The sequence below is a fragment of the Homo sapiens genome, chromosome 4 (assembly GCF_000001405.40).
Source record: "Homo sapiens chromosome 4, GRCh38.p14 Primary Assembly".
Lineage (NCBI taxonomy): Eukaryota > Metazoa > Chordata > Mammalia > Primates > Hominidae > Homo > Homo sapiens.
The window spans coordinates 89,074,666-89,146,754 of record NC_000004.12 but is presented as its reverse complement, the minus strand read 5'-3'; the positions used below and the strand labels follow the sequence as shown (position 1 = coordinate 89,146,754).

Below are 72,089 nucleotides of genomic sequence, written 5' to 3'. Positions count from 1 at the left end.
AGGAAGCTGAGACAGGAGAATTGCTTGAACCTGGGAGGCGGAGGTTGCAGTGAGCCAAGATTGTGCCAACGGCACTCCAGCCTGGGTGACAGCGAGACTCTGTCTCAAAAAACAAAAAAAAAACTTTATGGGAACAATGGCCTAAAGAAATCAGCAGTTTACAAATGGATAACTGGTTTTAAGAAGGGATGAGACAATGTTGAAGATGAACCCCACAGTGGCAAACCATCCACATTAATTTGTCAGGAAAAATTAATCTTGTTCATGCTGTAACTGAAGAGAATTGATTATTAACAGGAGAAACAACAGACAACACTGTCGACATCTTAACTGGTTCAGCTTACACAATTCTGACTGAAAATTAAAGTTGAGCAAACTTTCCACGCAATAGATGCCAAAATTGTTGTGCCTAGGTCAGCTGCAGACAAAGGCAGAGCTTTCAAGGGAAATTTAAAGTGAGATCAAAATCCTGATGCATTTTTTAAAAGAACTGTAACAGGAGATAGAACATGACTGAAGACAAAGCACAATCAAAGTAATGGCTACCAAGAGGTGCAAGTGGTCCAGTCAAAGCAAAACTGGTCCAGAGCAAAGGTGATGGTAACCATTTCTCAGGATGCTCAAGGCATTTTTCTTGTTGACTTTCTGGATGGCTAGTGAACAATACCATCTGCTTCTTATGAGAGTGTGTTGTGAAAATTAGTCAAAGTTTTAGCAGAAAAAAATGCCCAGGAAATCTTTACAACAGTCCTTCTCCACCACAACAATGCTCCAGCTCATTTATCTCATCAAACAATAACAATTTTGCAAGATTTTCACTGAGAAATTATTAGGCATCCATCTTACAGTCCTGATTTGGCTTCTTCTGACTTCTTTTTGTTTCTTAGTCTTGAAAAATCTCTAAAGGGCACATGTCTTTCTTTAGTTAAGTATATCAAAAGACTCCACTAAATGGTTAAATTCTCACATCCTCCAATTCTTTATGAATGGGCTAAATGGCTGGTATCATTTACAAAAGTGTCTTAAACTTAAATGGAGTTTATATTGAGAAATAGAGTTTCCATTTTTTATTTTTATCTTTTAATTCTTTTTTTTTCACAAGCTTGTTGAAGTCCCCTCAGACATCCTATTTCTTATGGCTCTTTAAGCAAGTTTTATTAAGAAAAGAAAAACAAGTCTGACCAACTTTTTACATGAAAGAGACTAAAAGATCATTGCATTATGTAAAAACAGACAAACGGGACCTAATTAAACTAAAGAGCTTCTGTACAGAAAAACAGTTTACTATTAACAGAATAAACAGACAACCTACAGAATGAGAGAAAATATTTGTAAACTATGAGTCTGACAATCTGACAAAAGTCTAATGTCCAGAATCTATAAAGAACTTACACAAATTAATAAGCAAAAAACAAACAACCCCATTAAAAAGTGGGCAAAAGACATGAACAGACACTTTTCAAAAGAAAGCAAACACACGACCAACAAGCATATGAAAAAATGCTCAACATCACTATTACTAGAGAAATGAAAATCAAAACCACAATGAGATACCATTTCACAAAAGTCAGAATGGCTATTATTAAAAAGTCAAAAAACAACAGATGCTGGCAAGGTTGCAGAGAAAAGGAAATGCTTATACACCACTGATGGGAATGTAAATTAGTTCAGTCATTGTGGAAAGCAGTTTGTTGATTTCTCAACACACTCAGAACAGAATTACCATTTGACCCAGCAATCACATTATTAGGAATATAGCCAAAGGAATACAAATCATTCTACCATAAAGACACATGCACATGTATGTTCACTGCAGCACTATTTACAAGAGCAAAGGCATAGAATCAACCTAAATGTCCATCAGTGGTAGACTGAATAAAGAAAATGTGGTACATATACACTATGGAATACTATGCAGTCATAAAAAAGAACAAGATCATGTCCTTCACAGCAACATGAACTGGAGGTCATTGTCCTAAGTGAACTAAAATAGGAACAGAAAACAAAACACTGCATGTTCTCATTTATAAGTGGGAGCCAAACATTAAGTACATGTGAACACAAAGAAGGGAACACAGACACCGGGGCCTACTTGAGGGTGGAAGGTAGGAGGAGGGTGAGGATTGAAAAATGACCTAATATGTACTATGCTTAGTACCTGGGTGATGAAGTAATCTGTACACCAAACTCCATGATGCACAATTAACCTATATAACAAACCTGCGCATGTACCTCTGAACCTAAAATAAAAGTTAAAAAAAAATCACTACATTATGAAATGATGCTAACTAGAAATAAGATGTTGAGCACATGGGAAATTGGCCAATAAACTATTAATATTTTGGTGTAAGCTTATTGTATTAATCCGTTATCATGCTGCTATGATAATTTATAATTTATAAAGAAAAGAGGTTTAATTAACTCACAGTTCCGCATTGCTGGGGAGGCCTCAGGAAACTTACAATCGTGGTGGAAGGCACCCTTCACAGAGCATCAGGAGAGAGAATGAGTGCCAACCGATGGGGGAAGCCCCTTATAAAACTCAGATCTTGTGAGAACTCACTATCACAAGAACAGCATGGGGGAAACCATCCCAATGATTCAATTATCTCCACCTGGTCCCATCCTTGACATGTGGGGATTATTAGAATTCAAGGTGAGACTTGGGTGAGAACACAGAGCCAAATCATATCAGTTATCTAAACATAATTATTAGAAAGTGTCTATTTAACTGTAAATATAAACTGTATTCTTCAAATAGGAAAATGTAAAATGCATTAGTCTTAATGATAAAGAAATGTGCTTCCTACAACTACTAAGTAATTCATTCTTCTTTAGAGGACTTTTGTTATCTTAGAGAATACAATTCTTTTGGCCAAAGATTTCTAACTAGCCCTCTTAGTAAAATTAAATTATTTTGTAAACCAAAACTGTTAGTTGCTTATAACATGTAGGCACAATAAAATGTAAATATTACCATTTATTGATTTGAATATTTCATTTAAATGGCCTTAAAATTATGCATCAATATATGCTGAATGCTAAAAAAGAATTATTAGATTTTTAAATTGCAATTGCAACTCTGTTCTTTTAGCTTGCTTAAAATTTCTAATTAGGTCATTATTTTAAAACTAAACAAAATATGTTAAGATATAAAAAGCCTTGGCACAGATGTCTATGATGTTAAAGTCCATTTTTTGCTAATATGCCTAAAGGTTATATTTGTGAGTGAACTGAGAGTCCCAAGTGCACTGATGACATATGTTCTTGTAATTAACAATTTACATCTGGTTTCCTGATTCTATTTTGTATGCGGTGCATTGGCAAACTGCTGTGTTTTAATTCATGACCCATTTAGATTAAATTTAATTGCACTTATCTTTTAATTTCATTCTTTATTCTTAGGTAAGTGGTGTATTATTTTTCACAGTTATGCTATTTTTTAGAAATGTTTTATAAGCAATTATAATTTTTGTTTAAAATGTAATATTCAGAAATGGAAGGCAGTTCAATTTTGCATGCAGTAGCAATGCTATAGGCAAAGAAAGAATGCTTTCAATGACAATTCTTTTTGAAGGTATTAGGACATTACTGGCAGATATTTTTAGGAACTGAAACAGGTCAAAGTCACCAAACTGGTCATAATATTTTTCTAATTGAATGCACATAATAAGATATATATTTTTAGAGAAACCATATTTTAAGCCTACAAATGCTTTCTGAATTAAATTCTAAAGAAAATACTTAATATTATACTCTGCAGATTTCTTTTAATAGCTCATTATAAATATTTTATTATTACATTGCTGACTTTTTAAAACATGTGGGTGTCAAGAAAGTGCTGTAAAACGAAACTGACCATTGTGACGTTAATACATATCCAGTTAAGCCAGTTAGTGATTTCCTGAGCAAAATAGCTTCATTACCTGATCCCAAACAAATATCATTTCATTTCATATTAGAAAAAAACTTTGTTTCGTTAAAGACATGTTATAATCATATTAATCTTGATTTATTATGCAAGTCTTTCTATAGATAAAACAAACATTTTTTCTTCAAAAGTGATACCTTTGGTCATAAGGTTTCTGTCAACTAGAAATATAAAAAGTTCAGGTTGTAAAAATAAAATATGATAGCTGGTCTTGATATAATTTGAGGTTTGGGGTCTTTTATTTTTCTATATCTGGTACTAGATTAGTCTAAAAATATGAACTGAAATACATTTTAAAGTAGCGCTGGATGGGAGTCAGGGAGAAGAGAGGCTGTTGTTTTGGTTTTTATAAGTGAGAGACTTAATTAACGACATTACTGCCATTGGCAGTTTAGCATTTCCAGCTAAGTCGTTTTGGAATAGATTGCCAGTATGCAAAAAGTTTTCACTAACATGGGGAAATCCAAAGCACTGTAAGTTTGAAATAAAACTGAACACTTTAAAAAAAACTAGTTCTAATAACTACTTTTCCACACTTAAGGCTGGAAAACAGCAATATTAGACCAGTGTGATGTTTGAGTCCAGGTTTGAGCAAAGATCTCATCTAGATGTTCAGAAAACTTTCTGAGTTCATTGTCATCATCATCTATTTTTGATGAGTTGGTGACAAGAACAAAATATTATTCTCTCCTCTTCACTTTTCCCTTTTTGCTTAAAAATTTGTCCATTCCAAGAACTATGAACTTACATTTAGAGGCAATAGTTATTAAGTGTTGGCCATTGTGATCACATTGTTTAGCAAATAGAGGGTGCAGTGGTGAAAAAAATCACAAAATCTTGTCCTGCCACTGTGTGACCTGAAGAAGGTTATTCAACCTCTTTAAGGCTTACTTTACCCATCATTAAAATTAGGACAATAATGATATCTACCTTACTGAATTATTGTGAAGATTAAATGAGCTATGTAAACAGTATGAATTAAAGCATAAAGTTCTTATATATTTTCTCATTTAAATGTTACTCTCATTTTATTTCAGATTATTATGTATAAAGATGCAAAATGAAATTCATTCACATTATCAGGCATGCAGTGGAAAACCAGAACAGTTCTTGCTCTAAGTCTCCTCACAATTTGTATTTGATTCTTTAACTCTGAAACTGAGTCCACAGAACAGAAAAAGTTTGTTCTGATTCAGGCTCTGTCCCTTTTTAGCTTTGTCCTGACTTTAGCTGGTAACTACCAGCTCTCTCTCCCTGTGTTAAGTAAGACTTTTTAACCTCTGTCTGTATTTTCAGCTTGGATTCTTTTTTAGCAAACTGTCTCTTTAAAGAAGGATTTGAGAAACAATAGCGGAGTTTTACACTTATGATAAAATGTAAATAAATGTAAACTGTAAATTTTGTTTATTTAGAGACTCAGAAGTGAAAAATTAAAGTACAAGCCTAAAAATTAACAAATAGCATGGTCAATTTCACTTGCCATGCCAATCTATAAGACTATATCCTGTTGGGAGCCTAAAATAGGAGACAGATGGGAGTCTGCTGCTCCTAAGCCTAAGGCCCCATGTGCCTCTCACAGTAAAAGGCTCCTCATCAAAATGACTGTGATTATAACATTTTAAGATACTTTTCTTTCCATATTATATGGGTTTAAGATTAATTCAGTCAAATGAAATTTTCACCTTACGAGCTGATATTAAAATCTAACTTCCACTTCAAGTTTAAAATGATGATTGACCATATATGTTTATCTTTTCTCCCCATCCTCCAGATCTTTCTGAAAGGGAGGGAAAGAAATTTTTTAAAATTATTAACTCACAAGGACAAAATGAATGGTAGGGGAGACTACATGAAACAACATTTCAACAAATTCTCAGAAAATGGAAAGGAGATGGAGCAGAAGTAATGAGTTTAACAGAGTGGAAGAAGTGGCAACCTGAAAACCTACAGAGGAGTTTTACTCCAGAGAAGAAGTGAGCACTTTCGCCCTGTGCCCAGAGAGGCACAGCTACTTCAGATTGTGAAGTACTTCAGGTGTGAAGTCAGGATATGAAAATGGAAAACTGACCAAAAAATTGTACACAAAATGCTTGACTGGCCAGTGTGATGATTAACTGTCATCACACTTGTCCGGCTTAAGGAATACCTGGAAACCTGTTAAAGCACGATCTTGGTGTGTGTCTCTACGGTGTTTTCCAAGGAGATTAGCATGTGAGTCCTGAGTGGACTAGGTGGAGAAGATCCACCCTTAGTGTGGGCAGACATCATCCAATTGGCTGAGGGCCAGGAGAGAACAAACACAGAGGACAGGTGAATGTGTCTTTCAAGCTCCTGGAGCTGAGATACACTCCTCCTCCTCTTGGATGTCAGAAACCCAGGCTCCCTGGCTCTTAGACTCCAGGACTTAACACCAGCTGCCGCTCACCCCAGGTTCTCAGATCTTTGGCCTTGGACTGAGAGTTACACCACCAGCGGCCCTGATGTTGAGACCTTCACACTTGGACTGAGTCATGCCCCCAGCATCCTGCGGGCCCCAATTTGCAGACAGCCTGTCTTGGGGATTTTTCAGCCTCCATAACCACATGAGCCAATTCCCCTAATAAATTCCCTCTCATATATTTATATGTATTTACATGTATATTCTATTGGTTCTGTCTCTCTGTGGAACCCTGACTAACCCAGCTAGGTTTCCTATCCTACCCCAGGCAAGGAAGCAGATACCCCTCTTTCCTCCCAGCAACCACCTATCCCTTCATCTCCCCTCAAACACTTATTCTCTGGAGAAGATGAATGAAGAAGTTCCAGGCTTAAGGATGCTGTGGAGAGCTGAGGAGATGAGGGATTTCAAGTAGGAGCATCAAGTGAAAATGAGCACACTGAACTGTGGGAGCCTAGGTATGTTTGATTTTTTTTTTCATATTTTCCTGGGTTTTAAAAATAATAATAATTTATGAAAAGGACTTGATCCCAAAGCAGAATGCAAAATGACTATATAGTGTAGCACTAAGATGAAAACTTGTATCAAATCATCCTTGTTAATGATGAAACTTACCCTTTATTGAGTGGTTACTATGTGCTAGGCACTTTACATAGATTTTTATTTACTATGTGCTAAGCACTTTACATAGATTTTTTATGTAATTCTCCCAAGTAGGTATTACTATTTCTATTTTCATAGGTAAGAAAACTAAAGAGAGACTGTAACTTGCCACATGTCATACAGCCAGTCAGTGATCAAACCAAGGATTTTTGTTGTTTTGTTTTTTGTTTATGAGGCAGAGTCTTGTTCTGTTACCCAGACTAGAGTGCAGTGACACGATCACGGCTCACTGTAGCCTCGACATCCTGGGCTCAAGCCATCCTCCTGCCTTTGCCTCCCAAGTAGCCAGGAGTACAGGCACGTGCCACCACACCTGGCTAATTTTAAATTGTTTTGTAGAGCCGAGGTCTCATTTTGTTGCCCAGGCTGGTCTGGGACTCCTGGGCTGAAGCAATCCTCTCTCCTCAGCCTCTCCAAGTGATGGGATTACAGGCATGAGCCATCATACCCACCCAAGATGTTCTTAAATACCATACTTTGCTCCTCTCCTGGCCCGGATCTTGAGTCCCAATTGTAGCAATTAGGATTTTTTGCCATGTTTAACACCCAAATTTTGATTTCTTTTCTAAATCTGTGAACAGTAGTCTTATATTGCCCCTGTACATAAATTTTGTCTTAATAACCTTGTAAAATTTGTAATCCCTCTAGGGCTAGAATCTTGCTTTTTAACTCTGTAGTATAGTTAGACTCCATTAGAGACTCCGTAAGTCACATAAAGGGGCAGGTAGAAAAAAAAAAAACAGCTTTACTTTTATTTTTAATTTTTTTAGAGACAAGGTCTCACTCTGTCACCCAGGCTGGAGTGCAGTAGGTGTGATCATAGCTCATTGCAGCCTTGATCAAGCAATCCTCCTACCTCTACCTCCCAAGTAGGTAGGACTACAGGTGCATGTCACCACACCTGGCTAATTTTTAAAAATTGTTTTTGTAGAGACGGGGTCTCACTGTGTTGCCTAGGCTGGTCTCAAACTCCTGGCCTCCCAAACTGTTGGCCTCCCAAAGTGTTGGGATTACAGGTATGAGCCACTGGGCCCTGTCCAGATGGCTTTTAGAATGGGATTCTGCATTGGCAAGAATTGGATTCAGCTACTTTGAGCTCCAAAGTGGGAGCAAAATATTTCAGTTTCATCACAAAATGTAACACCCAGGAAGTCAAATGAGACTGAACTGAGGCATATCAGAAGTAGCCTGGAGTAGCCTTTCTCAGTCTTTTTACCCTGGAGAAATTCTTGAAATAATTTTCCAGTATCAGGAAATCCTTACATAAATGTTCTTAATATCTGCTAATCACAGAATATTACCGTGATCATAAGCAATAGGTATAATAATCCAATAATTGTCAATCCTTTTTTGAGAAACAAATTATCTTTTTCTATGGATACCTTATTAGCTTAGTTTTTCTGTGTGCTTCTCCTTCACCATAAAAGACATCAACCCTAACATAAATTGGTACAATAGGTAAAGAAAACTTAGCTTCCCTTTTATTTTTATTTACTACTTGATTTTTAAACCATATCCAATGGTTAGTCCAAGTTATCCAAGAAACCAAGATTGGATTTAAACAGGTAAGGATTTTATTAAGGGAAATACCTTAGAGGGAAAACACAAGGGAGACTGGAGCCCTGGAAGAGCCATCAGACCATGAAGCAGGTAGGACCCCGAGTGAGGGAAGAAGGAAGAAAGGTGGGGTGTTGAGTAGCCTCGACGGCCATGAGGTCTGAGGAAGGGTTAGCAAGGCTATCAGGGAGCCAAAGTCAGCCATCACGGGGGTCTAATGACATGCAGAAATGGCCTGCCATAGCATTCCTCCTGTACTCAGTCACCGGCCAGGAGCAGTCCCTGGGAAGCACGGCCTTAGTACCAACCCCGCAATGGAGTGCGGAGCACGGCAGCGGGGCTGAGCTCCCTACAGGTGGAGGTCTGCAAGCTGCATTCTTATGGCCTCTGCATCCAGAAAGCCTAAAGGTTTGCCGTCAAGTCCTACTCTACAAGTAGCTGAGAAGGTACGCTGTGTGCTATATGGTAGATTAAGGTTTGTTTCCCCTATTTAAAACTAAGGATGACTTTTTCCCCAAACTGTCTTGAAAAAAAAAAGTTGTTTAGCTTACATTTCTTGAAAGTAATATTTTACTTTCTTTTTCATAAGTTATTAAAAAACATATAAGGCAAACAATAAATTTCTGTTAACTAGCAAGTTTAAGCCAAAAACTTATAATTTACTTTTTCTAAAGGTAGGCTTGATTGATTGAATTTGAATAAAATTTACGGTGATGGAGAAGAACAACACACGCTGGGACCTGTAGGGGGAGAGGGGAGTGACAGCATCAGGAAAAACAGCTAATGGGTGCTGGGCCTAATACCTGGGTGACGGGCTGATCTGTGCCGCAAACCATCATGGCACACGTTTACCTATGTAACAAACTTGCACATCCTGCACATGTACCCCAGAACTTAAAATAAAAGTTGATTAAAAAAAAAGGTTATGTTGATTTAGTTAATGTTATTTACAACATGAAAATTAGACAATGCAATTAGTACAACTATTAAAACCATAAGCCACAGAATATTAATAAAAGTATACCCTAAGACACACTTTTTAACAAAGCTTTCAAAAAATTATTTTCTTCCTGAGTAACATGATTAAGCTCAAGTATAAGACTAGCTGTTATGATCATAATAATTTTATATGTGTCGAATTTTTATATCTCCTCTATATACCTATGCATAAAATTTGTTACTTTTGAAACTAGAAATAAAGAACAAAGTAACTTGAAACTTGTGCTATTTTTCTGCTGTACAATAATACAATGCTGGATCAAACTTGAGATAAACACACATGGATGACATTTCAACTAAAATGAGTTGATATTTTTCCTTGCTCATGATGATTGTTAAACAAGTCAAACTTGTTCACATATGTAACGAATTGAAAAAAATGCAGCAGAATGTTTATTGCTTTCCTGTGACTAGCAGGATACTCTTCATTCACAGAAATCCAAAAGTCGTCTAGGAGCAGATGAGTAAGCCTTATCTTGACTGCATGATCAGATGGCAGCTTACTAAGTTATTTTTCCTCTTTCAAAGTCAGGTTCTCAAACTGTAGAGTAGCAGTAGAAGATTCAGAGAAAAGGTTTTTCACCTTTGTGTTGAAAGAAAGAAAAAATACTGTGCCATTTTGTTCTGCGGTTCTTCAAGGTGGCTTTCTATAAAATTTAACTCTTACTAATATCTTTCCTCATTCTTAAACCCAAGTAGCAGTGGGAAAATTTTAAAATTTGCCATTGCAATATGATTTTTCTAAAAATTCAGATTTATATAAATCAAAGAATCTTGTCACTTGAAATCATGCTACTTTCTCCAAGGTCTTATAGATACTCATTCAACTGGTTCATGTGATGAAAAATATTTGCTAAGTAGTTCATTGCTGTAGCCACCACCTTCTTATTCAAAATACTCAGCAAAAGCTGGCCTACCTTGAAAATACTCATGCACTCCAATCCACCTGTCAGCTAAAGCATACTGTTGCAAATCCTTCCTCTGCTAAGCCACAGATTTCTATATGTAGCAGGAGATGTATGTAATCTTTGTCCAAATAATAACACAATTTTTAAAACATTATGGCATGAATTGGTTTTTATTTAACAAAGCCAACCATTTTGTAGTATCATTCAGAACTTTTATCACTTCATCTACAGGGTTATCTCTCTGTGAAGAAAGCAATATGTTGTGACAACCTCAGATCCAAGAAATTCAACAAACCCAGGCACAAGCAACATGAAGAAAATTATAGCAAGGCACAAATCAAATTTCCCCAAACTAATGATAAAGAGAAGATCCTAGGAACCAGAGAAGAAAGCCTTGTTACATATACAGGAACAAAGGTGAGGATGACTTCAGATTTCTCATCATAAAGAATGCATGTGAGAACTAGAACAAATTATTACAGTTCTGTCCTGGTTAAGAAATGACACGTGTTTTGGAAATTCATGTGTCAAGAGCAAATGATAAAGAACGAGACTCCCAGGTGTCTCGTGATATTCTTCCTTTTATCATTCTTTAATTCCCTAAGTATCCTGTGGTTCCTTGAAGCTAGGCAGAGAGCCTCCTTCAGGTCTTTATATTCCCATTGCCAATATGTGTTCCAAAAAAAAAAAGAACACTACTGCGGGGGGAAGCTGTTACTAGAAAACAAGAAAGACCATTATCATTCCCCTTTACTTTTATGCTACCTGTGGATTTTTATACCCACATTGTAAAATATCTATCAAGTGCAAATACACTTAATAGACATAAGTGGAAGAAGTAGAAAGTTCACATGTATGTTAGATATCCAGTTTATCCCTTACATTTTAATAGTCCTCAATGAATAAGCTAATTCAGATAATGAAATATTTCTTTATAGTTATATAAGGGAATCATAAAGTCATTATCCCAGTTTGATTACGCAAAATGTGAGAAATTACTGCATTGTGTGTTTGTGTGTGTTTATGCAATACTATTTACTATGTGCTAAGCATTGTTCTAAGCACTTTACATATACTAATTCGCTTAATCCACATACCAATCCTGTGAGGCAGGTCTTATGATTCTCCTCATTTTGTAAGTGAGGAAACAGAGACGGAGGGTAAGATCACATGACCAGTGTGTGACAGAATGAGAATTCCAACCCAGGCAGTCAGAATCCACAGTCCATGTTCTTTACCACCTCACTATTTTGCCTTTCCACTACACAGTGTTAAATAGGGACAGAACACTGTGAAAACTAAGTTTAGGATGCTAGCCAAGCAGGAGAAAAACCAAAGTGGCCCTTTGCCAATCAGATGTTGTTTTGCTGCATCTGAAGCAACAAGACTTCTAGACATCTTTCTGTGGGAGTTTTAGTACAATCCCATTTTCCCAGGCTCTGGTTTTGTAACCTCGAAGAGCCAAAGGGAGAAAAATAGATTAGCTAAAAGAATTATATTGTTGCCTTCGCTTTTGTGTTAATATAAGATGTGTGTGTGTGTGTCTTTGTTTTTAACAAAAGTTTAAAAAGTAAATAAATAATTTTGAAAGTAGAAAAAAGCTTATAGAAGAAGGATATAAAGAAAGAAAATATTTTTGTATAACTGTACAGTGTGCTTATGTTTTAAGCTAAGTATTATTACAAAGGAGTCAAAGTTTTTTTAAGTTAAAAAGTTTATAAAGTAAAAAAGTTACAGTAAGCTAAGCTGAATTTATTCTTAGAGAAAAAGAATAAATTTGTTTTATAAATTTAGCGTAGCCTAAGTGTGCAGTGTTTATAAAGTGTACAGTAGTGTACAGTAATGTCCTAGGCCTTCCCATTCACTCACCACTCACTTATCGAATCACCCAGCAACTTCCAATCCTACAAGCTCCATTCATGGGAAGTGTCCTATACAGGTGTACCATTTTTGTTTACCTTTTATATTGTATTTTTACTGTACTTTTTTTATATTTAGATACACAAACACTGACTCTTGTATTACAACAGTAACAAGCTGTGCAGGTTTGTAACCTAGGAGCCATAGGCTACACCACATAGCCTAGGTGTGTAGTAGGCTATACCATCTAGGTGTGTGTATGATGTTCACACAAAGACAAAATTACTAATGACACATTTCTCAGAACATATTCCCATCATTAAATGATGCCTTGAGGCAGGAGATTAGGGTCTGGAGGCAGGGAACCTAAGGCCAATTCATACTGACTTCCTAGAACTGAATCAAAAGGAAAACCCCAACTTTCCATGCCCAAGTAACAAAACGACCAGAGGCTACTCCCTTTCCACCGCCACCTTTTCTGTGTGGCAGACGAAAAACTGAAAGTACCTCTGATTGGTCCACTCCCACAACCAGTCAGGTTGGTTGTGGGCCAAGTCTTCTTTTGCACAGGAGTATAACTTTGTAACTTCACTTCAGCCTCTGATTGGTCACTTTCTGCAACTAATCAGACTGATCACGGGCCACTACTTCATTTACATATGGAGTACACCAAGCAACCAATGGGAAACCTCTAGCGGGTAGTTAATCCCCAGAAAATTCTGTAACCAGGCCCTTGAGCCACTTGCTTGGGCCCACTCCCACCCTGTGGAGTGTGCTTTCATTTTCAATAAGTCTCTGCTTTTGTTGCTTCATTATTTCCTTGCTTTGTTTGCAAGTTTTGTCCAATTCTTTGTTCAAAATGCCAAGAACCTGAACACAATAACTAGAGTTGAGAAATACTACTTTTAATTATATAATTATGCTGTTATTTTTCTAATTTGAAAAATGCATTGACTTGTTTTTTTGAGAAGAACTATAATGGGCAGAGTTGTTTATGTAAAAATTGCATTGCACTTTTTCAAAATTACCTGACGTTGAAATACATTCAAAGTAATTGGATACAATAAATGCTTAACCTTTTGCACTACAAAGTTAAGAAGATGAATTATGTGTCTATGGAGCTATGAACTCTAATAGTGTGCTTTATCCCTCTTCCCCTTGCCCTAGGCCCAGCTCTCTGAGAGGCCTAAACTATGTTAAAAATAAAAACGTGAAAAAAGGAAAAGTAATTCAAACTGACAACTGAATGCCCTATTTTCTACTTTTTACTTTTCAATAAGAGGTAGGGGTGTTTCAAGTTTTGCAGACTAGAGCTTGTCAATTTTGGTTAAGTTCAAATCCAGTTTTTCTAGTTGAAAAGTGAAATTAGAGAGCATTAGGTTAGTGTTAGATTTTTTTTAATGAAATTTGTTATTTACAGTGGAAAAATTAAATCTTAATATAATGCTAATTTTCAAGGTGACTGATTTAGGATGTGCTTCACATGTTCACTGTTTCTCTCCCCACCATTTTATTTTTCTCCATTGCCATAGTTAAAATCCAGCACAGGGAGAAGGGGATCATTCAATGTAGACAATGGGTTTCTCCTCTCTCCTTATCCCTTTCAATTCCCTTTTTTTCTTATTCCTATTCTATTTTCCCCTTTCCCTCATCTTCCCACTCTCCCTCCCTTTCCTGCATTTCTCCTTTTCCTTTAGTCAAAGAGAGAGAAGCAGAATTGGTATCTGGAAGTAGTAAAATACAATGATGGAAGTAGGGATTTCCTCATCACCATCACTAAGTTTTGTCACCACTGAAAGCTACTAGAAATAGTCTGCACTTGGCAGATTTTTCATCTCTCATTATCTCCTATTTAATATTTTTAAACTTAAAAAGGTTATGGGCATACAGAACAGCACATAACACATATATGCAGTTTATTCACTGCCATTAACTCTTCACCTGACTAGCCTTTGGATACTACACCCTTCCCTCTGATCTTGCTCTGACAAGGGTCACAGTAACTTAATTGTAATTACTATGTTGATCACTACATTTTATTTTTCAGAGTCCCATTTAGTTCCTTTTCAAATCTGCTTTATCTTTGTAAGTCTCTCCTATTCTTTGCTCATATTTTAAAGCCTCTGTTTAAAATAAATTTTGCGGCCAGGCACGGTGGCTCACGCCTGTAATTCAAGCATTTTGGGAGGCCGAGGTGGGTGGATCAACTGAGGTCAGGAGTTCGAGACCAGACTGGCCAACATGGCGAAACGCTGTCTCTACTAAAAATACAAAAATTAGCCGGCAGTGGTGGTGCACACCTGTAATCCCAGCTACTCAGGAGGCTGACAGGAGAATCACTCGAAGCCAGGAGGCAGAGGTTGCAGTGAGCTGAGAGCGCGCCACTGCACTCCAACATGGGCGACAGAGCAAGACTCCGTCTCAAAAAATAAATTAAATTAAATTACTTTTGCTATTTTTTATATTCTATACCTAAACTTTTGCTACTTTTACATTCACTACACAATAAATTCAGGAACTGCAGTCTGAGCATATCTGATTCTGCTTTCCACTGCTCCTGCTGGTGCTTACTCACAGTGCCTTGTGAGCTCTTGTTCTCTGGAAGTTTATCCATGGAAATTCTTTGAGGCCCATATAAAAGTTGTGTTCCTTCAGAGAGGATTTGGGTTTACTCCTACCAATCTCCTGCAAGCACTACCATCTTAAATTAAATGCTCAGCTTGATGGTTTGGGAACAACACCTAGAGTTAAGTTCACAGTGCAAATCTACCTGCAGTCAGGTTCCCATTTTCAAATTCTCAGGCAAGATGTTTTTATTCCTCCCACCAAAAGCCAAGCTTAAGACAAGAACATTGTCTTGCTGCCTCTCCTGTGCTACAAGTTTATTTCTAATTCTCTTTCACTGTGTAGTCTTTTGTGGTCTCAACCTTATAGGAGACTTCCTCCTGCATTTCCATCTTGGACAGGCTCTAAATTATAGTTCCCTAGTAACTCCCACAGCCATCAAAACAGAATCTGAAAATTACCAGGATTGGGCATATAACCTCCAGTCAAAAGCCAGCTTGGGTATCACTTACAGCCTAGTCTACCCACTTTTTTTGTGGTTTTTTTAACTTAAAAAAAAAAAGTAAACTTTTACTGAAAAAAAGCACAAAGCAGTGCAAATATTCTGAGTATATGTGAAAGCTGGATGAATTTTTCACTACTGAATACTTCTACATAACCACCAGCTAAATCAAGAGAAGGAACATTAGCAATCCTTCCCTCAATCTCCTTTGCAGCCACTAACTCTATCAGGAATAATTATACTCTGACTTCCAACAGAGGTAAGTTATATGTGTATGTGTGTGTGTTTGTATTTTATATAAAATGGCAATGATTTTCACTTCTACTTGTTTTAACCTATGCAGATTCTATACTTTTTTGTCAGCTCAGTGATACATTTAAAATGATAGCGTTTTCTCTTTTTTTAAATTTTAATTTACAGGGCCATGCTAGTCTTCTCTGTATTGTTCCAATTTTAGTATATGTGCTGCCAAAGTGAGCACTTTTTAAATATTTTATCTAGCATTTTTAGTTGTTTTCAGCACAAGCGTCATTCAAGGAATCTAATCTTCTGTACAGGTGGTCAATGACTTTCTTGTTAAATCCAATCGACTTTTCTTAGTCCTTATCCCTTCTTTTTCCTGAAATGTACTCTTCCCTGGCTTCCATGAGCCCACACTCCTAGACAGTCTCTTATTGCATTGATTTTATTAAGCAATTATTTACTGTAGTTATTTGAATAAATGATGCTCTCCTACTCCTTTATTGTAAATTCTTTGAGAATAGAACTTTTATCTTAATCATGTATATAGTGCTCAATATTGTGCTAATTCATTCAATCAACCAATATTTATTGAACATGTTCTATCTGCCAGGACTGTTCAGGGACTGTGTAACAAAATTGCCAAGGCATTTAAGGTCCCTCCTGTCCTGGACCTTAAATTTGTTAGGGCACATTGTAGGTATTCAAAAAAGTGCTAAAATGAATGATACAATGAAGAGTAGCAAGAGCAAAGAAGAAAAGAGGGAAACTGTCAGCCACAAAAGAAGATAAGGTTATGTTTAGAAGAATGGCAATAAAAATGGCCTCAAGAGAAAGTGTTACAATTAGCTGCCTAAGGTGAGTATTCTAGAACCAAATCTAGGTTTAGAGTGTCAGATAGTGCCCACGATGAGAATAAGCTGGCTTAACTGGAGTAGGGAAATTTAGAAATAGGAAGCTAAACAATCTCCAACTGCTTTTGAATATCTTGCTTTTTATTACAGCTCTGCTATGTGTACATACCTCATTTAAGGGCATTGACAAATAAGTGAAGCTGAAGACAATGATTGTAAGAAGTACATTTCATCATTCTCCTTCTCCAAGCTTCTCCCTCAAAGGACAGAGAACTGTTCTCCCTCTCTCTCTGCATTTCAAATCCCTCTTTTATTACTTCTTCAAACATTTACACTTCTGCCTCTCACTTACGTGTGTCTTCTCAATTTCTATCTCTAGGTTCTCTGGGGTTATCTTTGTTTCTTCTCTGTATTTTTCTATTTATATTCCCTTCACTTTTTTCCTTCCTGTCACTCCTATGCCTTTATGTGTCTTGGTAAACTCTTTAAGCGTAGGTATTGAAAGTTCAATTCTTGACATTTTCACTTCTTACATTCTTCTTCAGTGATCATAGCCAGTTTCATGATTTAAACTAGCAATTCTATGTGGCTGAATTCCAGATCTGACTTTCTAGCTCTAACCTTTCTTTCTCTTTTGTCAATCTAGTCAACTACCTCATCAACAGTTTATGAATGCCTGCCATATTGGTTGAATTTCAATGTTCTATGTAACATCATAAAAGTTCACAGCATATGAAGGTTCTTACCAACATTTACTAGGTAGATGGCTCTTGACTTTGTGCTATGTATCTTGCTGACAAAGGCTAGCATTTTCATAATCTGCATTCCTGTCCCCCACAAATCACCACACGGAATTTGAAAAATAAACATCAGTGGCCTTAAAAAGTGCTTTGTTTAAATAAAAATTCTTAAGAATTTAAGCCTTTACTTACTTTGTGTTTGTTTTGGTCTATGATGCTTTGGCTTTCATAAAAAACCCCTAAAGGAATAGTATGATTCTTAAAGTTATTCTGTTGATATGTATAGTGTGCACTGCAAAGCAGAATTTATTAAAGTGAAAAAGAACAAGCTTTTGGTAAATGAGCTCTGTTTTAAGATTAGCACTCTAAATGTGATATTTATTCATTGTAAATATGAAATTACAGAGAAATAATAAGAGAAGATTGACCCCATGTCCTAAAAATGCTAAAATATTGAAATAAACTTTCCTGACTAGTAGATATATGCACTAAACCAAAACCACTCTATAACTCAGGTTTCAACACCTGGTTATTCCTTAAAATGCTACGAAGATAAAACGGAAATCTGTCAACTAAAACTTCATAGACTTTCAAAACTGTTTGCAGTAACCTTCGGAAATAGGAAAGTAAAACAAGTTTCTGGTAAATAAGTAAATTTATTAAATTTGGCAATTGGTCATTTGACTAGTTGATTCTTGACAAACTGACTTGTGTTAAAAGATAAGCTTAGGGCCGTTACAATTTTAAAGAGTCTATTTGAGCAGACAGCAATTCATGAATCAGGTAGCACCAAATCACAAGCAGTTTGGGCTTCACCAAGGAGGCATGAAGAGAGACATGGGGGTTCATGAAAGCAAGACAAAGAAACTATTTTACTGTTTAAGGTGGAGAGTCTCTAGTTGGAGGTTAGTTGAAGGTTTTTGATTGGTACAGCTCCCAATTAGAGCTTTGTTGGCAGTTTCTGATTGGTTGAGTTACTCTGAGTTGGGTTTCAGTTTGCTTATGTAGGAACCCAGAATGCAGCCTAATGGCCTCCTAATTTTTTTAACATCTATAAAAACAGGCAGATAGAGGTAGGCCATCCTGTTTAGCTTCCCTAAACCACCTTGGATCACAGAATTAGATGAGGTTCGGAAAGCTGCTAGAGAGGATTCGCCATGGCCAAGGGATGCAATGGATAGCTCTGTGTCAAGGGCTGTAGTCTGGCTAGGGCCAAATGGGAGTCAAACCCAAACATGTAGTGGGCTTACGGCACCAGTGAGAGCCAAGGTGAGACAGTCTCAGCTAAGCAGTCACTAATGGCCAGTGACTAAGGCAGTGAAAAGCCAACCCACTACTGACACCAGGTTCAGTCTTTAAGGGTAAAAGTCAGCAGGGCAAGTATACAGCCAGAAAGAGCACAGACATTTCTCCAAAGACCAGAGATAACAGAGGGGAGTTCAAGGAGAGCACCTGAGCCTGAGGATTTCACCTTCATGGCAATGCTGAGAGGCTGATGAAGCTGCACACCCCTTTTCCATATACCCACGTGCTGCCTTGAGGAGAAAATTAGGGGAATGCATGAGCCACTTGAGAGACCAAATATTTTTATCAGAGAGGCACTAAACAGAACCTACAAGTACTATTTAAATTATCAGAGTGAACTAAGACTTAAGAGAGATTAGATATTTACACTTCTTCCCTCAGTTACAAATTGGAACTTCAGGTATTAGGAAGCCAGATTAATCACAAATGAAATAAAGAAATTATATTTCTCATTACATATCCAAATTGTAGTATGAGGTAAAATTTGTGATCTTGCTGTGTTTATTGTTCAAATACTCTATATCATTTATTTTTTATCTTCTTGATCTGTCAAAAACAGAATGTTAAGTAATTCCATTACATTTATGTTTCTATCAATTTATCCCATATGACTAATAATTTTTGCTTTATCCCTTTAAGTATTACTTTATTTATAAAATACAGCTTTATTATTATCACCATCATTATGCCTATCATTTATATAAGATAATCATTCTGGTCAAACTTGCTTTTTGCTTAAAATTTTACTTTGTTAGTATATTGCCACTCCTAACTTTCAGTTTATTTGTTCTTTCTTTACTTTAAAATGTTGTGTGGCGTTTTGCTTAAGATATGTCTCCTGTAAACAGCATATGGTGTTTTGTTTGTTTGTTTGTTTTTTAGATCGAGTCTCACTCTGTCACCCAGGCTGGGGTACAATGGCGTGATCTCAGCTCACTGAAACCTCTGCCTCCTGGGTTCAGGAGATTCTCCTGCCTCAGCCTCCCAAGTAGGTAGGATTGCAGGCATGCATCACCATGCCCAGCTAATTTTTCTATTTTTACTTGAGATGGGGTTTCACCATGTTGGCCAGGCTGGTCTTGAACTCCTGACCCCAAGTGATCTGCCCCCCTTGGCCTCCCAAAGTGCCGGGATTACAGGTATGAGCCACCATGCCCGGCCTGTTTTGGTTTAACTTAATACTAGAACAAAGTATTAGACATTTTTCACTCTCCCTATGTTCGTTAAAAACATTACCATGCTTTTATTTTCCCAGTCCATTCTGGGTCTTTGTTAACATAATCTGGGATTTCTATACTCAGACAATATTGCCAAAACATCATCATAGCTTATATTTTAAGGGCTTTTCCTTTCCAAGTTATTTTTCTTATTTCATATTTTTATAGTTTACATTTCTTATTTTTATATATCTTTTATAGCTATACTTACAATTAGATATCTATATTTAAATGGTTTTAAAACTAACTGCCATTTTTTACAAGGCTAACAGTTTCTTGTGTTTTTCAGTTTTTAGTCTGCTAGAGTTTATATATTGTTTTTTAATTTGAGGTAGGTTACATGGGTGATATGATAAATTGCTGAACTCTGAACTCTTGCATAAGACACAATAATTTTCTGTTGCCTTTACACAAGAATAACAAGCTGGGTGGATATAAAATCATTTGCTTACAACTCTTCTCCCTTAAAATCTATGGAGAGTCATCAGTCTCTTCTATCACTTGAGCTACAAAGCAACCTGAAGACAAACTGATCGTGTGTGTGTGTGTGTGTAACTTTTTCTGACTGGATGCTTTGTGAGCTGTCTTGATAGTTTAAAATGAACAATCTCTCTCCATTGATATTCTCTGCTATTCAGTAATTAGTATTCCCACTACCTATTCCTATTTTCAGTTCAAGCATATAATGGAATTTAATTTTGATTATTGCAAATTTAGAGTTTGGGTTGTTTACTTTCTGTCACCTCATCATTTTTATTCCGTGACCTTGTTACTGGTGCCCTGGGTTCTTGAGCTCTCCCATGATAGAAATCAAGAGAGATCACCAAACATAGCAACAAAAGAGTTTTATTCAGCTTGCGCACAAGGGAGTCAGCACTGAAAGGAAAGGGGAATGGGTTAATCCCTGAGGATAGTGTGTGGGTATGTTTTATAGGGCCTTTCTACAGGGAAGGATTACATCAGGGCATGTATATAAGTCTTTCTAGCATTTGTGCAGTGGCTCAACATACTTCTTCATACATTGTATGCATCCTCAGTATTATAAATCTCTACCCCAGGCAAGATTTTTAGCATTAAAAGGAGGAAGGGGTTGAAGTGTCTCCAGATCCCTGAGGAAGTCCCTAGCCCCCTCCATTAAGAACTTGCATTTGATAACTTCTTGGATCTTTTGTTACTGATTGGCTGAGAGTTAGGTAAGCTAGAGCTTGAGTAAGGGGCTTTTGCTCTCTTCCTCCAGTTCATATTCAAACAGGAAACCAACCAACCTGCTTTTCTCAACCTTATCTTCTGCATTCTGGGAAATTGTTTCCAGTTTATCATGAAAATTACTAATTGAACATTTTACAATGTTAATCTTGCTCCTTACCATCTCCAATGAAGACTTTAATTCTGATACTCTATTTTTGCTTTCCTGGAAAGTTGCTCATTTTGGTTAACTCACCATCTCAGTCTGCTGAATGTGTATCTTCAGCATTGCTTCATAGAGCCCATGTATTTTTGCATCTTAATGAAGAAAAGTGCATATTTTCTATAGGTTGTTTCTGTTTTGCAAAGAAAAGCCACTGCATGCTCTTAACTCTGAACTTTCATAATAATTTTCGTAGGCTGTATCCTTTCTCCCTCCCAACACAGAGCTATTAGGGTACATTATTTATTTGTTGGTTGAAGGGTACATAGAATGTTATCCCTCTCACTATCCACTTGGGTGTTCCAAGATTTTCTTTCTTACCTAGACCTCATTTAGAGATGGCCATGAATGTCCTAAGCCAGTGTGTAGTATGGCTATGCTGGACTAAAGTGGGATCTCTTATGTCTGTAATTGCTGGATGGGAATTTATTTTTAAAAATCTGAAGTACTCTGCAATGCAATTTATGAAAATGATGGTACCCTGCAAATATATTGCTCCCAGTGCTGTAAGAAGGCTGTATACCCATATTGATTCTCCTTTACTCTCTACAGTCCTCTATATTGAGACTTGTATTCCCTGAATGTGGGATGTGAAATAGTGGAAAGCAGAGTTGGCTACCTAATTTGCAGGGCCCAGTGCAAAATGAAAATATGGGGCCCCTTAAAATAAAGGTGTTGTTAAAGGTAGTAATATATAAGCATTTCCCTTTCTTCTGCAGTCTCTCTTTGGACCTATCATGCTGGTTTTTTAAATTTGCTATTGAATGTCACACACCTTTGGGCACAGGTACATTTGCTGGACAAGTGCAGACCCTCACAGGTGCCTGTGCCCACCCTGCAGTCCACTGCCACAATAATGCACCCTGTCCTGGCTGGGGGTGGGAAAGCCAATCTCCTCTTCCCATGTGTCTGCCTTCCCAACCCAGAGCAATGGGTAACTACCCAGAGATTACAACCTGTCAGAGCTGCTCAGTACCTGGATTGGGGTGAGTGAGCAGCTCACCCCAGCCAATCCCCACCTAATGCACCACAGCACTATCAGCCTGGGGCAAAATACCTCCTGCCATGCCTTACCCAATATGCCCTTGGGCAACATGCCCAACCTCAACCTCTGTGAATTTGTGCCCAGGCCCCTGCCAGGGGAGGAAGCTGGCAGTGGTCACCAGGCAGGAGTGGGGAGAAAGAAGCTGGGTGGCACTTTGGGAGCCGAGGGGGGCAGATCACGAGGTCAGGAGATCGAGACCATCCTGGCTAACATGGTGAAACCCGGTCTCCACTAAAAATACAAAAAATTAGCCAGGTGTGGTTGCGCACACCTGTAGTCCCAGCTACTCAGGAGGCCTAGGCAGGAGAATCGCCTGAACCCGGGAGGCGGAGGTTGCAGTGAGCCAAGATCACGCCACTGCACTCCAGCCTGGGTGACAGAGTGAGACTCCGTTTCAAAAAAAAAAAAAGGTGGGTGGGATCTGTAGTGACAAAGGTCGCAGAGCTGGCAGCTGAGAGCCGGTCCTAAGAGGCAAGAGAAGGGACCACGTACACCTAGGCCTCAAGCCCCAGTGTGTGTTCCATTGCCCCATCAGACTTCACTTTCCAACCTCTTTTAAATGATTTACAAATCTACTTATTTTAAAAAGCTGTCCAGACCTTTTGTGTTTTTCTGTGCCTGCAAGGACATTTTACTAAGTTAACATAATGCACAGATAATTCTTTGCCTGATGATATTTTCACTCACAATGTTACTTAGACCTTAAGAAAGGTAAAGAAGACTCCTTCCTTTCAACAACTCTGTACTGGTGTATCCAGCACCATGAAGCTCTGAGGCCTCCTCTATTCACTGAAACAGGAGAGCAGACAGGTAGAGTATAAGGAAGTGGAGAACAAGTTTGTTTGTTTTTCTAATAGCTGACTCTAGAATTCTTTTAAGATGACTGTCTGTTAAGGAAAAAAGTCTTTTCTAAGCTGCCCGGGGTAGAGGGTGAGATACAAAGGTTACTTGCACAAGCGCTAAAAGTTGCTTGCTTGCTAAATTGAAGTGCGTGAAACAAAGAGGAATTTGTCTTGCTGAAAGCGGGAGTGAAAATGCATAATGGAGAGGGATTCTCCCTGAGATGACGGAAGGCTCTACGCTCTGGGTGGTCTTTCTATCTCTGGGAGATCCAAATTTATAGAATGTGGGATAATTTTTTTTTCTGAGGTGAAAATACAGAATCTTAAAAATAATAGCCAACACACTTCTCATTCCCAGTAATTCTTGTCCTATAGCTTGACTGCTTCAGGGAAAACACAAATAATGGTGAGAACAAAGAAGTCTTTGCTTAGCTTTGACTTTCAAAGTAGACCAAAGGCAAAAAAAAAAAAAAAAAAAAAAAGAGTGCAGTAGAAACAATAATCTGGAAAGCAAGGTTTTCACTTGCAAGAGCCAGGCTATTTCGGAAAGGAAAGGAAAAAAAAAAAAAGATTTGTGATTCTGAGAAGCTAAGAAACTACTAAGGACTGAAGGGGTTCAGGTCATGCCACCCAAAAACATGCCACTTCGGCATAAGGATTATTTGAGCTGAAGGCAACTGAGAATCAACAGATGCAGGAAGTGTCCTCTGCTCTCCTCTCGTTTGCCTAAAAGTAGGGAACACATTTTCCTTGTGAAAGTATTGTCCTATAACAGAACTTAGGTCTGGCTATTCACAGTTTGAAAAGCCAGATACATGAGATGCCAAGTGTGGTGAAAGGAAAGCAGTTTTAATAAAATGCTAGCAGTTGAGGACATGTCCGGACTCGAGTCTCAAAATGATAACTCAAATTTTAAGGCTGACTGAAGGGGTTTATAAAAGGGAAACCTGGTGTGGGAAACACGCAGGAATCGTATAGAGTACAGGTCTGCATGTCTTGTTCCGATGGCTATCTTGAGTTACTGTCCACCTGGAGTACTAGCTGGTCCCATGTCGACTGTGACCAGGTTGTAGATTAACCACCTTGAGGTAATCTGCAGCTGGGTCTCCAGGCCTGGGCTGTTTCAAGATTAGCCCCTGGAATTTCTTTTCTTTTTTTTTTTTTTTTTGCCCTGTCCCCCAGGCTGGAGTGCAGTGGTGCGATCTCAGCTCGGCTCACTGCAAGATCTACCTCCCGGGTTCATGCCATTCTCCTGCCTCAGCCTCCAGAGCAGCTGGGACTACAGGCGCCCGCCACCACGCCCAGCTAATTTTTTTTTTTTTTTGTATTTTTAGTAGAGACAGGGTTTCACGGTGTTAGCCAGGATGGTCTTGATCTCCAGTGATCTGCCCACCTCGGCCTCCCAAAGTGCTAGGATTATAGGCGTGAGTCACCGCGCCCGGCCAGCCCCTGGAATTTCTAAGCAAGCATACAGTTAGATAAGCATGTATAAGTTGGTCATAAGGTCATGGTATAAGGCAGTGTCCAGGGGGAAGGAGAGAAAAAAAAAGGAAAAAAACCTTTTAAATACACTTTAAGGCTAGTGGGAAGGCTTTAAAATACATTTTAAAGCTGACACTCTTGGTTACAACTCCCCACTGTCAAGTTCCATTTCATTTCTATGGAAAGGGGGTGATGTGCTCCATCTAGGTACTTCCTGCTGAAACGGGGTGCAGTTAAGGTGCAGTGGAATGGAACCTCACCACTTGGAGTGGAAAATATTTGTGAGTCCATGGGCTTAAGGAAGAGATCTGCTAGAGCATCATGGTGAGTGTGTAACTGCAATAGAGTCTACAGCAGCAGAATAAACCTAGCCCTATAATCATGGCTAAAATTATGAGCAACTTTTTTTCACCAAGAGGGGCCTGATCCAAACCATGAGGAGAGCCACTGACTTAGGACATTGTGGGATAAGACATAGCATTAATTTGCTTATGCATGTCTCATAGGGCTGAGGATTTGTTTCCAGAATTATCTAGGATGTACACATACCACTCAGTCTTAATTATAGTGCACATTCTCCCCTATCAATCGTGCTTGGAGGTCCTGTGGGAATATGACAACATGTTGGCTGAACTTACATATTTAACAGGTTGCAGGAGGGGCTAGGAATATTCATGAAGGTGGTCCTGACCCATGTGCATTCAACAAATATGCATGTAACATATGACCCATGTTATTTTGTGGTGGAGACTTAATATTTAAACGTATTACAATTAGGTCCTATACATTAAAAGGTCTTTTCAGGGCAGAAAGGCACGCAAGTGTGCAATTTCTGTAAACCAGCTAGAACTAGCCCATAGTCCGTGGTCTTCTATCAGGTGAAAATTATTAAAGTCAGTCTCGTGTTAATTAAATCTGTAGTTATGGCTGATGGAACAGGGGCTGGGGGCCAGTGAGTTTGAGGCCAGTGCTTGTCTAACTGTTAGGGAAAAAGAAAACCCTTGTAGCAGCTAGAACACAGCTTACTATTTTTTTTTTTTTTTTTTTTTTGAGACGGAGCCTTGCTCTGTCACCCAGGCTGGAGTGCAGTGGCGCGATCTCGGGTCACTGCAAGCTCCGCTTCCTGGGTTCATGCCATTCTCCTGCCTCAGCCTCCAGAGTAGCTGGGACTACAGGCGCCCGCCACCACACCCGGCTTTTTGTATTTTTTTTTTTTTGTAGAGACGGGGTTTCACTGTGTTAGCCAAGATGATCTCGATCTCCTGACCTCGTGATCCACCGGCCTCGGCCTCCCAAAGTGCTGGGATTACAGGCGTGAGCCACCGCACCCGGCCAGCTTACTCTTTAAGTGTAGGCATGTATCACTTAACCCCTGCCTGCATGGTCTTAGGTCCTGTTTATAATTTGGTATTTTGTTGTTACAAGAGTCGGTTTTGTCGGTCTTATAATCTCTATTTTAATGTTAGTGGTGGTCACTTGTGCCTAAATTCCAAAGGGCGGGGGGTGGGCACAATGAGGTGTGTCCAATGCCCACTTCCTGCCATACCCTGATAGATTTTCAGGGTTTTGGGGATCCCGTTTGGCCAAGAGCGGGTCCATTCAGTCTGTCGGGAGGCTTAGGATTTTATTTTTTTAGTTCATATTCCTTTTATGGTCAACATATGCCAGAGGCACTATCGATATAAACAAGTCAATTTTGTAACCTGGTTTTTTGGCTTTTGGTTTTGGTCTCTTATGTTGCTTAATTAAAGGAGTTTTCTGAGCGCCTGCCCACCTCCATTCCCATTTGGCCTAAAACATTGAATTGGCTGTAAGTCTTCTGACTCTAAATCCCTTGGCCATAGGGGTCCCACTGAGGAACGTGATGGACCCAGGGCAGCCAGCCACACCACCCCTGGCATCGATATGGGACAAAAGAAAAGCTTGGCCATCGATAATGCCTCTGGGGTTTAGGGAGCTTCTAAGTCGGTGAACACATCCACGTGCTAGAAGGATGGTACATCCCAACTCCAAAGGGATAAAGCCTGCACTCAGGACCCTTCTAGACCTCCCCCTATGTATCGCTTGTTCATTTGTATCCTTTAGAATAAACTACTAGTAAGTGTAGCATTTTCCTGGGTTCTATGAGTCATTCTAGTAAATTATCAAGTCTGAGGAAGTATTGGGAGAATGCCTGACTAATCTGGGGGCCTAATACTTGCAACTGGCATCAGAAATGAGGGCAATCTTGTAGGACTGAGCCCTTGAATCTGTGGAATCTGATCCTAATTCTGGGTAGTTAGTGTCAGAATTGTAGGACACATAGTTGATGTCAGAGAGTTAGAGAAGTGTTGTTGGAAAAGATACCATTTATTTGGTGTCAGGAGGGAAAAAAGCTCTCAGGCCCCTGCCAAACTTTAACACTGTTACTTCTAATTGCACCTTACTCGCATCACATTGCAATTCTATTAGTCTGTTACTAGAACATGACCTGCACTCTTGATTTTCACGTGACACCCCCTATTCTATCACAAACACAACTAATTACTTCATGGACAACATTACTTGTGATGAAAAGCCTTCCCAGATTCTTATAAGAATTTATCTTTCTCTCATACTTTAATGTATCTTTAATAATGGCACTTTCACAGTCTATTTTGTGTTAGTGGGGGCAAGAAATGCACAAAGAACTAAAAAACTTTTTATCATATGAGGGACATTCTACAAAATACCTGACCACTTTTCCTCAAAACTGTCAAGATCATCATGTCCAGACAATCAAAAACGAGGAAATTCTAAGAAACTAGTACAGCCAAGAGGAGCCTAAGAACACACAATGACTAAACATAATGTAGTATCCTGGCTGGATGCCTGGAACAGGACACCAGGTTCAAACCAAGGAACTCTGAATAAAATACAGATAAACAAAAACCCATTGTGGATAATATAAATAAACAGGAAAAACAACTGTTCTTGAACAATCTAAAAACTTACCAGAATTAATTTACATACAAATCATTAGAAGTATGGCCAGTAAAACCACTATTTGACTACATTTTGTTAGCTCTTCAATTTATATATATTTACATATATACTATATATATATACATATATACTACATATATATTTACATATATACTACATATATAATTTTTTTTTGAGACGGAGTCTTGCTCTGTCACCCAGGCTGCAGTGCAGTGGCACGGTCTCGGCTCACTGCAACCTCTGCCTCCCGGGTTCAAGCGATTCTCCTGCCTCAGCCTCCCGAGTAGCTGGGACTACAGGCACCCGCCACCACGCCTGGCTAATTTTTTGTATTTTTAGTAGAGACAGGGTTTCACGTGTTAGCCAGGATGGTCTTGATTTCCTGACCTCGTGATCCACCCGCCTCGGCCTCCCGAAGTGCTGGGATTATAGGCATGAGCCACCGTGCCTGGCCTACTTTATATATTTAAAAGGAATAAAGCAGCATGTCTTTAAAGATAAGATTTTGAGTAATTTGGTAAGGATTACCCTATTTTTTCTCCTAAATTAGTAAAAAGTATGTATGTGTTCAAGGAATGAATAGTATTATGGGGTGGGTGCAGTGGCTCATGCCTGTAATCCCAGCACTTTGAGAGGCCAGGGCGTTTGAGCCGAGTTGAGATCAGACTGGGCAACACAGTGAGACCCCATCTCTACTAATATACAAAAAATTAGCCAGGCACGGTGGCGGGCACCTGTAGTCCCAGCTACTCAGGAGGCTGAGGCAGGAGAACCGCTTGAACCCAGGAGGCAGAGGTTGCAGTGAGCTGAGAACGCGCCACTGCACTCCAGCCTGGGCAACAGAGTGAGACTCTGGTTCACAAAAAAAAAAAAAAGAAAGAAAGAAAAAAAAAATTAGCCGGGCATGGTGGCATACTCCTGTAGTCCCAGTTATGTGGGAGTCTGAGGTGGGAGGATCACTTGAGTTCAGGTCAAGTCTTCAACAGATGAGTAAAACTGCCTTGAGTTTATCTTTTTTTACACTCAAAGGTGACTTTCTTTGTAAGTAAGTTCCAGAAGATCAAGATATTCTGAAATGCAGGAATCAGGTATCATTTTTGTTGGTCTTAGAAGAAACTAGAAGTTACAAGTTTATCTGTAACTCAACTTTTTTACAGATGGACCCCTGTAGTGACTGACAGCTACAGTCCTCAGGGTCCGGGGAACTCAATGCTGCCTGCCCACCTATGCATACACCCCAGCCAGCATTCCCAGAGATGGGTCAGTGCCCTGGACCTCAATAGAGGTGCCTGGGTTTCCTGGGGGTCTGCACAGTCTCTGTGAGAGAAGAGCTGTGATGAATTCTCCAGGGTAAGCCTGAAGACCAGGGGTTCTCAATGTATAGCTGTAGGATTGCTTAATAGCTGGTGTTTATGAATGCCTGGAATGTGACTGCTTACCTTTCAACTCTTTCACATATGGGTAAACTGAGGTTCAGAGAGGTCCAGAATGCTGCTAAGGTTAACTATATAAAGAGTGGAGAAGCTGGAGTTTGCATTCCAATCTGTTAACCTTCAACAACCCTACTCCTTCTGCTTGGCTAGTGTTTCTAAAGTGTGCAGATGAGGTATACAAAATTGATTTTAAGTTTTAGTTTGGCAAGTTTAAAAATAAGAATTCTTATGTTTAACTTGAATTAGACAAAGACCCCAGTTGGCACATGAGACCTGCAATTCTGTAGATATCATTGCTTAACATATATAGTGTGTATATTAAAAAAAAAAAAGTCAATTTGTGAAAATATTAAGGTGATACGTGAACACAGCCCTCCTGAATAAATCTAATTTTGGAGTGCAGGGTCCTCCCTATCATTCTGCTTAAATTGACTACGGCTTCTGATCCTGGCCTGCCAACTCTATATTTATTTAGCGCCCAGTTCTCCAACCAACCCCTGTATTACTGAGACTGAATTATGAAATAGTAAATATTCACACTGCAGTTTTGTGAAAAAAGCATGCTTAGTTGCCAAATACTTTGTCCATTTAGTCTGAGTTCTGTTAGTCTCTCAGGTTCCTCTAAAAAACATATACATTTTTAAAATTAACCAATAGTCAGAATTATTAACCAATAATCAGAATTTGTAGGTATTTCCTTTAAGGTGTACAAAGTCAAATGAGAGTACATATGTCTGCTTTTCAAACTAGGGTACACATAAGGGGCAAGTGTTAACCAAGATTACCATGATGTGTCTTTCTAGAGGAACTATTACAATATCTCAAGGAGGTTAAGATTTTTGTATTGCAATGAAATGCGGAATGAGAATGCATAATTTATATTACGATTAATGATACAACATGAGACTAAACCAGTTCAGTGTCATGACTGAACAAAGTTTAAGTTTGTGTTAGCAAAAAGCAATGTGAAAATGCAAAGCAGTGTTCAAATGTAAGTCATTACCCTTATCAAGTTTTAGAATCCTTGGTCTCCAGGAAGCCAAATAGCCTCAGGACTTATCTTGCAGGGTTGTATTTCCTCAAGGCTATCAGGTAGGTGAAACAGTGTAAACTGAGGAAAGTGTTTTAATAATGATGTATGAATTATCCAAAGAAAGTATATTCTGAGAGGTCTTCTGAAAAAGCTATTCTAGAATCCAGAGGCTCAGCTGAAGACACTGATGATAATCCTCACGAAAGAAAATAATCAGATGTGGGCTCTAAATTCCCCTCAAACCAAATGACAAGCTCCCTATATATAGCTGGGCCTAATTACTATAACCACTGTCTCCCATGACATTTCTTTTGCTTTTTCTACTTATCCCGTATTACTTTAGTTAGATAAAATATTCCAGGTGTCTTGCTTATTGCTATATTATCCACTGTAAAGGTATTTTATTATTATGCCAATATTAAGATTTTCTTCTATGAATAAAGCCAACATCTTTTTATTAGCAAAGTGCTAACAGAACTGGACCAAAGAAATTACAATTCCATTCTCATTTCCTGTTATAACTCCACCTAAGATATCTTAAATGCCTGCATACATCACAAAGCCTACCAGGGGGTGGTAAGTGATTTTTCAATTAGAGTAACCCTTCAGTTTTCAATGAAAGAAATCATTATTGCATTTCTGCTGAAACTAATTACTTGTATCTTTTTTTCTTTCTTTTCTTTCTGAGGCGGAGTTTCAGGCTGGAGTGCAGTGGCGTGATCACAGCTCACTGCAACCTCTGCCTCCTGGGTTCAAGTGATTCTTCTGCCTCAGCCTCCTGAGTAGCTGGCATTACAGGCGCATGCCACCATGCCCCGCTAATTTTTTCTGTTTTTAGTAGAGACGGGGTTTCACCATGTTGGCCAGACTGGTCTTGAACTCCTGACCTCAAGTGATCCACCTGCCTTGGCCTCCCAAAGTGCTGGGATTACAGGCGTGAGCCACCGCGCCTGGCCACTTGTATCTCTTTTATCTCACTTCCTTGGAAGGGTTTTCCAAATGCAGCAACCCTACTTTGAGTAACACATTGGATCTGTTTAGCATACTACTGAAACTCAATATCCACAATGGGAGTAACAGCTAACATTCAATGTTATTCTGTGCCAGGCCCTATTATAAGCCCCTATTATTTAAAATCCATATGTCAACTCGTTTACACCTCACAAAACTCTGAGGCAGGTATTACTTGTATTTAACAGATGCGGGGGTTAAGTAATTTGCCGATGGTCACACAGCAGCTGCACTCCTCTACTGCCTCTCTTCGTGTTCTACTTTATGTTAGTCTACTGTTCATCTGCTGGTTCCACAAATTAGATGTATGCTTATATTCTCAGTATTGGTTTTCACAAAAAATGCTGTATGAAAGCAAATGACATACATACTTTGTAAGCTTTCAAATGTTACATAAACGTCAAATAGCTTATTAAAGAGAAATACTACTGGCATCTATAAAGAACCCAAAAGACAGATGATAAAATGTAACGCTTACCTCTTCTAACTGCAATGGTTTGGGAACTGAAATCTATTTTCCTGGAACAGGAATGGGATTCTTTCCACAACTATTTAGGAACACTCCCTCTTATCAGATGGAAAAAAAAAAATGAAGTGCAAATCCTTTTTCTGGGACATTTAAATCATACTTCTCTTCCTTTACTATTCTCAAGAGATGGTTGATCTGAATTGCTAATTGCCCAAATACTGCTAGTACAGAAATGCAATATTTAAGGCTTTAGACTATTTTCCTTCAGTTCTCTGCAGTCGCAGTGAAATACTTCAAGCGCAATTTTTGCTGAACTCTTCTTTTCAGCAGTGGAAAAGCTGCGGAAATGGAAACTTACCCCCAACATATTTCAATTTGGAAGTTCAACTTCAAAGAAAAATCATAAAAATGTAAGTTTTATTGAGTGCCTATAGTGTGCATGGGCCTTTATTAGACACGCCAAATTCAGGCACAACAGACACAAGATCCCTGGCCTCAGGTACCTTATGATCTAATTAATAGATATTAGAAACAGTAGAAAGACAAGTTACACGTCAATGCCCAATGACTAGAGTCAACATTAAAGAGTTGTAATTTAAGTAATCCAAACTGACATCTAATTCCAAAATCATTTATAAAATGTATTTGGCTTTGGAATCCACAGGACTTCAAACAAGCAAAGTTTCACTGCAGATAGTCACAAAGATGCAGATACACTGAAATACTTAAGAGCCTTATTAATGATTTTTGTTATTTTGGATCTTCTGTTTTTTTCTTATTATGGTCCGAAGCCTCCTTAATACCAATTTATCAGACAGAAGCATGTCATCTTGTTGTTCAAGATAATCCAGTAAATTTTCAGTCCATTCAAGTGCCGCTTTATGGCTAATATGCTTCTCTGGATTCAGTTCTGTTTTTCTACTCTTACTGGAAGGCTTTTGCTCAGCAGCCTTGGTCTGGTCCTCAGCACTTTCACTGTCAGTCAGCACCTGACAGCTTGAGTCACTGCTCCGAGAGTCGAACCACTGATCAATATTCTCAATGTCAACATGTTCACATTCTTCTGTGTTCTGTAAAACTGTTGCTAAATTAGCTGCTAAAATGGCTCCTTCATCAATGTTCATACCTGAATTCTCTTCATTGCCAGGGAAAAGTTTTTTCCATGCTTTGGTTATGGTACTTGATTTTACCATGTTCCAAGCTCTTGACACTTCATAAATTGCATCCAACACTGTCAAGTTCTTCCAAAATATTTTTGGGTCATTTCCTTCATCCATGTATTTCTGGAGAAGTCCTGCTCGATAGTATCTTTTTACAGTGGCTAGAACTCCCTGGCTCATTGGTTGAATCAGACTTGTGACATTTGGTGGCAAATACTTCACAATTATTCTGCCATCATCTGAACTCAACATTTCTTCATTTGGACGTGCTGGGGGGAAATCTAAAAGAAGCACTGCTTTTTCTAAAAGTCCCTTGGATTTCAAATGCTTCTGTACCTGTGGCACAAAGTACTTTTCAAACCACTGTCTGAAAACAGACTGTTCTATCCATGCACCTTTTTGACTGTAATATGTCACAGGAAGGTTTGAAAGGTCAGTGCCTTTGAATGCTCGGGGCTTTTTGGCCTTCCCCACAACACAAAGATTAAGTTTGTGTAAACCTGTGGCATTTGCGCAACACATAATGATGATTCTCTCTCTGCTTGACCTACACCCAGAAGTACTTTGGTCAGTTTCAAGAGTTAATGTCCTTGATGGTAGACATTTCCAAAACAATCCAGTTTGATCAGCACCATAAATTTGCTCTGGTTGTAGATTCTCTTTTTCAACAAATTCCTGAAAGCTACCACAAAATTCTCTGGCAGCAGTTTCATCTCCTTTTAATTTTGTTCCTTTACCAGCAGCCTTTGGAATACCATGGCGCTGCTTAAATCGAGTTAGCCAGCCTGACGATGCATTAAAATCACCTTCCATTCCCAAAGCATCAAAAAAGAACTTGGCTTGTTTTGCACAAATCGTTCCGGACACTGGAATCCCATCTGTTTTCTGTTGGTTAAACCACTCTATCATAACTCTATCAAGCTCCTCGTATGTTGATGACTTCATAGATTTACGTTTGGATACTCCACTGGTAGGATCTGAACTGTTTGCATAGTTTATAATCCTTTCTTTGTTCTTTTTAATATCACGAACTGTGGATTCACCAATTCCGTACACCACGGAAAGTTTTTTGAAAGAGATGCCTTCCTCAAGTTTCTTAATAATGTCAAGCTTGTCCTTAATTGTCAACACCACACGCTTACGTTTCCCCAACATTTTAAGTGTCTAATATTTTAGGTGATTACTAGAACAAGATAATTAACAACTAAGATTTGAATACAAAGCAACTAGAAAATGAGTTCGTAAGATTCCTCCTCTCACTTCTAGGGCCTAGATGGATAGTGACCAATTTCCTGACAAGGTCTACGTGAATCTACTTGCTATTTTAAAACTTACAAACTTCCTACAACAAAGCCTAGCGCCAATTAACTCTTATCTTCTATCTTTCTTCCTCCTCAGGGTTCAGGGTCTTTCATGAAGTGCAATCACACTAGAGGCTAGAAACTGTACTGGTAAGGCTTCTAAAACAGTACTATTGCATACTCAATTCTTGCCATCCTTGCAGGTAATGTTCTTTGCCAGAATAGCCACTAAATCTCAGGTGGAAGTATTTTAGGAAATGTGCTAGGGAGTAAACAGTTTAAGTCAAGAGAGGACTTGCAAACTTGACATACAGGAAAATACAATGGGAAAACTCACCCTCTGACTATGTGGTCTTTGTCAAGCAGTGGATTGTATGGAATGCTGTCTCTCTAGGCACGGACTCTGCTATAGGTTGCGCAAGTGAGTGCTTGTGGAAATCATACGCAAGAGAAGATGACCCGGACAGAAGTGAACAGTGCAAATAAGGTGAAAGTGGAACAGGCAGAAAACTCTACTTTAAAAGCGACTTAAACCTACTAGATTTGGCAGCTGGAAAGGAGGATAGTGGACATGTGATGTCACATTACTAAAGAAAGCATCAAAAAAACTGCATCGGTGGAAATGAGGACCCAAGGTAGAGGCTATGGGGTGGCAGGCTCGGTGAAGATGATGTTACAATAATCCTGGTGAAAGACGATCCTCGATGGACCAACAGAAGCAGTTCCTGTGGGGGCTGTAGAGATACTCGGAGGCTCCGAAACCTAAAGGAAAATACCAAAAACATTTTCTTTCAATTCAACATCAGGATCTGTGGCATTATCCACATTTATCCTGCAACTATGTTGAGAAAATTAACGCCTCCTATCAATGTGATAGCTAAATACGACAAATAATGCTTTCAGGCATAATCTGGGGTGACAGAGAGAGGGACCTGAAGAGCCTACCTCCTGAAATTAAGAGGTCAGGGAGAAGCCGTGTTAGCGAGGGCCTCTCCCCGCTGGGCGAGCTTCAGAGCGCGGGACGTCTTTCCTCCCGCGGAGGGAGCCCGGATTCCGCCTGGACGCCGGCGACCAGGATGTCACTGCTGCAGCCAGCCAGCCAGCGGGCGGCCGCTTGGCACAGGGAACGCCAGTCCGCCGGCCCCGGGCATCGCCCTGGGACCGCCTGCGCGGCGCCCAGACCACACTAAGCGCAAATGGAGTCTCCTGAGGCAGGCTGGCACTGGTGGCCCGGCAGCGGCGAGGGACGAGCGGAGAGGGACGAGCGTCGCCGCCGGAGCCGGAAGGCGGGGGATTAGAGAGCACGCGCGCGCCCCCGCAGAACGTTGTGCCGGCGAGGGGGCGGGGCCTGCGCGGGTGAGCGCACGCGGCCCGGGGGAGGGGACTCCGGCGAGCGGGCGGGAGGGGCGGGGGCCCGGCAGGGGTGCGTCTCTAGGCGCTGCGTGGGTTCCACTCACCGCCTGGCCGTTTCGGGGCCGCAGTGCCTCCCTGGCCGGCAGGGGGAGGCACACGCTCGCCTTGTCCTGGCGCTTTTCCCAGTGGCCCGGCTCTGCCGACGAGGCTCTTTTCTCCCTAGGGGGAAATTTTAAAATCTCACCCCCCCAGTGCTGGGGGGAAAGCGGAGGATCCTCGCGTGCCGGGAGCGGGCTGCGAATGGGGCAGGGCGAGCGCACGTGGGGCGTGTTTACAAACAGCAGCCGCGCCGCCTTGCGGAGGCGGTCCAGGTGTCGGAGCCCAGAGTCAGCGCGCGTGGAAAGTGCTAGCCCGAGCGAGGATCATGAGGCACGGTAGGAGCCGGCGGACGTGGGTTCCGGGCAGGAGCTGGGGCGTTCGCTCGGCAACACCCAGCCGGACAAGCCCAGGGTGCCGAGGCGCGGCGGGCTGCGGTAGAGCCGAGTGTCGGGTCAGCGCTCCCCGGTGCTGATGCTCCGAAACTCGTCACAGTCGCTGTAGAGACGGACCCTTTGCAAAATCGACAGCACCTGGGAGACCCTTGAGCCAGTGGGAGGCGTCGTGGTAAATTTCCTGCCGTGCCTCGACGCCCGGGGCTTCTCAAGTGGAATCGGGGAATTGCGCTTTGACTGATACTCCCTTTATTTGTTTCCAACGGAGACATCTGCGGAAGGGTCACCGCCTTCCTGGAGGAGAGAGTGGTGCACCTCCACCTTGCACCACCTGTTTCCTGGGAAACGCGGTCAGGCTGCCTTCCTTTCCGTCTTGTGTGTGCGTGTCAGTTTGAAAAATTGGAAATTCTTCAGTGAATTATCTCTTCCATATGAACATAAATGTAACCTTTTCGTTAACACAAAGTAACATAGTAATTCGTCATTTCTTTGACAAGGCCATATACTGTTTCTGGAATTTCAGAAACTTGGAGATGGAAATCAAAGCGAGCATACTGTAGAAAACAGATGTTGATTCTAAGCCTTCTGTTTGACTCCGCCGCCAAAACTGCTCAATTGCCTTTCTCAACATAGCAGCCTTCCACTATCTGGCATGACAGAAATTCTTTGATCTAGTTATGTTGTGAGGTTGTAAGTGGCTTTTGGAGAATACCTGCTTTTAGACCTCCCCTCTTCCCTGCCTTCCATTTGGCTTCCAACAAGCCAGTCCCTTTCTGGAAGTCCTGGTTGCCTGTTTTGGGTACATTATAACTTACTTCATGGTAGTTTTATATAACTTTACAAAATATTCTTATTTTCCCTGATACCTGTGAAGAGCGTGAAAGACTGCTAGAACAGCACTTTACCGACTGCCACCCATGTGGAAATGAGGCAGCCTGTAACCAGATGTCAGCCGCCTGCCTTTCCGCCTCTCCCCCGAGTCTGCTGGAGTAGCTGTGTCCCAGGATATTTAAATACAAAGGAATCCTGCCTCTTACTCTTCCTCTCTTTTCCACAGTATCTCTAGGATTTAATTTTCTTCCAGATACCATTTGCATTTTTCTCTGTTCCTCCTGGATTCTCCAGTTTGCTGTTTTATGTCTTATAGCTGTTCCCTTTTTATCACCTTGTGTAAGTTCAAATCTGGATACAGCCCACATTTCTAGATTTTCTCAAAACACCGCTTGACTCAAGGCAATTGTATTTAGTAGACTTTTACTAAGATTTTACTCAAGGCAATTGTGTCTTTACACAAAACAGTTTTATTGGGCAAACTTTCTCCTTTTGTTGGGGGAAGGGGTGGCTAGTTGTGGCAGACATATTACAGCACAAGGGGGAGAGGACTTAGAATGTTAAGAATATGTATATATACACACATATATATATAATAAGAATATATGTATGTGTATGTATGTGTATTTTTGAGACAGGGCTTCTCTCTGTTGCCCAGGCTAGAGTGCAGTGGTACGACCATGGCTTGGGCTCACTGCAGCCTCAACCACCTAGGCTCAAGCAGTCCTTCTGCCTCAGCCTCCCGAGTAGCTGAGACTGTAGGCTACAGGTGCGTGCCATCATGCCCAGGTAATTTTTGTATTTTTTGTAGAGATGAGGTCTTGCTATGTTGCCAGAGCTGATCTCAAACCCCTGGGCTCAAGTCATCCTCCCACCTTAGCCTTCCAAAGTGCTGGGATTACAGGCATGTGCCATCCTGCCTGGCCAATAATAGATTCTTAAGGTGGTGAAACTACTCTGTACAACTGTAATGGTGGGCACATGTCATTAAACATTTGTTCAGATGCACGGAATGTACAACACCAAGAGTGAACCCTAATGGAAACTATGGACTCTGTGATAAAAATGTTTCAAGGCAGGTTCATCAATTGTAACTGATGTTCCACTCTGGTGGGCAATATTGATAATAGGGAGGTTATGGATGTGTGGGGGCAGGGAGTATGTGGGAAATCTCCCTATCTTCTGTGGAATTTTAGAACCTAAAACCATTCTAAAAAATAAAGCCTATTTCTTAAAAATGTAGGTTCAAAAAAAAATGAGAATGTTGGGTGCCTAAGGCAAAGTTGCCTTACTCTTTCTCATGTACTATATGCTCAACACAGCACACACCAAGCAGTTCTCCACTGGACACAGCTGGGTATCCTATAATTCATTTCAATTCTGATACCATCTGCCTGGAGTGTCCCCCCAACTTCAAATTCCAATTCCAAGTAGTAGGTTGTTGTCAGGTTCCAAGCCCAGCTGGGGTCTGAGGGGAGTTGGTGGACGGGTGGTGGGTAGTTGAAAGGACACTTGGGGGACCATAAGCAGTTGAGATACAGCTTTATTCTCTCTCTCTCTCTCTCTCTCTCTCTCTCTCTCTCTCTCTCTCTCTCTCTCTGTGTCAGCCTTTGTTTTGGCCACCTGCTCCAACTGCGGCCTCTCAGCGCTGGCTCCACCGCTCCTGCCACCCCCACGCCTGTAGCTGAGTTCCCCATTGTGCTTGCCGCTTCCTGACTCCCCTCCCAGCCACCTGCAAGGTGGCCCAGCTCTCTCTTACAGAGTCAGCAGTCCAGTTATATTGCTCACAGACAATAGTGGCTCAAAGCCAGTTGATGAGCCCACCCATAATGTGGTTACATAACTGTGATTATGTAATGCACAGGATTGTGCACCTGCGCTCCAGTCCCACTGTGTCATGCAGCACTAGATGTTTGCCTCCGCCAACTCTTGTCTGCAGTGCAGCTATTTCCCTTACACTCCATCCCCTAGGCCAAGGGAGTCCTCTTAGTGGAGAAATGTGTCCATAGGGCAGCACCCTGGACCTATAGGCCACAGCAGCAGTACATATGTGCCCTGGAGGAGGATTCCTTCCTTGGCCATTCCCCTACAAATGGTCAATCACAGAGGCTGTATTAGTCTGTTTTCATGCTGCTGATAAAGACATACCCGAGACTGGGAAGAAAAAGAGGTTTAATTGGACTTACGGTTCCACATGGCTGGTGAAGCCTCAGAATCATGGTAGGAGGTGAAAGGCACTTCTTACATAGGTGGCAGCAAGAGAAAATGGGGAAGAAGCAAAAGCAGAAACCCCTGATAAGCCCATCTCATGAGACTTACTCACTATTATGAGAATAGCACAGGAAAGACTGGCCCCCATGATACAATTACCTCTCCTTGGGTTCCTCCCACAACACATGGGAATTCTGAGAGATACAATTCAAGTTGAGATTTGGGTGGGGACACAGCCAAACCATATCAGAGGCCATACATTAAATTCCCAAGCCCTCCCTCCAGGGGGCTACGATGGCCATCCATCTGCAATGGGTGGCTTGGAGGGTCCATGGCCAAAACCAGGTTTTTGTTCCCCTACCTTTAGGGACATTGAGGCAGGCAACAACAAATTACCACTTGTCACCATAACTGGTTGGAGGAGGTCATCCTTTCTCCCATAGGTCTTGCCACATGGCCCCGCCCCAAATGGTCCGGTGACCAGCTAGCCAATTCTGTAACTTCCAGGTAGTTAACCACAAGGTTAAGCCTTAATAAACTGCTCAGCTATCAGTGCAGATTATCATAGGTGTCACCTTTTTGGTGATCACCATTCACATTGTCCTGAGTTTGGCCCACTGACTACTTTGTCTACACCCGGTATCAAACCATATGGTGTCAGTACTAAGCTGAACCGCACACAACAGTGGTCCAGGCAGCAGTAGCACCCCAGTTGGGTCCATCCATATATCATGCCCCATGGGGGATGGGGTGGGGTGCCCCTCTTTAAACAGTGATGGCTCAGGGTTTAGGGGTACCTCAGGCTGACCCATAGCCCTATATTGCATCAGGAACACAGGTCCCAAGACTTCTTGCAGTTCTGCTAATAAGGGGCTTGTACTCAGAGGACTCCGCTGTTCTAAGTAGACACCCCACTTTGCTAAAGTGGATGTCTGTGCCATCCCAGTCCCGGGAGTCATTACCCATGAACATATCCACCCCACTATTGGGTAAGTCATCTGCATGATGACTGTAGTCCGTCCCATCACACTCTCATAAGCCTGAAGGGCGGCATATGCAGCTGCTAACTGCTTCTCTATCAACGAATACTGGAGCTCAGCTCCCTTCCAAAGTTGGAACCAAAAGCCTCCTGGCATTCTAAAGCAGTCCATGTGCTGACATAGGCCCCAGCCAGAATCATCTGTGGTCACATGCACATCAAGTTCAAATGGGCACCCCTGGTTAATCACTTCTAGGGCCTACACTTGCTGCTGAATAGCCTGCTTGGCTGCCAGAAAGGCTGTCTCAACCTCCTTATCCCAATCCCGGGTAGCCCCCTTTTTTGTCAACCGGTACAACAGTTTTATCATCTGAGCCAAATGGGGCACAAATGCCCACCAGTACCCCAGGAGGCCCATAAAAGTCTGCAGCTGCCTTACAGTGGTGGGCCAGGGATATGCCTGGATTTTGTCTATGACGGCCTCTGATATGGCTTTCGTCTTACCCAACCAGATAGGTAACTCTTAAGAATTGGCAGTCAATCCAGGCCCTGGGATCTGGGATTCATTGACGGCCCAACCGCATGCTGCCAACTGTTGCAAGAGAGGTGCTGCCACTTCTAAATCTGCAAGAGAATCAGAGGTTAGCATAATATCATCTATATAATGGAATAGGGGACTCTCTTTGGACATTTCTAGGTGATTAAATCTGTGACAACGAGGCCATGACATATCGGTGGGGCTACACACATAGTCCTGGAGCAACACCGTGAGAGTCCATTGTCATCCTTCCCATGTGAAGGTGAACTGTTCCTGGCTCTCTAGAGCAATGTCAATTGAGAAGAATGCATTGGCCAAGTCCACCACATAGTGGTACTGTCCCAATTCCATCGTCAAGTGGTCCATCAAATCCGTGATAGATGGCACAGCTGCCAAGCAGTGTAAAATATCCACCCCCAGAATATATTCAGGTATGGGAGAGACGTACACAGTATAAACAGGGAGCCAAGTGGCCAATACCAAGGTGCAAAGGTACAGGTTTCACTTTCACTGACTAGCCTCCATAGCCATTTATGTATGCAGCTTTACCCGGAAACTTATCCGGGCTCCCATAGACAAGACTACAATCTGTGCCAATGTCTACCAGCACCAGCACCTGCTATACATTGGTGGGGGACCAGTGGATTGCTAATTCCACATGTGGCCTCTGGTCATCTGGTGTCCCCCCAAGCCGGGTATCTCAGCCAGCTCCCTAATCAAACACAAAAGGCTCTATACCTCTGCCTGTCTGTAAGTAGTCCTTGAGCCAGAGCATCTATCTGGGTGGGCATTTCCGGAATTGCTGCTTTGGGGTCAATTGCCTCCACGAAGTTACCAGCACTTCCCAGGTCGGTAGGGGCTCCCCCAGATGGTGCCAACACTGTTTGCCTAACTCCCACAAATCACTGGGGGTATAGGCACTATATGAAGCATGCTCCACCATGGTAGGGGATTCCTGGGTCTGCTTTTTGGGCCCAAGTGGCTATTCATGCTCTATTTTCTGGTGGACCATAGGGTTAGCCCGCAGTAGGGGTTCTTCCCCCTCAGTATCAGACCAAGCGGGAATGTCCAGCTGGGAGGGTGGGCTCAAGCTGTCACTTATGGCAGTTCCCACTTCTTATTCCAAACTGTGTATCTGGCCCTCCAGGCGCTTGGCTTGCATCTGAAGGTCCCTTACCTGTGCTGCATCCTGCAGGGAGTGGGCATGCACTGACCATAGTGCAGTCAAAAATGCCCATCTGACTCTGCTGGCAAAGGCATGCTCCTTCTCGGTGCTGTGTGCTTCCAGGTGTTTCAGTACCTTCTCTGTGCTCACAGGGGACCCGTCCACTGCTGCCCATGTTTCTACTGGAGCCCATCCTAGCAGCACAGCCACATAGCCAACCCAGGATCACTGGGGGCTGAGGACACACTCACCTCGGAATCCTGCTGACTACACCAATTGTCAGGTTCCAGCCTGAGCTGGGGTCTGAGGGGAGTTGATGGATGGGTGGCGGGTAGTTGGAAAAACACTCGGGGCACTGTAGGCAGTTGGGATATGGCTTTATTCTCTCTCTCTATCAGCCTTTGTCTCAGCCACCCCCATACCTGTAGCTGTGCCATAGCCCTTCTCAGCGCTGGCTTTGCAGCTCCTGCCACCCACATGCCTGTAGCTGTGCTCCCCAGTGCACTTGCCACTTCCTGGCTCCCCTCCTGGCCACCTGCAAGGTAGCCCAGCTCTCTCTTACAGAGTTAGCAGTGCGGTTATATTACAGAAAATGGTGGCTCAACGCCAGGTGATGAGCCCACCCATAACATGGTTACATAACTGTGATTATATACTGCACGGGATTGTGTGCCTGTGCTCCAGTCCCACTGTGTCATGCAGCACCAAATGTTTACCTCAGCCTACCCTTGACTCCAGTGCAGCCACTTCCCTTACAGTTGCCACCTATACTTGTGAAGGACTAGCTGTAAGTTGCGATTCCCATGGTGCCCCTCCTTGTGTTCCATTAATTTGCTAGGGCAGCTCCTCACTGAACTCAAGGAAACATTTTCTTGCATTTGCTTGTTTATTATAAGGGATAAAACTCAGGACCAGCCAAATGGAAAAGATGTATAGGGGCAAGATATGGCAGGGTGGGAGGCACGGAGCTTCCATGCCGTCTCTGGGCTTGCCACCTTCTCAGCACTGGATGTACTCAACCTGGAAGCTCATCAGATTTGTTGTTCAAGTGTTTTTATAGAGCTTCATCTCCAGCCCAGTCCCCTTCCCAGATGCCAGTGAGTGGGGCTGAAAGTTCCAGCCTTCTAATCATTTGGTCTTTCTGCTGACCAGCCTCATGCTGAGGTTATCTAGGGGCCTCACCCTAAGTCACTGTATTAGCATAAACTCAGGTACCATCAAAAGAGGGTTGGTATAAATGTCAAAAGACACTCCTAACATTCAGGAAATCCCAAGGGTTTTAGGAGCTCTGTGGCAGGATCTGGGGAAAAAACCAAATATATTTCATATTATACCACAGCATTATTGTTTTATTAAGAGCCCAGTTGGCCACAGGGAACTTCCTATTGTCAGTTCTTCTCTTTGGGTCACAGCATCCTTCCATCTTGCTATGCCATTCTTTTCTTTCTTCCCCCAACATTTTTCTATCTCAGGGTCCCCTCTCTTCTCTTTTTTTCCTTCTCACCTGCTTGTGAACGCTCAAGATTTTTTTCACTTCATTATGCAGAGCAATTTTGTATTCTTTTATCTCTTTTCTAACTTCACTTACCATTCACTGTGGTTTATCTCTAATGAAAAGTCATTTCAGTCATTGGGGAAGTTCTGTCACCCATATGTCTCTTTTTTCTACATATGTGCAACTCTCTTAATCCTTGTAACAGTACTATGAGGTAGATGTTACCTATGTTTTATGTACAAGAAAGTAAAGGCTAGGCTGGGTGCAGTGGCTCACACCTGTAATCCCAGCACTTTGGGAGGCCAAGGCAGTCAGATTGCCTGAGCTTAGGAGTTTGCGACCAGCATGGGCAACACGGTGAAATCCCGTCTTTACTAAAATACAAAAAATCAGCTGGGAGTGGTGGCGTGTGCCTGTAATCTCAGCTACTCAGGAGGCTGAGGCAGGAGAATTGCTTGGACCCGGGAGCCGAGCTCCTGCACTGCTCTCTAGCCTGGGCAATAGAGTGAGACTCTATCTCAAAAAAAAAAAAAAAAAAAGAAAAGAAAAGAAAGGCTCAAATGTGGGTAGCAGAACAGGGATTTGAGCCCAGTTACATTTGGGTTTAAAGCTCCATGCTCTGCCCATGCTATCACAATAGAAGTATTTATGTCAAAGACATGAAAAGAAGAAAAGTATACTGTAATTATTTATTCTTGCAAAATTAAAGTTATTTATTAAAATAGAATATTTAACATGAACTAATAAAAATGGCTTTCTACTCATGAAAGCACTGCAAGTCTGCAATAGTGTTCATTTGCTTCATTGGAATGAGAGTTTTCTGAAAACTATCCCAAATCACCTGAAATTAGATTGTTTCTTATCATTACAAGCCCTAAATTTTCTGCTCTGCTGAGATAATACAGACATACAAATACCTTACATGGACTTTGAATTATTAGTAGTATTCCTTATGCAAGATAGCTTTGTTATAGAATAGGATATCTCTAGGTAGATTTACATTCTTAGTTTTTAAGGGACTCTTTTTTGTTTTTGGTTTCCATTTACTTTATAATTGATTCTCATTCACTTGAAGATTTTTGTTTTATGATACCTAATAAGCTTAAGATGAGGACATGGGCCAGACGTGGTGGCTCATGCCTGTAATCCCAGCACTTTGGGAGGCCAAGGCGGGCAGATCACTTGAGCTCAGGAATATCAGACTGGTCTGGGCAACAAGAGGTGAAGCCCCGCCTCTACAAAAAATACAAAAATTAGCCAGGTGTGGTAGTACATGCTTGTAGTCGAGCTGCTGGGGGGTGCTGAGGTGGGAGGATTGCTTGAGCCCAGGAAGTCTAGGCTGCAGTGAGCCGTGTTCATGCCACCATATTCCAGGCTGGGTGACAAAGTGACACCCTGCCTCAAAAAAAAAAAAAAAAAAAAAAACATGAATTTTTTTTTATCACAATGCTATTATTCTATGTGTAATAAACTTATTTAATATAGAATAGTATTTGCCTTTAGTAACTTAATTATTTAGTGCCAATAATAAATCAGTGGTTTGCACAAAAACCATTTACTGTCACCTACCTTAAGGGACATAAAATATTGAGGGGAATTTTCCAGATAAAATATAATTTATTCCTCTTTTGAAGTATGCAGGGGGATATGGGTCTGTTAGGGCAGTGGTCCCCAACCTTTTTGGCACCAAGGACTGGTTTCATGGAGGACAAACTTTCCACAATGGAGGAGGTGGCGGATGCTTTCAAGATGAAACTGTTCCACCTTAGATCATCAGGCATTAGATTCTCGTAAGGAGCATACAACTAGATCCCTCGCATGCGCAGTTCACAATAGGGTTCGAGCTTCTGTGAGAATCTAATGCTGCTGCTCATATGAAAGGAGGTGGAGCTCAGGCCATAATACTTGCCCATCTGCCACTCACCTCCTGCTGTGCGGCCCAGTTCCTGACAGGCCACCAACCGGACCACACTGGTCTGTAGCCTGGGTGTTGGGGAACCCCATGTTAGGGAAAACAGGATGTGAAACGGTTCTCATCAGTAAAATGAAAGCTTTTCCTTTGACATCTCTTTCAGCTCAAACATTATTTTACTTCATATTATAGACGAACCTTAATTAGAAAATATATATAAAAAATATAAATAGAAAAAGATATCCTTTTGCATAAAGGTAGGGACACTTCTCCACTTGAAAGTGTCTAGACACAAGTGAAAGTTCTGATTACTCACTGGAAAATCCCAGATCATTTTTAAGAAGTTGGTAAGTTACAATACTGAAAGATAGTGAGTTCTGAGACTCTTGAGTCATGTAGATGCCCAGTGGGGAACTTTTAAACTTTGTTTTGTTTTCTTTGTTTCTTGGTTGGCTGGTGGATGGTAGGTTTTCAGATGGCTGGGAGCATAGGCAAAGGTAAGAGAATGAGTTCCCAGGAGGGTAGAAAAGATTTAGTGGGGTTTAAAAAAGAAGTGAAAATTATTGGTGGCGATGCTTAAAGAAAAGTTAGACTCGTTTCCTGAAAATCACTTAGATGTAAATTGAAGAAACCAGTGAATTGGCTGATTGGTATGAGAAATATGAGTAGGAAATGTGAATGAAAATTATATACCCTGCTTACCTTTCCAAGCCTGCCCAATTTCCAACATTCTTTAGAGGAGCCCTCAATTCTGTCCCAGGTTGGTAAGGTCAGGTTAACTGAGAGCCCATTGTGCGTCACACCACTCATTCTCCCTCTCCTCAGCACATGCAGCTTCATAATTTTGAGCTTTTCATGCTTCCCCTTTAGTCTGGGAAGCTTTCTTCTTCCTCTGTACATCCGTACGTCCTTCCAAGTCCTACTTTGTCCCCAAAGCCACATTTATCAAGGTTGCTCTTCAAACCCTGTGGGTTGGAATCACCTGGAGTCCAATATATAGATTTCCTGGGCTCACACTGGGGATGAAGCCCAGGAATCTTTATTTTCAGTGATCATCCCGTGTGATTCTATTACACCAAAGTTTGAAAACCTTTTATGGTTAACAACTGTTTGAATATAAAATTCCTCCCTTATAACATATTCTTTTGGAAGGGAGTTTTTCTTCCTCCTCTTTTTTCTTCTTATTAAATTGTACACAGTCTTTGAAGAACAAGATAAGATACAGAGAAGCAAAAAGGAAAATAATAATGCCAACATATAGAGATAACTATTCTTAACATTTTACTGTATATCCATTACTTTCGTTTATTTGAGACAGAGTTTCGTCCTTGTTGCCCAGGCTGGAGTGCAGTGGTGTGATCTCGGCTCACTGCAAACTCTGCCTCCCAGCTTCAAGTGATTCTCCTGCCTCAGCCTCCTGAGTAGTTGGGATTACAGGCGTCCGCCACCATGCTCAGGTAATTTTTGTGTTTTTAGTAGAGATGGGATTTCACCATGTTGGTCAGGCTGGTCTCGAACTCCTGACCTCAGGTGATCCACCTGCCTTGCTCTCCCAAAGTGCTGAGATTACCGGCATGAGCCACCATGCCCAGCCTCCATTACCTTTCCTATATCAATTTAACTATCCTATAGTCCCACCTTAGCCTCCCGAGTAGCTAGGACTAGAGGCATGCACCACCAGACCAAGCTAATTTTTATTTTTTGTACAGATAGGCTCTTGCTTTGTTGCCCAGGCTGGTCTCGAACTCCTGGCCTCAAGCAGCCCTCCCACCTTGGCCTCCCAAAGTGCTGGGATTTCAGAGCTGATTCACTGTGCTTGGCCCTTTATATATATGTACTTTTATACGTGCTTTTTGCAGTAATGTATTATAAATCTTATATTGTGATTCTCATTAGCCAAATACCACCAAGAACACACTTGTAACCAAAACTAGGCTTACTACTCTAGCAAGGGAGAGTCATACCTTGGAAAACAATGGGTATCGCATTAAGAGGGAGTCAAGAGAGGCTTATTGTAGGATTTGGGCTTAGCTAAGGTGATTTTAGGGAAGGTTCAAGAAAGAATCTGTTCTCAACTGGGTGTTGTCAGAAAGCAGAAGCAATTTGGGTATTGGGTATATTACAAATTTTTATCTAGGAAGCTAGAGGAAGAGAGAGAGGCCAGAGCTGTCACTAGAGAAGTTATCCAGGAGAGCAGGATGTTTGGTTATTTTTGTGGTTACACAGTATTTTTCCCCCATCCCCTTGTTAAATTTCTATTCAAGCAAGATTATGAGGTGATCTTGTTTTTGTCTTGTTTCACCACAGTCATGGCAGGTCCTCCTCTGATGTTGATTTCCACAAAATTATTTAGGTTTCATAGGGTAAATACCATGCCTACCTTGTTCATAGCATTCAACACATTCTCAAAGGATTCATGATCCAAAAAAATTTAATAATCCTTGAACTCATTTAGGCTTACAGCTATTCCTAATTCATTTGATTAGATGTATCAGGACATAATTCTACCTTCGTGAGATTCTCTTATGCTTGAAAAAGACAATTACAGTCATCTATTGCTTAATGATGGGGATGTGTTCAGAGAAATGTGTTTTTAGGCAATTGCATCATTGTGTGAATGTCATAGAGTGTACTCATACAAACCTAGATGGTATAGCCTACCACATACCTAAGTTATATGGTATAATTTGTTGCCTCTGGGCTGTGAACTCTACTGTACTGTACAAATCCTGTAGGCAGTTGTAACACAATGTTAACTAGTTGTGTGTCTAAATATATCTAAACGTAGAAAAAGTACAGTGAAAATATGATATTATAATCTTATGGGACCACCATCATATACTCAGTCTGTCATTGACTGAAATGTCATTATGTGACCCATAACTATATTAACACCTGGCTTGAATGCTTGTCCATCCAAATAATCCCTTCAATGCTTCATGATAGTGTTTCTTAAACTCCAATCAATTTTAGACAGGTTTCTCAACTTTTCTTCACTTATACAAATCCTGTACCATTAGCAGTAATACCCCATTGTCCCCAACACTCCCTTCTGCTCTTGACAACCACTAACCTACTTTATGTCTCTATTTTAGTTATTTTATATAAACGGAATCATATAATATGTGTCCTTCATTTAGCATGTTTTCAAGGTTCATCATTTTATAGCATGTATCAGTATATCATTTTCTTTTACTGCTGAATAATATTCCACTATATGGATAGATCACATTTTATGTATTCCTTCATCAGTTGCTTGGTTTCTGCTGTTTGTCTATGAACATTCATGTACCAGTTTTTGTGTGGACATATGTCTTCATTTCTCTTGGGTATATAACTATGACTAAAATTGCTTGATCATATGGTAACTGTCTGTTTAATCTCCTAAGGAAATATTTTCTAAAGCAGCTAGATTATTTTACAAAAAATGTATGAGGCTTCCAAATTCTCCACATTCTCACCAATACTTGTTATTATCTGTCTTTTTTATTATAACCATCCCAGTGGGTGTGAAGTAGTATCTCACTGTGGTTTTGATTTGCATTTCCCTGGTGGCTAATTATATTGAGCTTCATGTCATGTGCTTATTGACCATATGCATGTCTTTTTTTGGAGAAATGTCTCTTCAGGTCCTTTACCTGGTTTTTATTTGGGTTGTAATAGTTCTATGTTAAATGTTGCAATTTACTGTTTCCCTATTGGCTTTCTTAGAGGGGAAGCATAAGAAATAAACTTTTGAGAATTATCTCTGTATTTAGCCCAACTGATGTTGAACATACTGCTCATGATGTACTCTATCATTTTATTTCAGGATTTATTTGATAAAGTCTGGCTATATTTAATGAAAAAATATGACCAGATGAAATTTGACTTCTTTTGTCTGACACAAGAACTAGATATGTCCATTTTAACATTGACTTCTATAAATCTGTATGCTTTATTTTGTGTTTACTTGCTCTATTAATTCACCTTGAATTCTTACCACTTTTCTTCTCCTATCCATTAAGTTCTATTTTAAGTATGTTTTAATGGTGAGTCTCTTTTTATATTATAATTATCTTGACCATTGTTTGGAAACATGTAGCGTAAACTAAAATTAAGAGACTTGACAGGCAGTGCATCTTAGTGATAAAGCTTATGGTTCCTGAAACAGTCTTTGGTTTGTACTTCTGACTGCCACCTACCACCTATGGAACTTTGGGCTGGCTATATAAAATCTTTCACTTATGGAAAATGGGAATAAAGATCATACTGATTTTTTTTTTGTTTTTGAAGAATGAACTGAAATGGTATGTATACATTGTTTTGCAGAGTGTCCAACACATAATAAGCACTAATACTAGCTATGATTTTATTATTTCCTAGATCTTCCAACCTGAAGGAAGTACTCACATTTTCTTAAGCTCCTAAGGAGGCTTTGAAAAGAGATATAGATAGCTAAAAGCCAACTACAGTGAGAAATGTCAGATTAATTTATATACCCATGATGAATTGTAGACTATTTGCAAGAATGGAATATATATATATTCCATCATATATATATATATTCCATCATATATATATATTCCATCATATATATATATTCCATCATATATATATATTCCATCATATATATATATTCCATCATATATATATTCCATCATATATATATTCCATCATATATATATATTCCATCATATATATATATTCCATCATATATATATATTCCATCATATATATATATTCCATCATATATATATATTCCATCATATATATATATTCCATCATATATATATATTCCATCATATATATATATTCCATCATATATATATATTCCATCATATATATATATTCCATCATATATATATATTCCATCATATATATATATTCCATCATATATATATATTCCATCATATATATATATTCCATCATATATATATATTCCATCATATATATATATTCCATCATATATATATATTCCATCATATATATATATTCCATCATATATATACCATCATATATATATTCCATCATATATATGTATTCCACCATATATATGTATTGTCCATCATATATATGTATATTCCATCATATATATATATATATATATGGAGAGAGAGAGAGGAGAGTTGTAATTAAAAGGGGGTTCACAAAACTACCTGAATATTGTCTGTTGAAAATTCTCATTAATCCAAAACAGATGCACATTTTCTGCCTGTGTTTTAATCCTGAATCACAGCATATTACATATACTGTGTTTTTGGCAGATTTATAGCCTGTCTGAAGGTATCTGAAGTAGATGATAAAGATATAAAATGTGTAACGTAATTGACAGTCTTCAAATAGTTATTCTTTTTTTATTTTATTTTATTTATTTTATTTATTTTTTATTTTATTTTATTATTATACTTTAAGTTTTAGGGTACATGTGCACAATGTGCAGATTAGTTACATATGTATACATGTGCCAAGCTGGTGTGCTGCACCCATTAACTCCTCATCAGGCATTAGGTATATCTCCTAATGCTATCCCTCCCCCCTCCCCCCACCACACAACAGTCCCCAGAGTGTGATGTTCCCCTTCCTGTGTCCATGTGTTCTCACTGTTCAATTCCCACCTATGAGTGAGAATATGCGGTGTTTGCTTTTTTGTTCTTGCTATAGTTTACTGAGAATGATGATTTCCAATTTCATCCATGTCCCTACAAAGGACATGAACTCATCATTTTTTATGGCTGCATAGTATTCCATGGTGTATATGTGCCACATTTTCTTAATCCAGTCTATCATTGTTGGACATTTGGGTTGGTTCCAAGTCTTTGCTATTGTGAATAGAGCCGCAATAAACATACGTGTGCATGTGTCTTTATAGCAGCATGTTTTATAGTCCTTTGGGTATATACCCAGTAATGGGATGGCTGGGTCAAATGGTATTTCTAGTTCTAGATCCCTGAGGAATCGCCACACTGACTTCCACAATGGTTGAACTAGTTTACAGTCCCACCAACAGTGTAAAAGTGTTCCTATTTCTCCACATCCTCTCCAGCACCTGTTGTTTCCTGACTTTTTAGTGGTCGCCATTCTAACTGGTGTGAGATGGTATCTCATTGTGGTTTTGATTTGCATTTCTCTGATGGCCAGTGATGATGAGCATTTTTTCATGTGTTTTTTGGCTGCATAAATGTCTTCTTTTGACAGGTGTCTGTTCATGTCCTTTGCCCACTTTTTGATGGGGTTGTTTGTTTTTTTCTTGTAAATTTGTTTGAGTTCATTGTAGATTCTGGATATTAGCCCTTTGTCAGATGAGTAGGATGCGAAAATTTTCTCCCATTTTGTAGGTTGCCTGTTCACTCTGTTGGTAGTTTCTTTTGCTGTGCAGAAGCTCTTTAGTTTAATTAGATCCCATTTGTCAATTTTGGCTTTTGTTGCCATTGCTTTTGGTGTTTTAGACATGAAGTCCTTGCCCATGCCTATGTCCTGAATGGTACTGCCTAGGTTTTCTTCTAGGGTTTTTATGGTTTTAGGTCTAACATTTAAGTCTTTAATCCATATTGAATTAATTTTTGTATAAGGTGTAAGGAAGGAATCCAGTTTCAGCTTTCTACATATGGTTAGCCAGCTTTCCCAGCACCATTTATTAAATAGGGAATCCTTTCTCCATTGCTAGTTTTTGTCAGGTTTGTCAAAGACCAGATAGTTGTAGATATGCGGCGTTATTTCTGAGGGCTCTGTTCTGTTCCATTGATCTATATCTCTGTTTTGGTACCAGCATCATGCTGTTTTGGTTACTGTAGCCTTGTAGTATAGTTTGAAGTCAGGTAGCATGATGCCTCCAGCTTTGTTCTTTTGGCTTAGGATTGACTTGGCGATGTGGGCTCTTTTTTGGTTCCATATGAACTTTAAAGTAGGTTTTCTAATTCTGTGAAGAAAGTCATTGGTAGCTTGATGGGGATGGCATTGAAGGTATAAATTACCTTGGGCAGTACGGCCATTTTCATGATATTGATTCTTCCTACCCATGAGCATGGAATGTTCTTCCATTTGTTTGTATCCTCTTTTATTTCACTGAGCAATGGTTTGTAGTTCTCCTTGAAGAAGTCCTTCACGTCCCTTGTAAGTTGGATTCCTAGGTATTTTATTCTCTTTGAAGCAATTGTGAATGGGAGTTCACTCATGATTTGGTTCTCTGTTTGTCTGTTACTGGTATATAAGAATGCTTGTGATTTTCGTACATTGATTTTGTATCCTGAGACTTTGCTGAAGTTGCTTATCAGCTTAAGGAGATTTGGGGCTGAGACAATGGGGTTTTCTAGATATACAATCATGTCATCTGCAAACAGGGACGATTTGACTTCCTCTTTTCCTAATTGAATACCCTTTATTTCCTTCTCCTGCCTAATTGCCCTGGCCAGAACTTCCAACACTATGTTGAATAGGAGTGGTGAGAGAGGGCATCCCTGTCTTGTGCCAGTTTTCAAAGGGAATGCTTCCAGTTTTTGCCCATTCAGTATGATATTGGCTGTGGGTTTGTCATAGATAGCTCTTATTATTTTGAGATACATCCCATCAATACCTAATTTATTGAGAGTTTTTAGCATGAAGGGTTGTTGAATTTTGTCAAAGGCTTTTTCTGCATCTATTGAGATAATCATGTGGTTTTTGTCTTTGGCTCTGTTTATATGGTGGATTACATGTATTGATTTGCGTATATTGAACCAGCCTTGCATCCCAGGGATGAAGCCCACTTGATCATGGTGGAAAAGCTTTTTGATGTCTGCTGGATTCGGTTTGCCAGTATTTTATTGAGGATTTTTGCATCAATGTTCATCAAGGATAAAACCGCTCAACTACATGGAAACTGAACAACCTGCTCCTGAATGACTACTGGGTACATAATGAAATGAAGGCAGAAATAAAGATGTTCTTTGAAACCAACGAGAACAAAGACACAACATACCAGAATCTCTGGGACACATTCAAAGCAGTGTGTAGAGGGAAATTTATAGCACTAAATGCCCAAAAGAGAAAGCAGGAAAGATCCAAAATTGACACCCTAACATCACAATTAAAAGAACTAGAAAAGCAAGAGCAAACACATTCAAAAGCTAGCAGAAGGCAAGAAATAACGAAAATCAGAGCAGAACTGAAGGAAATAGAGACACAAAAAAACCCTTCAAAAAATTAATGAATCCAGAAGCTGGTTTTTTGAAAGGATCAACAAAATTGATAGACCGCTAGCAAGACTAATAAAGAAGAAAAGAGAGAAGAATCAAATAGATGCAATAAAAAATGATAAAGGGGATGTCACCACCGATCCCACAGAAATACAAACTACCATCAGACAATACTACAAACACCTCTACGCAAATAAACTAGAAAATCTAGAAGAAATGGATAAATTCCTCGACACATACACCATCCCAAGACTAAACCAGGAAGAAGTTGAATCTCTGAATAGACCAATAACAGGCTCTGAAATTGTGGCAATAATCAATAGCCTACCAACCAAAAAGAGTCCAGGACCAGATGGATTCACAGCCGAATTCTACCAGAGGTACAAGGAGGAACTGGTACCATTCCTTCTGAAACTATTCCAATCAATAGAAAAAGAGGGAATCCTCCCTAACTCATTTTATGAGGCCAGCATCATCCTGATACCAAAGCCGGGCAGAGACACAACCAAATAGTTATTCTTTTGGAAATATGTTTGAAATATATCTTATTACCTTTGTTCTACTTTATATCATAAGGTTTAAAAATCATAAAAATTGAAAAGAGGGGTCTAACTGCCATTCCTATTATTTGAATTTATTATATCACTCAACTTATCTAAGCCCTGATGCCTCAATTCTGAAAAGTGGTAATAGATGTTAATTAACTATCTCTTTTTTCTTGGATTTCCATATTTTTTCCTCTTGCTTTGTTACATGTGTATATTTTCCCCAGCCCCTTTCTCTGAACATTTAAGCTTGTAATATTGACAAACTTAAGTTTTTTCTTCTTTCTTTTATCTTCTACATTGTGTTCTGTGTCCTTTGGGGATATAATAGTGGGATTGTTTAAAATCTTGGAAAGTCCCTATCGGCAGTATGCCAAAATTGATACACTGATTACATTATTGCTGTGGTTAGGAAAGGTTTATGGGATTATTAAGTTCGTCGTTTTGAAATTGATTATATTTGAATTTTTTCTTATTTTAATGGGTAGTTTTCCATAGTGTTAAAAAGAAATAAAACAGGCTTACTTATTTATACAACAACATCTGCTACTATAACACAGGAATTAGTTTTGCACTAACCTCGTTTTTTTTTTCTGAGTTTTTTTTTTTAACCAATAGGTGATTTTAGTTAATTTTTCATTGCCACTGTCACAAAAAAGTTTTTAGATAGTTTTTTTCCTGATGGATGGTTCACATGCAATAGTGGGGCTTTACCTACCTCCCTCCCTCCCGTCCTTCCTTCCTCTGTCCCTCCCTTTTTCCTTCCTTTCTTCCTTCCTCCCCCAACCTTTCTTTTTTGCTGTTTTTTTTTTGAGACAGGGTCTCGCTCTGTCACCCAGGTTGGAGTGCAGTGGCACAATCTCGGCTGACTGCAGCCTCAATCTCTCAGGCTCAGGTAATCCTCCCACCTTAGCTTCCTGAGTAGCTGGGACCACAGGTGTGCATCACCACATTCAGCTAATTTTTGTATTTTTTGTAGAAACGAGGTTTCACCCTGTTGCCCAGGCTGGTCTTGAACTCCTGGGCTGAAGCAATCCACCTACCTTGGTCTCCCAAAGTGCCGGGATTACAGGCATGAGCCACTGCCCCCGGCTCCTTCCTTTTTTTTTGAGCTGAAAGATTTCCTCCCCTTTGTATAGTTTGATACTCCTTGATGTAAGTGACTAGGAAATTGATTTATCGCAAACTAAAGTAGGTAATTGCTTGGCCATTAGGAGTTTTGTTGTAACCCAATGAAGAGGAACAAACATTGTTAAGTTATAAAACAGTGATTTAGCAGCAATTTATGTCCATAAATAATAATTGAACTGTTGTTGTAACTATAGTAATATGAAACATTGTTATTAAGCAGTTAACTGTTAGAGACAAAGGGAAAACTTTCCCTTTACCCTCTGAAGGTTTGCTGAAAGTCAGCGGACAAAAGACAGATTAATAGGTGAAATGGCATACAAATTTATTAACATGCTTAGGGGGAGAACCACAGAGTGATAACCTCACCACACAATGGGGTACAGATGGTTATATACCCTTCTTAGGGTAAAGAGAGATGGAGGAAGTGTGTATGATTTGAGGTGGGTAGTAAATGATTTTTAGGGGAATTGAATTTTAGGGGAATTATGGGCTTGAAGAACATATACTGGTCTGGGACAAAGTCTGTTGGGGCCACAGAAGAGACAATGGTCTGTGACAAAAATCTGTCCAGGTATGTTAGACTTCAGTCTTTCTTCCCTCAGTATGAGCTTAGTTAATAAAAACTCAGGGAAGGGACTAGAGGTCATTGTTTTCTTCTTTGGAAGATTTGGACTTTGGGCAGATAAGGGAACTTCAGGGACTCCATCCTGTGCTTTGGGACAGACAGAGGATTGGGAGAACGGAAGAGGAAGGGAATGATCAGAGAGACCTTGAGGCTTTTTCTTCAGTTCAGCAAGTCAGAGCACCATATTTTGGAATATCGGTTCCTGAGCCTCAACAGCTGGTGCATGAATGCACAAGAATCCTAAAGCAATGCCCCCTCCATCTTTCCTGATAGTCATGATATCCTAGCATATTATGAATCATATCAGTTTTAAGGCTTTTAGAATTATGTTTTATTTATTGAAAAATCCACTGGAGAGGAGCATAGTGTGTGCAGTAGTCTATGACACATGGGATGCTCTTAATAAATATTTGATCGTTGAATGAATAAATAAGTGCACTATTGTGTTCCTGTTCTATTCTGATTGTACCTCTTTCCAGCTGTGTGATTTGATTTCTATGAGTTTCAAATGTGTTTCATCATAAAATGGAAATAATGCATTTATATCCTAGCTTTTTTTATATTGATTAAGCAAATGCATGTAAAATTCCTTGTTTTTAATATTTAAAAAAACTAACTCTTGAGGACACCTTTATTACTAATATGATTTGTGTATATAATGTTTTTGTCAGTTGGGATATTGGTCCCCAATTGCAATCGACAGTGATGTTCATTATACATCATTACCCTAAGCCTAATCATAATTGGAAATCAGATCTGTTCCAAAGAGAGGGATTTACTGATACTAATTTAATGCATTAAAAAAATTCCTTTTCAGAAAGTAAAAAACAAAACGAAAATCTTGTAAGCTTCTTAACATACACAGATTTCAGTCAGAGAAGCATGGATTTAAAACCTGTCTTTGGGAGGTTCTTCCAACATGACTGAATAAGAGCAGCTCCAATCAGCCGCTCCCAGCGAGATCAACACAGAAGGTGGGTGATTTCTGCATTTCCAACTGAGGTACCCAGCTCATCTCATTGGGACTGGTTAGACAGTGGGTGCAGCCCATGGAGGGCGAGCCAAGCAGAATGGGGCGTCGCCTCACTAAGGAAGTACAAGGGGTCAGGGAACTCCTTCCCCTGGCCAAGGGAAACTGTGAGGGACTGTGTCTTGAGGAACCAGACACTCTGGCCCAGATACTACACTTTTCCCATGGTCTTCGCAACCCACAGAACAGGAGATTCCCTAGGGTGCCTCTGCCACCAGGGCCCTGGGTTTCAGGCACAAAACTGGGCAGCTGTTTGGGCAGACACTGATCTAGCTGCAGGAGTTTTTTTTTTTCGTACTCCAGTGGCTCCCTGTCTTGGCTAGCAAGACAGAACTGTTCACTCCCCTGGAAAGGGGGCTGAAGCCAGGGAGCCAAATGGTCTAGCTCAGCGGATCACACCTCACGGAGCCCAGCAAGCTAAGATCCACTGGCTTGAAATTCTCGCTGCCAGCACAGCAGTCTGAAGTTGACCTGGGACGCTCCAGCTTGGTGGGGGGAGAGGCGCCCACCATTACTGAGGCTTGAGTACGTGGTTTTCCCCTAAAAGCGTAAACAAAGCTGCCCAGAAGTTTGAACTCAGTGGAGCCCACCACAGCTTTCTTTCTTTGAAAGAAAGGCAGCAGCCCCAGTCAGGGGCTTATAGATCAAACTCTCCTCTCCCTGGGACAGAGCACCTGGGGGAAGGGGCAGCTGTGGGTGCAGCTTCAGCAGACTTAAACGTTCATGCCTGCCAGCTCTAAAGAGAGCAGCAGATCTCCCAGCACAGTGCTCAAGCTCTGCTAAGGGACAGGCTGCCTCCTCAACTGGGTCCCTGACCCCCGTGCCTCCTGACTGGGAGACACCTCCCAGCAGGAGTCGACAGACACCTTATACAGAGGAGCTCCGGATGGCATCTGGTGGGTGCCTGTCTGGAACAAAGCTTCCAGAGGAAGGAGCAGGCAGCAATCTTTGCTGTTCTGCAGCCTCTGCTGGTGATACCCAGGCAAATAGAGTCTGGAGTGGACCTCCAGCAAACTCCACCAGACCTGCAGCAGAGGGGTCTGACTGTTAGAAGGAAAACTAACAAATAGAAAGGAATAGCATCAAGATCAGCAAAAAGGATGTCCACACAGAAACCCCATTCGAAGGGGTTCAGAGAAGAACATAAATGACCTGACGGAGCTGAAAAACACAGCATGAGAACTTCGTGAAGCATTCACAAGTATCAATAGCTGAATTGATCAATTGGAAGACAGGATATCGGAGATTGAAGATCAACTTAATGAAATAAAGCATGCAGACAAGATTAGAGAAAAAAGAATGAAAAGTAATGAACAAAGCCTCCAAGAAATATGGGACTATGTGAAAAGACCAAACCTACATTTGATTGGTGTACCTGAAAGTGATGGGGAGAATGGAACCAAGTTGGAAAACACACTTCAGGATATTATCCAGGAGAACTTCCCCAACCTAGCAAGACAGGCCAGCATTCAAACTCAGGAAACACAGAGAACACCACAAAGATACTTCTTGAGAGGAGCAACCCCAAGGCACATAATCGTCAGAGTCACCAAGGTTGAAATGAAGGAAAAAATGTTAAGGGCAGCCAGAAGGGAAGGTCAGGTTACCCACAAAGGGAAGCCCATCAGACTAACAGTGGATCTCTCTGCAGAAATCTTATAAGCCAGAAGACAGTGGGGTCCAATATTCAACATTCTTAATGAAAAGAATTTTCAACCCAGAATTTCATATCCAGCCCAACTAAGCTTCATAAGCAAAGGAGAAATAAAATCCTTTACAGACAAGGAAATGCTGAGAGATCTTGTCACCACCAGGCCTGCCTTACAAGAGCTCCTGAAGGAAGCAGTAAATATGGAAAGGAAAAACTGGTACTAGCCACTGCAAAAACACACCAAATTGTAAAGATTGTCTACACTATGAAGAAATTGCATCAACTAATGGGCAAAATAACCAGGTAGCATCACGATGACAGTTTCAAATTCACACATAACAATATTAACCTTAAATATAAATGGGCTAAATGCCCCAGTTAAAAGTCACAGACTGGCAAATTGGATAAAGAGTCAAGACCAGGCGGGTGGATCGTGAGGTCAGGAGATCGAGACCATCCTGGCTAACATGGTGAAAACCCGTCTCTACCTAAACTACAAAAAGTTAGCTGGGCATGGTGGCGGATGCCTGTAGTTCCAGCTACTCGGGAGGCTGAGGTAGGAGGATGGTGTGAACCCGGGAGGTGGAGCTTGCAGTGAGCCAAGATAGCACCACTGCACTCCATCCTGGGTGACAGAGCAAGACTGTTTAAAAAAAAAAAAAAAAAGAGTCAAGACCCATCAGTGTGGTGTATTCAGGAGACCCATCTCACGTGCAAAGACACACATAGGCTCAAAATAAAGGGATGGAGGAATATTTACCAAGCAAAAGGAAAGCAAAAAACAAAGTAGGGTTTGCAATCCTAGTCTCTGATAAAGCAAATTTTAAACCAACAAAGATCAAAAGAGACAAAGAAGGGCATTACATAATGGTATAGGGGTCAGTGCAAGAAGAAGAGCTAACTATCCTAAATATTTATTCACCCAATACAGGAGCACCCAGATTCATAAAACACACTCTTAGAGACCTACAAAGGGAATTAGACTCCCATACAATAATAATGGGAGACTTTAACACCCCACTGTCAGTATTAGACAGATCAACGGGACAGAAAATTAACAAGGATATTCAGGACTTGACCTCAGCTCTGGACCAAGCAGACCTAATAGACATCTACAGAACTCTCCACCCCAAATCAACAGAACATACATTCTTCTCAGCACCATATCACACCTATTCTAAAACTGACCGCATAATTGGAAGTAAAACACTCCTCAGCAATGCAAAAGAATGGAAATAATAAACAGTCTCTCAGATCACAGTGCAAATTCTTAATCAGGATTAAGAAACTTACTCAAAACCACACAACTATGTGGAAACTGAACAACTTGCTCCTGAATGACTACTGGGTAAATAACGAAATTAAGGCAGAAATAACAATGTTCTTTGAAACCAATGAGAACAAAGACACGACGTACAAGGATCTCTGGCACACAGCTAAAGCAGTATTTAGAGGGAAATTTATAGCACTAAATGCCAACATCAGAAAGTGGGAAAGATCTAAAATTGACACCCTAACATCACAATTAAAAAAACTAGAGAAGCAAGAGCAAACAAATTCAAAAGCTAGCAGAAGACAAGAGTCAACTAAGATCAGAGCAGAATTGAAGGAGATAGAAACACAAAAAAACCCTTCAAAAAATCAATGAATCCAGGAGCTGGTTTTCTGAAAAGATTAACAAAATAGATAGACCGCTGGCCAGACTAATAAAGAAAAAAAGAGAGAAGAATCAAATAGACGCAATAAAAAATTATAAAGGGTATATCACCACTGATCCTACAGAAATACAAACTACCATCAGAGAATACTATAAACACCTCTATGCAAATAAACTAGAAAATCTAGAAGAAATGGATAAATTCCTGGACACACACACCCTCCTAAGACTAAACCAGGAAGAAGTTGAATCCCTGAATATACACCAATAGCAAGTTCTGTAATTGAGGCAGTAATTAATAGCCTACCAACCAAAAAAAGCCCAGGACCAGACAGATTCACAACTGAATTCTACCAGAGGTATAAAGAGGAGCTGGTGCCATTTGTTCTGAAACTATTCCAAGCAATAGAAAAAGAAGGAATCCTCCCTAACTCATTTTATGAAGCCAGCATTATCCTGATACCAAAACCTGGCAGAGACACAACAACAAAAAAAAACTTTCAGACCAATATCCCTGATGTACATCAGTGTGAAGATCCTCAATAAAATACTGGCAAACCAAATCCAGCAGCACGTCAAAAAGCTTATCCACCACGATCAAGTTGGATTCATCCCAGGGATGCAAGGCTAGTCCAACATATGCAAATCAATAAACGTAATCCATCGCATAAACAGAACCAATGACAAAAACCAAATGATTATCTCAATAGATGCAGAAAAGGCCTTCGATAAAATTCAACAGCCCTTCATGCTAAAAACTCTCAATAAACTAGGTATTGATGGAACGTATCTCAAAATAATTAGAGCTATTTATGCAAACCCACAGCCAATATCATACAGGCAAAAGCTGGAAGCATTCCCTTTGAAAACTGGCACAAGACAGGGATGCCCTCTCTCACCACTCCTATTCACCATAGGATTAGAAGTTCTGGCCAGGGCAATCAAGCAAGAGAAAGCAATAAAGGGTATTCAAATAGGAGGAGAGGAAGTCAAATTGTCTCTGCTTGCAGATGACATGATGGTATATTTAGAAAACCCAATTGGCTCAGCCCAAAATCTCCTTAAACTGATAAGCAACTTCAGCAAAGTCTCAGGATACAAAATCAATGTGCAAAAATCATAAGCATTCCAATATACCAATAATAGACAAGCAGAGAGCCAAATCCTGAGTGAACTCCCATTCACAATTGCTACCAAGAGAATAAAATACCTAGGAATACAACCTACAAGAGATATGAAGGACTTCTTCAAGGAGAGCTACAAATCACTGCTCAAGGAAATAAGAAAGGACACAAACAAATGGAAAAACATTCTATCCTCATGGATACGAAGAATCAGTATTGTGAAAATGGCCATACCGCTCAAAGTAATTTATAGATTCAATGCTATCCCCATCAAGCTACCATTGACTTTCTTCACAGAATTAGAAAAAACTACTTTAAATTTCATATGGAACCAAAAAAGAGCCCATATATCCAAGACAATCCTAAGCAAAAAGAATAAAGCTGGAGGCATCACGCTACCTGACTTCAAACTATACTGCAAGCCTACAGTAATCAACACAGAATGTCACTGGTGCCAAAACAAATATATAAACCAATGGAACAGAACAGAGGCCTCAGAAATAATGCCACACATCTACAACCATCTAATCTTTGAGAAACCTGCCAAAAAAAAAGGAATGGGGAAAGGATTTCCTATTTAATAAATGGTGTTGGGAAAACTGGCTAGCCATATGCAGAAAAACTGAAACTGGACCCCTTCCTTGGACTTTATACAAAAATTAAGATTGATTAAAGACTTAAACATAAGACCTAAAACCATAAAAAAAAACTGGAATAAAACCTAGGGAATACCATTCAGGACATAGGCATGGGCAAAGACTTCATGACTAAAACACTAAAAGCAATGTCAACAAAAGCCAAAATTGACACATGGGATCTAATTAAACTAAAGAGCTTCTGCATAGCAAGAGAAACTATCATTAGAGTGAACAGGCAACCTAGAGAATGGGAGAAACTTTTTGCAATCTCTCCATCTGACGAAGGGCTAATATCCAGAATCTACAAAGAACTTAATCAAATTTACAAGAAAAAAAAACCCTATCAAAAAGTGGGTGAAGGATATGAACAGACACTTCTCAGAAGAAGACATTTATGCATTCAACAAAACTATTAAAGCTCATAACTACTAGTCATTAGAGAAATGCAAATCAAAACCACAATGAGATACCATCTCACACCAGTTAGAATGGTGATCATGAAAAAAAATCAGAAACAATAGATGCTGGAGAGGACGTGGAGAAATAAGAATGCTTTTACACCATTGATGGGAGTGTAAATTATTTCAACCATTGCGGAAGATAGTGTGATTCTTCAAGGATTTAGAACTAGAAGTGTGATTTGACCCAAAAATCCCATTGCTGGGTATATACCCAAAGGATTATAAATCATTCTACTATAAAGACATAAGCACACGTATGTTTATTGCAGCACTGCTCACAATAGCAAAGTCTTGGGACCAACTCAAATGCCCATCAATGATAGACTGGATAAAAAAAATGTGGTGGCTGGGCGCGGTGGCTCACAGCTGTAATCCGAGCACTTTGGGAGGCTGAGGCAGGTGGATCACGAGGTCAGGAGATCAAGACCATCCTGGCTAATAAGGTGAAACCCCATCTCTACTAAAAAATACAAAAATTAGCCGGACGTGGTAGCAGGTACCTGTAGTCCCAGCTACTCAGGAGGCTGAGGCAGGAGAATGGCGTGAACCCAGGAGGTGGAGCTTGCAGTGAGCCAAGATTGCGCCACTGCACTCCAGCCTGGGTGACAGAGCGAGACTCCATCTCAAAAAAAAAGAAAAGAAAATGTGGCACATGTACACCATGGAATACTATGCAGCCATAAAAAAGGATTCATTCGTTTCCTTTCAGGGACATGGATGAAGCTGGAAACCATCATTCTCAGCAAACAAACACAGGAACAGAAAACCAAGAGGGAGTTGAACAATGAGAACACATGGACACAGGGAGGGGAACATCACACACCAGGGCCTGTTGGGGGGTGGGAGGCTACGGGAGGGATAGCATTAGTAGAAATACCTAATGTACATGACAGGTTGATGGGTGCATCAAACCCACCATGGTACGTTTATACCTATGTAACAAACCTGTACATTCTACACATGTATCCCAGAACTTAAAGTATAATAATAATAATAATAATAAACCTGTCTTTGTCCATTACTGACTGTAGAAGTCTGAACTTCTCTAAGTCTCAGTCTCTCATTTGGCACATTTGAATAATAATACATATACTATGAAATTGTTCTGATAACTAAATGAGATATATTTGAAAGCCCTTGGTAATAAATGAATGCTGATAAATATTCCCTATACTCTCTCACAAATTAAAAATACGTTCTAATTCTAGTTCTGGGTACTATTATTCAAAATATGTATTTTCTTGTATTGCTCATGACTCTTTTTTTGAAATAAGTTTTTTGGTTTTGTTTTTTACTTTCTGAAAATCAGTTTTGGATTTTCTTTTCTTGAAGAATATAAACAGCATTATTTCATAGACACTGTGCCAGCCAGTTTTAAAAATGAAAATATATTCAAGAATTGACTTTGTCTTAAAAAAAAGTCAAAAGTAATTGGTTCAAGAATTTCAATTAACCTTATTCAGAGGTAAGGCTCAAAAAAGTTAAGTAAATTCTTCCTGATAAAAAGAGGTTGAAATTAAGGACCCAGTTATTAAGGGTTTACAAACATATTTTTCCAGGAGCACTGTACTCCTATTTTTTTCTTCTCTGTCTAATTTCTCTTTACACATTTATTATTCCTAACTGTTCTTCCTTTTTCAGCTCTCTGAACTTCTTTCTCTAAAATCCCTTAGAAATAATATCTGTGCTCATATATTTCACCTCTTTTTCTGATGACACTCATGTAATTCTTGTTTCTTGTCCTAACTTTTAAGTAGCTCCCAGAGTGTTTCCAGAGGCAACTCAGATTTATTACCACGTGTTCAATGTATTGATTGTACAAATGTGTATGTTAAGAAGCTTGTAAGGGACTCTGCATGGTAGCACATGCCTGTAAACCCAACACTTTGGGAGGCTGAGGCATAAGGATCGCTTGAGCCCAGGAGTTTGATACCAGCCTGGGCAACATGGCACAATCCCCATCTCTACAAAAATTAAAAATTAGCTGGGTGTGGTGGTGCACTCCTGTAGTCCTAGCTACTCGGGAGACTGAGCTGGGAGGATCACTTGAGCCTTGGAGGTTGAGGCTGCAATGAGCTGTGATCGTGCCACTGCACTCCAGCCTGGATGACAGAGTGAGAGCCTGTCTCAAAAAACAAACAAGAAGCTTACCGGGAACACCACACACACACACACACACACACACACACACACACACACACACACACACACACACACACACACACAGCGAGAGGAAGAGAGAGAGAGAGAGAAAATACTATGCCACGTGCAACTGTTATACTAATGGTTTAAACCATGAATATGCACACATAAAGGAGTGATGTTAATAAATCTAGTGACATTGGTTCTGGGCATTGAAATATGTGTATGAATTCTCCAAGCAGAAAAAGGATACAAGGACTTTTCTACTAGGAAATGTAAGATCATGAACAAAGGTTCTGAAGTGGGAAAATACATACCTTGTTTAATTTGTGGAGCAACAATGTATTAGTTTCCTTATTGCTGTAGCCATTACCACAGACTTAATGACTTAAAACAGCACAACTTTATTCTCTTATAGTTCTGGAGGTCAGAGTCTGAAATCAGTGGCACTTGGGCTAAAATCAAGGTCTTTCTTGATGCTCTAGGGGAGTCCTTGCCTTTTCCAGCTTCTAGAGGCCACCTGCATTCCTTGGCTCATGGCCTCTTCCTCCATCTTCAAGCCAGCAGGATCACATTTTCAAATCTAAGAATAGATCACTGCCTCTATGGTCACATTTCTTTCTCTGACTCTGACCTTCCTGCCTCCTTCTTATAAGGACCCATGTGATTAAATTGGATCCAGATAATCCAACATAATCTCCGCATCTCAAGATTCTTAACTTAATCCCATCTGCAAAGCCCCTTTAACCATGCAAGGTGACATATTCCAAGGTTCTGAGGATTAGGATGTGGACATCTCTGTGGGGAAGAGAGGCATTATTCAGCCTACCTCAAGCCTGAAGGCCAGAATTTAAGGTGTATAATGGAAAAAATGCTAGTATGGGATTAGATTTTGAAAAACCTATAAAGCTGTGCTAAGAACTTTGAAATTTAATCTATAGCCCAGCAACTTTTATTCTTGTAAAAGGTTAAAAAGATTAAGATGGATGCTCACTTTAATGCACATACACCCCAAATTCAAATACTATTACATGGTAATCACAGATCCTCCACAACCATTGATGAATGGAGGCCCTAGACTTAACAAGAAAGAGAAATCGCAGGAAAGTAGCATAATAAACTTTGATTCAAAAATATATGGTGTAGTTGGGTACCAGAGGAATGCTGGTGAGGTCCTGAATTTTAAAAATGGCTGTGGGAACAGAGGAAATAGATCTGAAAAATTTTGTAGAAACAGAATAAATAGGCATAGTGATTTTCTGGAGAGGAGTTAAAGAAGCCAGAGAAGACTGCAGCAACCTTTCAGAAAATATACATGAAAATGATCCTAATGTACTCTCCCTACTGAAATTTTCTCCTACCATGTGACTGATTTCTGGAGTCTGCCTGAAACCAAGAATCACTTTCTGTTTCACAATTAATTGATTTGTTCCATTAGTAGGGTAACCATATAATACATAGTCCAAAGTGGGGCAGTTATCTTTATAACCATTTTAAAAATTTAAATCAAACTTATTTTTTAAATGCCAACTTAACAATTGGTATTTCTATAAAGCTTTCATTATCTAAGGTATAATCACTTAAGTAATACAGTTTCCTAGACCAGAAAATGAGGAGAATTGTAGATTACTTTTGAGGAGAGACAAAAAAAGTTTCAAGTTTCTTGTAGTTCTTTTTTTTTTTTTTTTTTTTTTTTTTTTTTTTTTTTTTTTTTTGAGACAAGGTCTCACTCTGTCACTTAGGCTACAGTACAGTGGCACAATCATGGCTCACTGCAACCTCGACCTCCTGGGCTCAGGTGATCCTCCCACCTCAGTCTCCTGAATAGCTGAGACTACAGATATGCACCACCATGCTTTGCTAATTTTTTGTAGAGACAGCGTTTTGCCATGTTGCCCAGGCTGATCCCAAACTCCTGGGCTCAAGGGATCTACTCCCTTCAGCCGCCTAAAGTGCTGAGATTACAGGTGTGAGCCACTGCACCCGGCCTCTTGTGGTTCTGCATTTATGCAGTAAGTTTGTTTGAAGAATGAGTCAACACTGCTGGTGCCTTGCTGTTATTATTTAGGATGCTGGAATGCTGAAAGAAAATTACATGTCTGAAAGAGGAAAACAAGAAACCCCCTTGGTGGATAGACATTTCTTATTGTTACTTAAGGATGTGGTAGTCCAGAAAATCCCTGGAGAAGTGTTCCTTGGAATATCCGTACATACTTTCTGGAGGTCTTCCTCTCGTGAACTGGATGATTTGCGTTGGAATTATAGGTGGAGGAATAAAGCCTGATTGCCAAGGTGAAAATATATGTGGAGGATGGTGAACCATCTTCCCAGTGAAGACACATAAAGGACCATATCTGAATGTTGTTGAATGCTCTATTTGGAAAAGTTCCTGGTGACATCATGGACTTTGGTTTATGTTCTAGTGATATTATTGTACTTATAAAGTTAGAGTTTCATCTAAGTCTGAATATTTAGTTTTTTCTTCTATTAGTTCTTGTTTTTTAAAGGTATTTCATCACCAAGTACAGAGTTGGACCCATTTAACTTTTCACCATTTGCCTCCCTTTTTGCTGTTCTTGATCACTCCTTACAAAGGTGGGCATCTCTTGATTCTAGGTCATCCTGCTCTCTTTTAAGGTGGCTAAACTTAAAGAATTTTACATTTCAAATACTTTGGTAAATTGTATATCTGTGTGTTTTCTCTCTTTCTCTATATAGTTGGTATTGAGTGTAAATTTCTGCCCACAAATTAGAGAACTAACAAAATCCAAGGATCACTGACTATGTCATCACCTGCCAAGAAAATCTGACGTGATGAGGGCTGAAATTCAAGTTTTCAGCTCCTGTGATCTTATATAGCTTTTTAAGGAGATGCTAAAGCATGATGATGAAGCCGACCACAGTCCCTTTATGACCCCACAGTTCATTGTTGAGCTGTCTCTGTTTGCCATTGTCCCACAAAACAACAACAAACAGAACACCACAGCTCTGCTCAGAATCAAATCTGCTTCCACATATGTACCATTTCCAGCATTCTTCCTTCATTTGTGCAGATCCATTCTTTCATCTGCTATTACTTCCCTTCACACAAAAAACTTCTTTTTGCATTTCACTAGTGTGAATTTACTGGTGACATATTTACTTTGCTTTTACTTATCTGACATGTTTTTAAATTTTACCTGGATTGTTTGAAGAATATTTTCCCTGGATGTATAATTCTATAATTCTAGTTTTGTAAGCCCCCTTCCTTCAAAGCACTTTATATATATATATATATTAATCCATGGTTTTCTGGTCTCCATTATTTCTCATAAGAGAGTTTTTGTTCTTGTTGTTGTTCCACTAAAACTAACTATCTTTCTCCAGTTGTTTTTAAGGTTTTCTCTTTAACTTTCTGTGATGGTTAATTTTGTATGTCTATTTGACTTGGCTAAGGGATGCCCAGATAGCTGGGAAAACATCATTTTTGTGTGTGTCTGTGAGAATATTTCTGGAAGAGATTAGCATTTGAATCAGTAGTCTGAGTAAGAAGATATATCTTCACAGCTGTGAGCAAACATGTAATCTGTTGAGGAACTGACTAGAACAAAAAGGTGGAAGAAGGGTAAATTCACTTTCTCTGCTTGAACTGGGACATTCATCTTCTGTCCTTGGACTTCTGTGCTCCTGGTTCTCAGGCTTTCGGACTCAGACTGGGACTTACACCACTTGTTTTCAGGCCTTCAGGTTTGGACTTGAACAGAACCACCAGATTTCCTGGACCTGCAGCTTATAGATGGCATATTGTAGGACTTATCAGCCTCTATAACCACATGAGCCAATTCCTCATAATGAATCTCTTTTGACATATCTCTCTATATATCCTATTGGTTCTGTTTCTCTGGAGAACCCTGACTAATACACTTTTATTTTTAGAAGTTCATTGAAAACTTGTGCACTTTTCTTTATCCTGAAGTATGCAGGGCCAAAGTTAACATTTTGTTATCAGCTTTGAAAAATGTTAGTCCTTATTTTCATTTTTTTTTTAGCCTAGTTCTCTCTTATAGCTCTCTCTGTGACTCTGATTAGACTACTTGATCTTATCTTCCAGGTTACTGACATTCTTTCTTTCTTTCTTTCTTTCTTTAAGGTATTTTGATCTTTCTGCCTCCATTTAGAAAATTTCTACCGATATATCCTCAGGTTCACTGAGCCATTCTTCTGCAGTGTCCAATCTGCTATTAAGCTTTCCAATGAAGTTTTGATTTTTGAAATTTCATTTTTTAGTTCTAGGATTTTTTCATTTGGTTCTTTTCTTAAAAAAAATTCTATTTATTTCATGAAATATATTAATACTGCCTTACTACTTATATCCATCTTTTCCTGTAAATTCTTTAAAATATCTTATAATAATGTTCTTAAAGTCCTTGTGTGCATATTCTATAACTGGGCTTACTTATATTGATTACATTTTTTCTCGATTATATTTTTGATTATTTTGTTCTTGATTATTGTGGTTTTTTTCCTAACATGAATGCTTAAATAGCACAGGCCTCAGCCCTTAACAGCTTGAGTTCAGTGTCAGCCCCAGACATGTTGTCTGTGGTATTCAGATCTGCCTATTTAGATAGAAGTCTTGATGTCTCACATCTTAGGATCCTGGGGAGGGGAGGACTCCTTCTGACACCTGGCAACAGTCTTTGCTGCTACTTCATTTGGCCTCAACTCTCCCACAGCAGTTTTAAGAGTGAAAGGAGACACTATTAATAATTACATTGAGTCAACAAGCAAAAATGGGAACTTTCTAAGACAGACTGAATTATTAGTTATTACTCCAGTGTTCTGGACAACAAACTTAGACTCATTTTTCAAGCTTCTCTTTCCTTGACTAGCATGGCATCTGTTTGTCTCATACACAAAGTCAGTTATCAGTCTTATGAGTTCTTACTTCAAAATACATGTGATTTATCCTGATTAAGGGAGGAGGCCACCCCTCATATTGTCTTATGCCCAATTTCTGCCTCCAAAGAAAGAAGAAGTAAAAACTAAAAGGCAGAAATGAAATCCACAGGCAGACAGCCCGGCACCTGGTAGTTAAAGATCGACCCCTGACCTAACTGGTTATGTTATCTATAGATTCCAGACATTGTATGGAAAAGCACTGTGAAAATCCCTGTCCTGTTCTGTTCCAATCTGATTATCGGTGCATGCAGACCCCAATCACGTACCCCCCTGCTTGCTCAATCTATCATGACCCTCTCACACGGACCCCCTTAGAGTTGTGAGCCCTTAAAAGGTACAAGAATTGCTCACTTGGGGAGCTTGGCTCTTGTGACAGGAGTCTTGCCGATGCTCCCGGACGAATAAACCTCTTCCTTCTTTAACTTGGTGTCTGAGGATTTTTGTCTGCTGCTCGTCCTGCTACATGACAATCTAAATTCAAATCATCTTGTCAGCTGAATTATTAATAGGGTCCATTTATCTGTAATAAGTCTCCTTCTCATTGTAGCATATTCCAGACTTCCAGATTAACTGGCATTACTTTCATTGAGGTACTCATTCTATTTAAGAACCTACCATGGTTCCCAATTGTTTATGAGATCCAGCCTAGATTTCTTATTCTGATATTTCAAGCCCTTTCTTTTCATGTTCATGTCTATCTCTGTGCTCATCATACAAAACCATACTGGAATGCCCTCTCCCGCTTCTGCCATCCTGTCTTAGTCCACTTTATGCTGCTGTAACCGACTGGGTAATTTATAAAGAAGAGAAATGTATTTCCTCACTGTTCTGGAGGCTGGGAAGTCCAAGATCAAGGGTCTGGCATCTTGCAAGGACCTTCTTGCTGCATCATCCCATGGGGGAATGTAGAAGGCAAGGACCGTGAGAAAGAGAGAGAGAAGGGGACCAAACTCATCCCCTTTATAAGAAACCAACTCCCATGATAACAAACTCATCTCATGACAATAGCATTAATCCATTTATGAGGGCAGAGTGCTCATTGCCTAATCACCTCTCATTAGGATCCACGTCTTAATACTGTTGCTTTGGGGATTATATTTCAACACATGCTTTTGGGGGGACACTTTCAAACCATAGCACATCCTAATCTATAACTTCCTTATAAGTCAGTGCAACACCTACTTTCTTGTAGCTCTAGCTACTTTCACTTCCATCTATTACATTTTTTCTGAATTAGAATTCACAAGTACTAAGAGCACAAATTCTAAAATTGATTATACAACTTAGTATATTGTATTTGCTAATTGAAGGATTAAAACCTAAGTGCCTGCAGGGGGCATGAGGTAATCATAAACTGTGAAGCCGGCAGAGTGAAGAACAATAGGTATTAAGTGTTGATTGCTACCAATAGTAATTTCCACTTAGGTATATGAACTTTTAAATCACGATGCAGGTGAGACAAAATGGCCAAACAGAATGCCTCCCCAGGGCTTGCAACTTGTGTCCTAAATTTTTAGCCATATACTTTGCAGCTCAAGTAATACACCATTTCCTGTACATTTCCTGTACTCCATTTAGCCATAATTCCTAGAATGGTAATGAGTACATAATGTACTTATAAAATGAAAAAATTGAATTATAGCTTTAGCAAACCTATGGGGAAAATAATGAAAACTGTTTTCAAAAGAAAATGCAGCTGTTCCCTTGTTTACCAGACCTGAGGTTTGGGTGATCATCACAGATATAGTGCTTCCAATTCCTAAGTCAACTCCCTTGCCCATTTTTTTAGGGGGCTGAATTCTGATGCTTATATGGAGACTGGTATAGTGGATCTGCTTTGGCTACCAGAGGAAGATAGGGAACAGTATTGAGCAGAATGACCTCAACAAATGTCATATCAAACATTATGATTGTGGGGTAGATAGGGCTGGAAGAAGGAGTACTAGTAAGGCAAGCTAGTGAAGAAGTAATAGAAATGCAGGCCAAACAGTGGAGCTTAAATAATGGCCCATGGAATTGGGATGTCTAAACTATGGATTGTGTCAAAGAATGATGAGACCAATATTCAGTACCTGAAATAAAAAGAGAAAGCGAATTTATGGACTATTGTAGTAAGGGAAAGCCATGCTGGTCAGGCAGGCTTTTCTGAGTATAGTAGAGTATTGATCCCATACAGCAGTCCCGTCTTGTCTGTGAGGGATATGTTTCAAGACTCCCAGTGGATGCCTGAAACCGCAGATAGTACTGAACCCCATATATACTGTTTTCCCTATACTTACTAACTTGTGATAAACTTTAATTTATAAATTAGGCACAGTAAGAGATTAACAATAACTAATAATAGAACAATTATAACAATGTGTTATAATAAAAGTTACACAAATATGGTCTCTCTCTCTCTTTCTGTAAATATCTTATTATATTGTACTTACCTATTTCAGACCACAGTTGATTGCAGATAAGTGAAACTGTGGATTGGGGGTACTACTGTATAGGGTTTTTGGCAAGTGTGGAAATTAGGATTGGTGGATTTTCAGGTGTTTGAGCAAATGCCTGAATGGATTGAGATCATCTGAAGGAGAGTAGTCACTCAAGTGAGATGGCTGTTGATTGGCTGGCACTCAGGGACATGTTTATCAGACCACCCTTTTTTATGTTTTTTTTGGTGCTCCAAGTGAGGCATGAAGTGAACGCATTCTTGGTTGGCCAGAGTGAGGGGTTGTCACTGATTGGTGGGCTTGCAAAAGTGAGTTTATTGAGGCAAATTGCCAGTTGATTGAACACATTTATAATTAGTTATGCTCTGTTTTCATAACTACAGAATAATTGATTTTTTCCTAAGAGTGTGAGGTTCCCCCACTGCCCCGCAACATAGGATGGGAATACCTGTAGAATTCATAACAGAGATTGGTCATCAGATTGTGAACTGACCTTTTTCAGGGAAATCTTTCAAAAAATGTGGAGAAAGAAAGAATAGGCCCAACTTCAGGTAATAGGGCTTTTGTAACACAGTAGATTAACAAACCCAAGACCTATTTCCTGCTATTTTCCAAACAACCTAAGTGTATAGACTAGTACCTCTATGTGAAT

The 72,089-nt window shown here is 40.0% G+C and overlaps 1 protein-coding gene and 1 pseudogene across 2 annotated transcripts, besides 5 other annotated features; both read right to left on the bottom strand.

Annotated features, from left to right (window-relative positions):
• RNU6-907P (RNA, U6 small nuclear 907, pseudogene) lies at window positions 15,802-15,903 on the bottom strand (annotated as a pseudogene).
• Window positions 31,854-35,586, bottom strand: TIGD2 (tigger transposable element derived 2). 2 transcript variants are annotated; one of them, NM_001382380.1, is made up of 2 exons: window positions 35,384-35,586; window positions 31,854-34,688 (listed from the first exon to the last, which is right to left on the bottom strand). In NM_001382380.1, exon 2 carries the CDS (start codon window positions 33,778-33,780, stop codon window positions 32,203-32,205), a length of 1,578 nt encoding a protein of 525 aa, NP_001369309.1. In that variant the 5' UTR covers window positions 33,781-34,688; window positions 35,384-35,586; the 3' UTR covers window positions 31,854-32,202. The 2 variants fall into 2 exon arrangements, with proteins under 2 accessions (NP_001369309.1, NP_663761.1); NM_145715.3 differs by lacking the exon at window positions 35,384-35,586 and adding an exon at window positions 34,872-35,222.
• Window positions 34,965-35,414: a silencer, noted in NCBI's record as "silent region_15567". NCBI's record gives its function as "represses an Ori minimal core promoter by ATAC-STARR-seq in GM12878 lymphoblastoid cells {active_cell/tissue: GM12878}" and the evidence as "EXISTENCE:reporter gene assay evidence [ECO:0000049][PMID:35858748]".
• Window positions 35,495-35,574: an enhancer, noted in NCBI's record as "active region_21722". NCBI's record gives its function as "activates an Ori minimal core promoter by ATAC-STARR-seq in GM12878 lymphoblastoid cells {active_cell/tissue: GM12878}" and the evidence as "EXISTENCE:reporter gene assay evidence [ECO:0000049][PMID:35858748]".
• Window positions 35,605-35,714: an enhancer, noted in NCBI's record as "active region_21721". NCBI's record gives its function as "activates an Ori minimal core promoter by ATAC-STARR-seq in GM12878 lymphoblastoid cells {active_cell/tissue: GM12878}" and the evidence as "EXISTENCE:reporter gene assay evidence [ECO:0000049][PMID:35858748]".
• Window positions 44,984-45,133: an enhancer, noted in NCBI's record as "active region_21720". NCBI's record gives its function as "activates an Ori minimal core promoter by ATAC-STARR-seq in GM12878 lymphoblastoid cells {active_cell/tissue: GM12878}" and the evidence as "EXISTENCE:reporter gene assay evidence [ECO:0000049][PMID:35858748]".
• Window positions 45,244-45,483: an enhancer, noted in NCBI's record as "active region_21719". NCBI's record gives its function as "activates an Ori minimal core promoter by ATAC-STARR-seq in GM12878 lymphoblastoid cells {active_cell/tissue: GM12878}" and the evidence as "EXISTENCE:reporter gene assay evidence [ECO:0000049][PMID:35858748]".

What these genes read in the sequence shown, in the direction of transcription:
- TIGD2 (NM_001382380.1), bottom strand. Translation starts at nt 33,780, where the DNA reads ATGTTGGGGAAACGTAAGCGTGTGGTGTTGACAATTAAGGACAAGCTT.